We start from the raw sequence: 68,342 nt of genomic DNA, 5'->3' as shown, positions 1-68,342 counted from the left end.
CAAAGTTTCTTCAGGGGAAGAAACCGTTTTGTAGCCCTCTGCCACAACAGAACACAGCCTTTGTCAGTTCTTCCCTCCATTTTCCCTGCCTATTCCCAAGCTTCCTTGGGAGCTGCCCCTGAGGGCCTGTGTCAAAGAGCTTTGACCTGGGCTTTGCCGGTGTCACACCTTATGTTCCTGTGTCCCTGCCTGCTGCAGCGCAGAGCGGTACGACCCTCTGACAGGCACCTGGACATCCATCGCTGCCATGAGCACCAGGAGACGCTACGTCCGGGTGGCAACGCTAGGTGGGTGATGGCGTGAGGACCTGACTGACTTCTGCGCGGACCGTCTCTTGCATTTCTGGTGCTTCCTTTCGATGTTCTTCTGTTCTAGTTCCTGCCCCTTCTTCCTAGATTCCCTAGCTGTGAGTCCGGGTAGCCCAGCCATTCCTCTGCCATGTCCTGACATGCTCCCTGCCTCTCCTCTCCTCCTCAGTCTCGCTAGTAATTGGGTTTCATCACATTCTGGAGGCAACTCCTGAAGGGACCCACAACTTTGTTCCTCAGCTCCTTTGTGCCCCTTCTACTTTGGAGCAAGAGGGCTAGCTGTGGATGATCACCTCTCCCTAGAAAGGAAGAGACAACCTAAAAACTCCTTCATTATGAAAGCAGGGCAGTCCTTTTACTGACGATCCAAGCAGTAGCGCAGGGTCAAAACCGTCTCTACCAGGGGCGTCGCAACATTAGGTGCAATGCTGTGGTGTCTCCTGACTCCACTGAATGAGTTCTGTCCTCAAGGAGGACGCGGTGGGAGAGCTGGCCACTTGGTTGTTTAGTGCAGCTCTGGGGGCAATGCAAGTACCACTCCCCACCCTTAGCAGGTGCCGGACCTCCCTGGGGATGCCGGGGTAGCACCCTGCTCCCCACCGTCCCAGGAACTGCTGTGCCGTGTCCCGGTGTCCCTAGGGTGCCTCTCCCCTGCCCTGTTCTCTGGTTTCAGCTCTCGGCGCTGACTCAGAGGTTCCCCCCAGCTCCATCACCAGCTCATACTCTCTCTGCCACAGCCTTTATTGGCATTCCCCCGCTCCAGCCTCGGCTGCTAAAAATAACCCGTTGCTCTGGCGGGGAGCACTTGCAGCTCCCGTAATGAGGAGGTCAAGAAGCGGCAGGCGAACGAGCTCTTTGGGAAGCTTGCAGCGTGGCAGAGAAATTGCCTGATGAATATTTCACGATGCTCCGTGCTGCAAGGGGAGGGGAAGCTGGGGGAGCCCGGCTAAGAGGAGCTTGGCTGCCCGGGGAGCAGGAGGCACCGTGGCTCAGCTGATACCTACCTGGGCACCCTGTGCAAGAGTTGTGGGAGGCTGTGCTGGGACTGGGGCCACGCTCTTTAGCTAACTCCTGTGCATGTGTGACTGTCTTTGCAGAAGGCAACCTCTATGCCGTTGGGGGATATGACAGCTCATCCCACTTAGCCACAGTAGAAAAGTATGAGCCCCAGGTAAATACAAGAGAGAGCACGCCTGATAACCCTTTTCCTCCTCCCCTCTTTATGGGTGCCTGAAAGGGCCCTACAGAAAGCTGAGGGCTACACAAGTTGCTAGAGAACTTAGCAAACAGTGAGAGATCAGGTACGCGTGGTGTCTTAGCAAACCGCTGCCGTGGCTTGAGATGGGACCGCTTCCTAGCAAAGTATTGCAGCAGCAGTGGAGCAGAAGGTGTGCCCACATCAGCATGTGCAGCACAGACCTCCCTGCCTCCCTGGGGACTTAAGTCACCGCGCGTGATTATGAGATGGAGCGGGGATCGGCCCCCCTCCCCAGCTCTTCTGCAGGGGCAGAGTATCTGGGGTGCAATCCAGAGCAAAACGAGCGAAAGCTCATCCATGCAGGCTCCGAGATATCTCTTTGCGGTTTTTCAACCACCAGAACGCTCTCTATCCCCATTGCCTGTAGACCAGCTCAAGTTCTCCAGGCAGAACGGTTCTTGTACGTGCCCTGAGCTGTTTCCAGCTGAGGTCCTTGCTGCATGCATAACCAGAGCGGTTAGCGGGGATCGTGGCAGGCTGGCGACGCGTGTTGGGCCTGGGGTCTTACAGCTCTGTTAAAGAGTGGGCTGGATCGCTGCAGAAATATCAAAGAGAAGGTCCTGGAGGTTTTTCATGAGCTGTAAAGCCACGGTCGTGACTCGTACAGATTCGAAATAGATACAGCTCAACCCCCATGCCTGGGCTGGGATTCAGCTGTGACGTGGCTGGTGGCCTGGCACAGAGATCTCTGTGCTCAGGCCCCCGGGATGGCAGGACTCCCGCCAGCTGCGGCTGTGCTTTCCGGAGCCAGGCGGCAGAGGTCTCTCCGGGCGCCCGCAGCTCTTCCTGCGGGAGAGTTGAAAGGAAAGAAGCGGGGTGCCCCCAAAAGTCTTTTTCGGGGAGGACCGATATGTCAGGAGCTGCGTGGTTAGAACGGGACTAATATCACAGGACCGGTTTGGCAGGGGTACGTGGAAAATGCCTTGTACGTCTGTCTCACGAACAAATTTTGCCTCTTCCCAGATCAACACCTGGACGCCCATTGCCAACATGCTAAGCCGTCGGAGCAGCGCAGGAGTGGCCGTGCTGGAGGGGATGCTCTATGTGGCTGGCGGCAACGATGGGACCAGCTGCCTTAACTCTGTCGAGCGCTACAACCCCAAAACCAACACCTGGGAGAGCGTGGCACCCATGAACATCCGCAGGTAAGGAGCTCTGCCCCTGCCACGCTCCCGAGCTGCGGGGGAGCCTCAGCTGCCGCGGTCAGAAATGGGGATCCCACCTCACCGAGAGCCTCGCCTCGCTTGGCACCGCAAACCGTAAAATGCAGACCGTGCCCCGGGGCTTGGCTTAACGCTGCAGTTGGCTGGCTCTGTGCTGCTGACACAAAAGGCAGCCCACGCTCCCCGCTGCGCTGCGAGGGACCGCTGCGTGTGTGCCAGGAGGGGAGAGCAGGGCCGTTCTGCGGCAGGCGCTTTCCGCAGAGGGATTTATTCTCAGCGGTCCGCGTGGCCGTAAAGAACCAGGTGATGTAGTTGGCTGAGGCCACGTAGGAGATGTTGCTGGGCCGTGGGAGGATTTAAGGCTTGGAAGTCCAAGGATTTTAGTCTCCTAGGGACTGTTATTTAGAGGTGGCACTTCTTCAGTGGTAGGAGGGTATCGGAGGGAAGGGAAGACGTGAGGCTCTATACTGCGCTCCGCCACTGACTGTTTGAGCCCCAGTAGTTCGTTTTCACTGGGCATTTGTGAGGCTGGGCACTCCCTTTGGTGGGACGGCAGAGCTCTGGCCGGTTCATCTGAGGTGCTGAGCTCCCCTACGCCCCACACACGCCGCGTTCGAGCCTCACGTAGGGTCTCTGCACGATCGTTCCAGGAGCACCCACGACCTGGTAGCCATGGACGGGTGGCTGTACGCGGTGGGTGGCAACGACGGGAGCTCCAGCCTCAACTCCATCGAGAAGTACAACCCCCGTACCAACAAGTGGGTCGCGGCCTCGTGCATGTTCACGCGCCGGAGCAGCGTGGGGGTGGCCGTGCTGGAACTCCTCAACTTCCCGCCCCCCTCCTCGCCCACGCTGTCGGTGTCTTCGACGAGCCTTTGACAAAGAATCAGGACCTACCTTACCTCAAGGGGACAGGGGTGCCTGGCGGAGCGCTAGGCCAGCGTGGCCCACCCCACGGGGCAGCCGGTCGCTGTAGGAGGACGAGCGAAGGTACCGGCTGCTGCCTCCAGCCCCAGCGAACCCCCGGAGCTATCCCCGCTCTGGGTGCACACATCGGATCGGCACGACCGCAGCAGTTAGAAATGTGCTTCCCGGGCGAGCACCCTCCTTCTAGGTGCTCTCCGCTCCGTTCAGACTCATCTCACCGCTCACCCAAAGGGCGTATATTTTCCTTTGGGGAGGGGGAACTCTAAACCATTGCTGCTTCTTGGATTCACGGGATCCAGCCGGTGCCACACGTAAGAGCACAGCCAGCCTTGGAGGCTTTCGGGAGTCCTGTGGGGTGGCAGAGGTGGACAGCACTCCTCTCAAAGGACACGGCTGAATGTGCAACCGCTCCTCTGAATGTCACTGTAGCCAAACTCTTTACCAAGCCTATTGTGCACTGTTAAAGACTCTGAGGCCGCTGTATGGTTCTCAATGGTGTCTAATTGATGCCTTAAAATACACGAACAAAAGAAGCCCAGCTAAGGGAGGGGGCCTGGAGGAGGTGAGGTTTGGAGACACAACTGGATGCAGCATCCTGAACCCTCCAGTGTTTCCATACTCAGCTGGCCCCACCTCATTCACTAAAATCCCAGCTGACCATTGCTCTGGGGAGTCCCCAGCCAGGCAGATGGGTTGAATGACCTTGTTTGCATCCGTGCCATCGCTGTCCCAGGTTCAAGTGACTCTGCGGCTGCCTGCTCTCTGCACGTGGTCCTGGTTCACAGTTTGGCTGGGAACGGATGGGCCTGTTTGCTGTTCCCCTCTCTGCAAAGCAGATTCTGGGTTTATGGAAAGGTATCGGTTCTTAATCAAGAACAGTCCAGCCTTCTAAATGAGGAGGATTGCCTGGTGTTACTTTTTGGGTGTTAATTTTTTTGCCTTTTTTTATTTGAATGCTAATATTTTAATTTTTAATGACTTCATATCCCTTTATTTTTTACACTATCCTGGTATTCCCCATCCCATCTGCTTTTAAGGCAGCAGAAGGGATGCAATTACTTTTCTCATTTGTTGATGAGATGATGACTGTGTCCTGGAAGACGTTCTCTATAGATGTGTGGGTGTGTGTGCACGTGTGAGATACCGTACGTACAGCGAAAACAGCGTGGAAGGGACCATTTGCAATTAGCAACTCCCTGGCAATTAAGCAACCACTTTAATTAACTAAAGGTTGAATAAATTAGTACTGTAAGTCACAGGCCTGTCCTAGACCCACCTGTGCCATGGAACCTCTTGGGTGGTGTTCTCAATGGGTGTGCTGTAGGGTGTGTGTGTGAGCCTTGAACAGAGACATATTATCAGGTGTTCTCCACGTTGTAGAGGAATGACTCAACCACTGGTACCTCAACAGTGTTCAAATGTAGCATTGGAAATATGGTCTAACTGTTTGTTTTGAACTAATTCCTTATCCTTTTTTTCCCCTGTCCCTTCTCATTTCTCATTTACAGAGTTCGGATTTCACTTGTGGTGGTATTCATTGGCCTAAATTTCAGCGTGGCTAGGGATTTCTTCTCTTCTCTTTTCTTTGGGGTGAAAGGAGACTTTGAGATGAGGCAGGGACTCCCCAACTTAAGACAATTTTTACGGTGATCTGATTTCTCCCGGACAGGTGCCTGCACGTTTTACAAGCCCACTTACAGTGCCTAACGTCGGACACCTGAAACTACCAGCAGCTTCTGAAAATCTGGGCTGCTTCTCCCCCCAGCCTCTCCCCAGGGACAGTCTGGGCTTCTCAGGCTGAGGCGGCCTTTTTGGCTTTTAGAACAGACTCTAAATCTGCTTTTCATTCCCCTCTCACTTGCCAAGCCTCTGCCCCAGCCTGTCACAGCTTAGCGGCTCTCCCGTTCCTCTGTATTGCAGAAGTCCCTGCGAATGTCCAGGCTCTGCTCCTGCAGGTCAATGTGGCAGAAGGGCTGCCCTAAGCAGGTCACCTGGAGCTGCTTTGTTGGAAGTCACGACGAAATCGGTGAAATCTGCTCTGTTGCGTGCGTGTGCGTGTGCCTATGCGTGAGCGAGGTCTCAATCCTTTCCATCCCATTCCTAGAAGCGACATCAGGATTTTAGTCGTCTGCTGAACTCCTACCGACCAGCGCATTCACGGTCCCCCTGGCTCTAGGGCCCTCTTTGAGGGAAGATCAGCCCAAAAACCCCATGGCCACGTCAGAAGTGAAAGGTGCCGGTGCTGGGCGTTGCTTGGCCCGACGTGCCGAGGTCCTGCCGAGTCCTCCATGTGAGGAATGGCGAAAAGGAGAGCGGAGCTGAAGGGAGTGCTGTACGACAAGGAGGGCCAGGGGGGAGCTGCTGAAAGGAGAAACGGGGCTGATTTCAAACAAGGAACGAGTCGTCGTGGCAGTGGCTCAGCATCTGGTCCAGCTGTGGCTGCTGTAGTCTGAAGGGGGGGCTCCAGGCAGGCAAAACCGGCGGGGGAGCGAGCAGCGTAGCAGGCTGAGGAGAATTTTTATGCCGTGTGCCCTCGGCCCCCAGTTGCGATCTCTAGCAATTTACGTTACAAATGGTGTGCGGTGCTGTCCTGCCTCTTGAGGGTCAGCGAAACAGGCAGGGTGACTCCTGTCACCCACCGGTTGGGTCCTGAGCAATATCACCACCGAGCCTGTTCTGCAGAAACCTGGGGAGGAGGGAGGCTTTTTGTGTCTCTGATGTACTAACTATGCAGGTGCTCACTGCTTTCCTGTAAAAGAGAAAGAAGGAAGGAAAGGGCAAAATAGTTCCCCAGCAGCTTGCGGGGGTCCGGAGCACCCCGACCCGCACTGTGTGGACACGAGGTGTCAGCATCTGCCTTGGGAGAAGATCCCAGGGTGGAATTGCTTCTGGTGCTGCACATCCCTTGCCGAGGAGGAGGCCTCGGAGGGGATGCGCGTCTGTGTCTGTCTGTCTGTGCGTAGTACCCTACCTGAGGGGAGGAGAACTGTCAACTGTGTGTGGCTTCTCTGCCAGTTTTAGTTAGTGGTGTCTCACCCAAAATGTTATTCGTGTGATTTTTTTTTCCCATGTGAGCTTTTCCCAGCGGAGGAGCATCCCCGAGCGGGTGGCTCCAGGCTGTGCGTGTTGATGTGTTTCACCCAGGGACCCCGGTGTCAGTCTGCGGTGAGACAGCAAGGCGAGGCTGGAGCCCTCGCCCCGATACGGGGGGAGAGGTTCGCTTGGCCTTACTGGCAGGCAGACCCGGTCTTACTCCATGTCAAACCGTCGTCACTTTGATTTCTCTGTAAGTTATCTGACTTATTTATGTGGAACTCTGTTTCTCTGAATTTTTTGCACTACACGGGATTGGGGAGGGGATACAAGCAATAGAAGCCAACATGTACAATAAAGACGTTTTCTTGAATACTGGATCCTGCCTCTCGCATCCTTCCTTTTCGCTTCTCTGGCCCTGCCTCTGTGGGCCGCTTTGGACTGGCTCTGCCGTTGTGGACGTTAGTAGAGGAGGCCAGAGGAGCCAAAACCAGCTTTGAAGGAACTACCGTGCTACAGGTGAGCTAAAAGGAGCGGCTCTTAGCCCAGGTCCTGGCCCCGCGCTCGGCTGGGTGCCTGGCCGGGGAGGTTGCTGTCCTGCGGACATGGTGCTTCGTATTCCCGGAGAGGGTGCTGCGCCGGGGCTGCCCGCTGCTCTACGCACCTTCACCCTACCCCAGAAGAAAGAGCAGCGCAAAGGTGCTGATGGCATTGGAGACCGCTGGGAAAAGCCCAGCCCAAGGCATAGGGGCTTTAGAGGCAGACTGATTTACACCTCTCCCTGCCGTTAAATTCTCGTTCGGTCTCCCTAGGACTCCCAATCTGCAGTGCTGTTGACAGCTTTCCCTTGCCGTGGAAATGAAAACCAGATGAGAAACCTCCTCCTTTACCTCCAGCTGCCACATGCATCTTGCCTGGGGGCAGGCGTCGCTGGTTGGCCCCACTGGGCAGCGGGGAGGCTGCGGAGCAGATCAGAGCTGCCTTCGCTAGCTGCTGCCTGTGGGGGAAATACTAAGCCCATTTCACGGTGGTGGGAGTGCAGGGGGTGAAAAGAGCAAGGAGAAGCTGCACGGCAATATCCCACGGGGCCCGAAAGGGAACTTTCCCACGCGTGTGCACTGCAAGCCCTGCGGTTAAGCCGCGATGCTCTACGGTGGGCATCCCAGATTTGGGTATAGCCTTGCCGCCTCCTCTTTCTTGCTGCTCTCTAGGCTCTTGCTTCTGTTTCGGGCTTCTAGAAATAACTACTGTGCTGTAATAGTCTTTCCGAAGTCTGGAGCCTGCTTCCCCACCCAGTTCAGGCCCTCCTGGAAGCAGAGCTATGGGAGTCCGGGCGAGCAGTTTGCCCTGCCAGCACGCAAAGAGACGGAGCTGTCCTCGGCCACGGTGGTGTCACTGGTGTCCCAGTGAGCCAGGTGATGCACGTTTGCAGGACCTGCAATAACAGCAGGAGAGAGGCAGTTGTTCCACTATTTTGAGCTGTTAAGTTTTTATTTAGAACAAACACGTTGGAGGAACGGCACATTTCTGGTCACAGTGCTGACCGTGTTAGCCATGGATCTTAGGAGGAATCATGCTTTTCCTGAATAAAACACAGTTGTTGCTGTTCGCTGTAATTTTTGGTCCCTGCCAGGAGGTGCTGGGACGTGGCTTTGCTGTTGGATAGTTGTTTCACAGCTGTGCAGAGAGAACAGAGCTCGCAGAAGCACCCTGCCATAACAATTATGGTGTTTCTGATAGGGGCCCTCTGGAGGGGTGTCCTGTTGCTTTGCTCGGCCGTGAAGGGTTAATGGATTATATGCCAGAAAGGGGAGGGGGATAAAGTGGCTGTTTTTAAAGGCCAAAGATGTGGAGGCCTTGGAGAAATTTCATGGCATGTCCATTATCAGCAGTTCTCTCTGGGCAAGTGTTGCCTGCCTGTACAATTACCTCTTTGGGGATATGTTGATTTTGTTACTGCAGGGAGACTTCAGTTCCAAGACAAGGCAGATGCAAATAGAGTCTAACACATCCAGTATGTCCCTAAGACCTCACATAGCAAACCCCAGTTTGATTCAAACAGGTTTTCTAGGAAAGCGTCCTCTCCTGGTTTTAAAAATCCCTTGTTGAAGAAGCCATCACAGTCCTCTGGGAGTTGTTCCGGTAAGAAATAACCTTTCCTGTTAAAAATGTATGCCTTGTTCCTAGGTTGAACTTGTCCAGCTTCACTTTCTCTGTGTCTCTTCTCGTTATTTCTTTGCCAGCTGGTTGTCGCGGGCCTGTTCCCCCTGCAGACGCTTCCAGCCTCGCTGCATCCCCGTAGCCTCTCTGCTACCGTAGCAAGATGGAGCTGCTGGACTGTCACTCGAAACAGGCTGGAGACAAAACCTGCTCCCTGGAGCAGCCGGCAGACACGCTCTTCCCAGAGAGCCGTCCCTGTTCCCAGTTGCTATTGACTCTCCCTGGCTGGCCAGTCTATAATAGATTTGTGGATCTTGCAGTCTTTGCAGTGCTTCAGAGTCTTACTAGAAAGTTGCGTAGATGTGTCACATCATGTGCTTCATAGTAATTTCTTAGATCAGCACTATTATTTATATTAACCATAACATTTTTTTTCAAATGTGGTAGCAATTAAATTAGTTTGACGAGATCTAATTTCTATAGCCCCACATCGATTTGTATTAATTATATTCTCCTCCTTTAATTCTTAAAGTTAATCAAACTCCCTAACAGCTGTCACATCATTTTCCTAGGAATCGGTGTCAACTGACAAACCCATAATTACCAGGATGGTCTTCTTTACCCATTGAAATATTGGTATTCCCATTAACTTATGCAATGTCTTTGCAAATCCCATGCTCCTGCAAGACTTACTGCAAATGAATAGCAGCGACCCAAGACCTTTGTTGTTCAGATCTTGTAAAACTCTTGGATTTGAATTCTCTGGACCTGCCGATGCAGAGCATCTAAGTTTTGTGTTTGCTTTTTAACAGCCACCTGCAGTACCGCGGAATGAAAAGGGATTTGTCATTTCCTGTGACTATACTGCCCAGTTTCTTTTCAATCCGTAGAACAGAAATATTTATTCTGAGTGTACCTTTTGTATTAACTACTCACTATTATTAATTCTATTTCCACGTAGTAAGGGACTCCTGCCGTGGTCGTGAATCTTTGGTTTGTCTCCCTTTAAAGCATTTCTTCTATAAATATCCCCTTAGTTCTGCTGGTCATACACATTTCCTTTTGCTCTTTGCTTCCTTTATCAATTTTCTGTAATTCCTAGATTTCAATATACACTAACCTTCCCCTGTTTATTTGTTATATTTTTATACTGTTTGTTTCACTTCACCTCTAATCCAGGCTGGTTCTTTTTAACTAATACAACTGTTCAGAGTGCAGCCTTTTGAACACCTCGGAGACCGCTTAAACAATAATCACCGATATTATGTCTCTGCACCTTTTTTTCTTCTGGCTGAAGCGAACAGTGATCGATTTCCTTTCGGAAAAATGCTCCAGACACATTTATTAGGGGCTCTAGCTTCGCCCTGTTTGCCGGTAAGAAACGTTAGCGTGCCGCGGTCGCTCGCTCCGTCTGAGCTGGGGGGTTTTGAATTCTGTTTAATTCGGGGAAAACGAGGTCCCAGATCGGATTCACCCACCTCGAGGGCACCGCTTAGGTTCTTCGAGAAATCCCCCAAGCTTGAAACGCTCCTCACCAGAAGAGGCAGAGAGAGAGGGGGTCTCGGGGAATATGGGGGGTGGGTGGGCAGGGACCCCCCCCATGGCTCGCAGGGGACCCTTGCCACGGGGGATGCCACCGTGCCCCCCCAGGCAGACCCCTGCCTGTCCCCCCGCTGCGGGAAGGGGGTTGCTTTTTGCCTCTTACCTGGCTCGCTCCTCCCAGCACCGCCACTGCCAGCCCCCCCCCCCCTTTCCCAAAACGTGGGCGGAGGAGAAGGGCAGGAGCAGGGAACCCCAGGCGAAAGCCTCCCACAGCCCACACCCACCCGAGTCCCGGCGGAAGGGGAGCGTCTGCCCGACACACACACGCGCACGCACGGAGGCACAAACCTCCCCGCTGCTTCCTTCCAGTCCTTGCCGGTATGGGGAACATAACTTGCGTTCCTCAGGCACCTGGGAGGCTCGGAGGTTCTTTCCGAAGGAAGCCTTCGCTGAAGAAAGAGTAAGTACGCTGGCTTTTACTTTGGACTGCTTTTCCAAGGGGTGCTGGTTTCCCCGCGGGTTTTTTCTCTCCCGTGCGATGCACCACGCAGAATTGGGCTAGCGGCTGAGTCCCGCTCGGGAAAGCCGGGAGTTATTTACGTGCTCGGCAGAATCGGGCTTTTGCGTGGTTTCGCAGGGTGCCGGGCAGTGCCAAACGCGGTCGGCTGGCCACGAGTGCCTGGGCAGGAATTCTAGGGCTCTGCCGGCGGAATATCCCGACGGCACTGCCCCGAGGAGAAACGCCATTTATTTCATTTCACTTTGCAAATTAAAAACTCCCCTCTCTGAGACAGGCAGGGCAAGGTGCAGAACGCCTGACACTCCTTGTTTTCACTTGCGATTTTTTTTTTATTCACGGCACCCCGAGCTGCGGTGCTGTGGGGTGAAAAAACAACATTCACGCTCCTCTTACTTGAGAGAGAAAGCCCCAAATCCCGACATTCTGCCCGTACAATTTGACCTGCGCTTGTAATCCTGAAGGAAAACACAACAGCGAATGTCTGTGAAATCCTCCGGGAACTTTGGTGCTGGGCTGGCCAGGGCAGCGTTCAGGTACCACAACGATGGACGGCTGTCCCAAAATAAAGTCTACCAGGGAGTGCGGGGCAAAATTCCCTGCACGCTGCCTTTCCCGCTGCCGTGCTCCCATCAGCCCAGTCAAAGTGGTGCTGCTGGTACCTAAGCGCCCGTGAAGCGGAGCCCTCCCCGTCCTGAGCGCTCTGGGCTGGAAAGGAGCTCTGTCGGGACCCAGGATGATTCCTGACGGACCTGCCGGCCCCATCTACGTCGGGTTCGGCATACGTTCTGGGCTTTGAGACAAACCCCCTAAACTCCGTGAGGCTGAGGGGTTTCTAATCAAGAGGAGACACTGAAACCATCCCCCCCGGCCTCCTGTGCTGCTATAAATTGGGAGAAAACCCGTAGCAGTCTGTGGAGCTACTGTGGGGTGAAGGAGAGGGGATCAGTTGGGGAATTTGGAGCCCGGAGAGCTGACATGGCAGCGGAGCAGCCAAACCCCAGAGCACCTCCTGTCCCCACTGACTCCCGGCTTCCCACGCTCGTGGCTTTCCGTGGAGATAAGCCCGCTTTCTGCTCAACTAAACGCTGCAATCTGGTTGAAAGAGAGAGCGACTGCTGGGAGGTCCCAGCAAAGTGCTTCTTAAACGGCATCGGTAACTGCTCGTTAATGGTGTGCATGCAAGGAGAAGCCGGGGGCCTTGCTGGGAGTGGAAGGAAAGAGGGAGGAAAACCACAAAGATAGAAATAAAACCTGTTCGTGAATATATGTTGGTGTATGTGTACATACGCATCTCCACTCCAGGGGCTTTGGAGTAGTTGTCAGGACTGGATTTGGTCTTTGTATTTTGCAGTGGAACATCTGGTCCCTCTGCTGATTTGGAGACACCGATGAGCCTAGCTGATTGTTTGGTTATGCAAAGACATGTAAAAAAGCAAAGAAACGCCAACAAGTGCGGCACAAACCCCATTACAATTCTCCCAGGCGGTTTATCAGTCCTTTGCTGGGCTGGGATGATTAGAAAGCCCGTGACAAATTGCTTACTTAGCTTTCTGGCTTCCTTATTTCTGGGCAGAATTTGCTATGCATCAGCCTAGAACTGTGTTTGCATGTGTGTTTTGTTTTTTTTCTCCCCTCTGTAGACAAAATGGCAAGAAAAAACTGCCCAGCTTTTTTGGTATAGAAGGCGGGCAGGAGAGAGATACGACCACAGACAAAATCCTGCAGTATATTCCAGGAAAGGCAAGTACAAACACATCCAACCCCCCTCCCCACTGCTCCCAGAGATTATTCCCCCCCACCCCAAGGACAGCGCTGTGCGTAAGAGGGACGATGGGGCTGGATCTGGGGGTAGCAGCAGGTCTATCTCAAGGAGATGGAGGTCACGTCTGCTCCAGGGTCCCCATGCAGGTGTTGAGGGCACCTGCCATCAGCCAAAACGTGCGACGGGGCGGGAGGGTCGTGCTGAGAGCAAAGCAGGCAGCGTGGTGGGAATATCTCACCCCCCCTCCTTTGCTCGTGGTTCTTTTGTTTCTGGGTAGCCTGTGGAGGAAGGGAAAATTAGAGCGAGCATTCAAAGGTAAGATGATTCATTCCCACGCTGGAATGAGACGGAGCAGGCAGTGTATTAGCAATAAGCCTTGGGAAGGTAATCAGGGAGGGCATGTCTGTCCCAGGCATGTACCAGCCTTGTGGCCATATGGCCCATTTCCCAGCACTGCTCAGGGAAAGCAGAGGTGAATCGATGAATCCCGGTACGTTTGCTCGGTCCCGTCGGGTGGGCCAGGGACGTGGACCGAGCTTCAGGGCCTGTTGGGCTGTACTGTGCATGCATCTCCACCGCTGCGTGGCAAATAGGCTATGGGGATACGGGGGGGAAGGGGAAACTGAGGCAGAGGCTCACAGCTAGACAGAGGTTGTTCCAGAGAAGGGCAGCAGCAGGACATTATCTCTTCAGTTTCAAGCCGCTGGCTAGGTGTATTTCACTGGTGATGAGCTGCTTGTCAAGGGCTTGGTGTAGTGCAGGACCCAGTTCTGAGCAGCCCTGCTCGTGTACTTTGGGTTGCTGCAGAGATTCGAATGTCTGCTCCCCGCAAGCAGGCACCCTGCAGTCCCTTTCCGTTCAGCTGCTCCCAGGTTGGCCCTTTCCAGCCCAAAGGATCTTTGCTTTTCCTCATGTGAGCCTGAGAAGGGTGCAGGACGGGGATCCTGCTCCTGGCTTGCGAGGTGGCCGTGGGTGAGTGCCGTCCTCTCTCGTGGGGAACGCGTCCTGAACTGTACAGCTGGGAAGCACAGCAGAACTGGGAATGTTTCACGGACCTGCCTGTTACTCGTGAGCGAGAGTGATGGGCGTGTGGCGTGGGCATGGTTCCCTGTGGGACTCAGCTGGCATCCAGAACGGTTGGGCAGCACTTGACGGGACCAGGTCCCGGATGGATCCTGGATAATTCCCCTGGGGAAGCAGGGAGAGCTGTCATGTTAGCGGATCCTGGAAAATGAATCCTGCAAGCCGACAGAACAAAGGTCACCGGGAGATTATTCATTTGGGAGCCCAAGAGAGTGTGGGATCTCTTCAGGGAAGGAAGGAGGGTGGAGCAGTTGTTTAGATGTTACCCTCGCCTGGGGCAGATGGGATTCAAACACCCTGCTCAGCCACAAGCTTCTTGTGTGGCCTGGAGAAAGCCTTGGCTTAGTCCCTTTCCCACTCCTGTCTTTTTAGGAGAAACACCTCTGAAAGCGGGAGGTGACCAGCTGCTGCGGGGGCCAGATTGGAGAGGAGCCCTCAGCATGGGACTCTTCTGATGCAATCTCAGAGGAGATGGGGTTGCCAAACCTCTGGCCATGGCAGGCAGTTTGGGACTGGGGCAAGTGGCATCCCCGAAAACCATCGCCCCGCTGGACCCTGCCATGGGCGGCTGGCACGCAAAGCCGGAGCCTTTGGCTCCCACCAGCCTTCTGCCCCGTTTCCAGTACTTCCCAGTTACGGCTTCTGCGAAGCCTCAACAAAAGTGAGGGGGGAGGATGTGCCAGAAGAGTGGTGCTTCTCATTTGTTTCTTTTATCATTAAACAGCAGCTTTTGGAGCCCCAGGGCACCAGCCTTGCAAGGCTGAGCTTTTCCTGCTGCCAGGGTTAGTGATTCAGCTGGGAGTCACTGGGGTCTGCAGGGGCTGAGGCAGGTTAATAATTAACTTGCTCTACCTGTAGGATGAGGCATCCGAGACGGAGAGCGAGAAAACATGTCAGGGCACTTGCACTGCCAGAGACCCGCTGCTTCACCAAATCCTGAGAGAAACCAGGTTTCCAGTGATCTGCGCTGCCTCACACCCAGCGGGATAGCTGAGCTAACGGGAACGGTGCTGGTCGGGATGGGGCTGGGGGAGGAGAAGGCTTGTCACCAGTACAACCCAGCCAGGGGAGTAAATAGCTGGCTGGGGAGGATTTCAGAGGAATGATAAATGCTAGTTCCCTTTCATTTTGGCTGCACCCTGAGGCATCCCCACGGTTTTGGGGGGGTGCGTGGGCCAGGGAGATAAGTGATGCTCGTGGAGGAGGCTGTGACAGCTCTGGTCCCCGACTCTCACAGGACATTGTGGGGTTCCCAGTGCCGTTTTTTGGGGGGTGGCCAGATGCAGGCCATGCTGGTGGCTATAAACCCGTCTCAGAGAGGGCAGGGATGCACTCGTGGGTCTGAGCCCAGAGACATCTGAGATTCAGCAGGAGCTGTTTTTTCCAGAGCTTGCGTTTAGGCTAGTCCTCCGCATCCTGGGAAATTGCCGTTGTACCTAAGCAGATGATGAGGAGTTTATGGGAAGCACCGTCAACCTTACAAAGGGTTTTTGTTCTGAGTGAGAAAGCCTGAGCCAGCGCTAGTTAGCCTACTTCTCCAAGTGGGGGACAAAGAAACCACAGAAATTGCAGATGGACAAAACAGATGAGCTCATGCCCAGTCCCCCAGGCTCCCTCTGTAGCCAGGGCAGGATGGTTTCCGATGCCACCTCTGTGCCACCCCGCGTAAGCGACCTCGCAGAGAAAACCACCGAATTGGAGGTGGCAGCTGTGGCCGCTTTGCCCGTGCCACCTGCGAGCCCGCTCGGCCGTGCCGTTGCCCGCACGCTGCCTGGGAACGGGGGCCTGATCCTGACCCGTGGGTCTTCCCATGGGCTTCAGCTCCACGGCAGGAAAAACGGGGATTGTTTTTGTAACCGTCTTGGACAGTATTGGAATGAGAAGCAGCAGGTAGGAGGTGGGTGTCACTGCTGCCCCTGGTGCAGCACCAACAGGCTGTGCTTGCTTTTACCCAGGACTTGGGGTAGCTGTTGGATTTAGGGATGTCCAGCTCCCTGCTGCTGCTCTCCTGAGATGCGGGCAGGAACCTGTGGAAAGCTGTGAGGGCAGTTCTCCTTGCACATACGCGTACGTTGTATTCGTTTGGGGTTTAACAGTGGCACCCCAGTGAAGGACATAAAATTGCTAGGAAAAAAACCAGGAGAGACCTGCCTGGTAAAAAAAAAAAGAAAAAAAAAAAAAAGATCTGAACAGTCCCAATTCTTCCTGCAAAACCACAATACCTGACCACAAGTAACAAGACTGCCAGGACTTGAAAGACTGGTGTGGCACAGGTGGACGGTGTCTGCTGTCATTTCAGTGACATGATCCCTTTTTGACCATGGTCTTGGAGATGCCGCCACGCTTAGCCACTAAATCTAGCTTTCTTCTCAGTCTTGCTGCAAAGCCTTGCAAGCTGGGGCTGCTAGATGCTTGTTTGGGAGAGGGAGGGATTCCGTTTAATTTGTTTCTTGCCACGTGAACAGTGGCAGCAGAAGCTCTCTCTTTCCCTCCTGATCCCGAGAGGATCCCTGTGGAAGCTGGCAGGTTAGCTGAGCTCTTTGCCAAAACTTCTGCTGGATTCACAGCTCCCACGTTGCTTTTGCTTCTTGGGGGCCTTCCTTATTACTGGGGAATTTGGCTGCCACGTTCCAGGCAGCAGCATCGCCCAGGCAGCTGGTAAGCTGGCGTTGCTGCTTATCGCTCTGTCCGTAATTTCATTACTTTATCCTCTCCCCCCTCCCTGTTGCTGGTTGCTGCCCTTACCAGAGCGGTGTTTTGTTATTGCTGTCACGGCTGTCAGGTGATCAGTTGCTCTTTGTTCTGACAGCGGCTTGTAGCACAAATGTAATCTTTTCCTACGCTTAATTGCCTCTCAGTGAGACCATTAATTGGCAGGCAGCAGGTTCCCACCTCCAGGGGAGGACCTGGGTACGCGCTCACGGGCACTGCCCGGAGCCGGCTGGAAAAGCAGGAGGGAGACTTTGAGCAGAGAAATGTCCTAAAAAGAGTTACCTAAATCCAGTGAGGCCCTGGAAGGAACCCCAGGCTTTGCAGGTGGAAGGGTCCCGACGGCATTAGGTCCCCGTTACTGGTTCACCAGCTCCCCTCTGGCCCGATGTCCCCTGGCAGGGTTAGGAGAAGGGTTAATCTCATGCCGGAGGGGTGAGTCATGGAGGGCCCCAGCAAAACAGATCTGGTTAGCTCTGCTGGCTCGTCATTTATCACGGGGTTTACGCAGCTGTCTCCTTGGCACGACGACGTGCGGGCAGCGGGCACACGCGAGCCAGACAGGTTGGGTCTGGCTGCTGGAACGCCCTGGCTGCGGGTTGACGGGCTGTCGCTCGATCCCCTGCTCGTTCCTGGAAATGCTGTTTGGGCTGAAGCGTATGAGCCCCCGGGAGCCACGTGCCACCGCTATACCCTGCTTCCCAGCCCCTGCGTGGCCGTGGGAAGTGTCCCCAGCCAATGCGGCCACCAGTGCTCAGAGTGGGGTCCCAGCCAGGTGGGCTCACAGCCTGGTGACTGAGCAGCGGGGAAAACCTTGCGTCTCCCACCTACCCTTCTCTTTTGCTTGGGAACGAATACCCAGAGTCCGTGACGTGTCTAACAAAGCTGACATTTAAGGCTCAGATACGCAAGTGGGGGTGTAGACCTGGGGGGGAATCGGTGATGTCTGTGGCCTCGCTGAGATACAGCCCTTCCCTCCTCCCCAGGGGAATCAACCAACCCCCAGAAATAAAGATGTTCTTCCCAGAGAAACTGCAGGGAGAGCTTTTCCCCCCTGGGATTTATGCAGTGCCCAGACAGCGCAGCAGCAGCCCCGTGCTGCGAGCAGTGGGGTGCCACAGGGATGTGGGTTTGTGCCACTGCGCAGAAGGAAGAATTTCCATCTAACCCAAATGCAGGAAATCTGGGAAGCCCGTAGCCCTGAGCGCTATCTCCCTCTCACATCAGCCCTTGCTCTCCCGCAGTGCTTGCTGGCTTCCCTCAGCTTTTTGCACTGACGATGAGCGGCTTCACGACTCAGTGCCTTGCAGTGCTTTTATGGCTGTGGGACTCTGCCTCAAAATTGTCTGGGCACCTGAAACAACAGACTGCACCTAGAGAAACCGAGGGATCTGAGCAGATGGGAGAGCTGAGGAATCCAGGTGGTACTAGAGCAAAGAAAACCTTTCCACTAACCCCAGTGGAAGGCAAGCTGAGTTTGCTTAGTCTCGATCGGTCCTTGTTCCAGTGAATTTGATTAGGATGGCAGGAGGTGGTCCATGGAGTTGGGAGACCCTAAATGTAGGATGTGCTTCTGCAGCCCCTCTTTCCCAACCCAGAAAGCCTCCCTTTAGGTCAGCATCTCCTCCTGCCCAGGGAGGACAGCCTTCCAGCAGTAACTGAACCCCAGCTCCATGCTGGCATGGAGACCCACCAACAAACAGCCCGGCCCAGGCACCTGCCCTTTCTGAGGAAGCCGTTCTGGGAAGACGTTCTGTGAACATCTCTTCCAGACATCAGGCCCCCACCTTCCACCGCCTCTGATTTGTTTTTCCTGAATCCTTGGTACAGAATATTCAGAACCAGGAAAACCAGAAAGAAAACTTGGACCAGAGGTTCCCCAGCCTGTTCAAGAAGGGACGAAGGAAAACAGTTGTCAGGAATCTGGGCAAAATGATCTATTACTCCAAGGTCAAGTTTAAGTTCCAGCACTGCCAGGTAAGCTGTGGCACCTGATTGTGGGTGTTTCTCTTCTCAGGTGCGGAGTGACCCTGTAGGACTGGGAAGTAAAGAGTAATTCTGAGAAATGTGACACACGGAGACTTTCTTGGGCTACTGCGTGGTCCAGGGACTTCTGCTGCCATATGGGGCATGGCTACCGGCTGGCACCCACCGGCTCCCATCCCAGTGGGGACCTGGGCTGTGCTTCCACGCTCAGCTGCTGGGCTGGCAGCAGATCCACCAGCAGAGATGCGGTGGTGGCCCTTGGATAAGTGACCACTGGCTTCTCTGTGCACAGACCAGTCTGAGATGTAGAGTGAAGCTGGGAGGAGGAAGGCGTCCTGAGATAAACCCCAAAATGTGTCTTTTCTGCAGGAGGTGAACGACTGCTTCTTGGAGCTGTTCCAGTCTTACCTGTACTTCCAGTCTGTGGGCTCCAACGGACTCACCTACCAGGTAGGGCATCAGCCGGACACGCCGGGGAAAGCACTGGGGAGTTGGGCAGTATGGCCAAACTGGGGGCACTGGGCAAGATGGGATGCGACAAGGGAGGGAGCTCTGCTCCTGGGGCTGCCGTTGGCTTCCTCTAGGTAATCTCAGCAAGTCGCTTCCCGTGGATGCCAAGCTCCTGGGGGAAGAGAGCGTTTCTTCCTAAGGACTGTACCCAGACAACCTCAGTTTCACCTGGGTCCTTGGCCTTGCCTGTGGGCAGAGATAAAGGACCCCATAGAGGTGGCATAGGGGCTTGTGCAGGGCTGGCAGGTGGGACTAGGGATGGGAGGTGTTTTGGCTGCCTGGACTTATCTTTGTGTACAGTGCCAAGCACAGAGAGCTGTGCCTCGGCAAGGGTCAGAGCTCCTATCCCACCGGCCTCAGCCCTGGCTTCTGAACCAAGGGGGAGTTCTTCATCGGCAGGGCAGAGAGAGAGGCACGTGGGAGAGGGTGGAAAGAAAAAACTGAGGGAAGCCTTGGGGAGCTATCCCAGCAAACCATCAAACTTTTTAACCTGACGATGCTGGTGAATTACAGGCAATAGGCTGTTTTTGCACATGCAGCTGAAAAATCACAACCGAACAAATGAGAAGCCCTGAATATGGTCTCCCTCTGCACAAGAGAGGAACTAAAACTGAGCATGGCTGTTTTGTAAAAGTTTGTAAAGTTCATTCCTTTTAGAAAAGATTTATTGTCTTCTAGGTGACTTGAGGTTAATGCAATATGCCAATACAATCTCTTGAGTCATCCAGCAAGCCAGCCTTCAACTGAAAAGACACGTCAGAATACAAACAATATTACAAAATCTCCCATTTACTTTATAAACAGCTCCTTAGTTTATTAATTTTAGAGGAATTAAAAAAGAATTAATGTGCCAGTACTGATCCCTAGGCATTACAGCAATTAGCATCTTTTCAAGTCCTTGTTCAGAAAGCCCAAGACAGGGAGCACAAACTTGTCACCTGTTCCTGTGCTTCGTTATGGTGGGACTCTGAAGAACTGGAGTATAGAAACTGGACAGCTCAATTTTGCTTTATGGTCATTTCCATCTTCTGGCTTTCTTGTGTTAAATCAGCATTGTTTTGCTGAGGTTTCTCTTAAAGCTGAAAGACTTGGAATACAAAGAAAGTTCTTGCGAGCTTGGCAGAGGATTGCTGTAGTAGTGGCCCCACGGTGCCCAGGGAACTGCTGAACCTGCTTCCTCTGGGAAGCGTGCTGGATCGAAGTCCCAAATGTTTCGCCTCAGAGCAACATTTTCAAGTCTAACACTGTGAGCCACGAGTCTTCTTCCAGTCTCCTACAGCAAAGGGTCATTAATTGCAAAGCCTGCCTGCGGGCTGCCCCCCTAAATAATGGCGTGTTCTTCTTATGCAGGGACTGCTGCCTTTAAAAGAGCTGAATGTGTGTGAAATTGAGCACGGGAAGAGCACCGGGCAGGAGGAGCACGCTTTCCGCATTGCAGGTTGGTGCCTCTTCGTTTGCTTTGAGCAGAGAGCAGAGGGTGCATGAATCACGACTGCCGCTGCTCTTTGTCCCGCTCTGACCCAGTCCCAGACGAGAACCACATTGTGGAAAGAGGTTGCAGAGAACTGAAGCTTTTCCTCCCAGCATTTGTATCTTTCCCTCTGAGGCTTCGCTGCTCCTAAACACCTGGACGGTGATGCCCAGGGCTGCAGGCAGGGAAGGGACTGGGTAGGGAGCGCAGAGGAAGGATGGTCCTGTGCTCCAGCTGGTTAATACTCAGGACACACGGTGACAGTTCCCCCTTCTGCCCAGTCGTTTGCTCTTTGTGCACCACATTTGAACGAGGGAATGGGATAAAACCCCTTCTCCCACCTCTTGTTCCCATATAAACCCCGAAGCCAGGGAGTGACTCCGAGCAGGCACGCGTGCAGCGCTGTGCGTGCCGATGTACGGCGCTGCTCAAGTAGACAGGACGGGCAACAGTGCCGGGAGGTGAGTTGCCTCCTCCAGTAATGCCAGGCCGGTGCTATCAGGACCCAATGTCACTTTACCAACTCGTCCCTCACCAGCACTCCTGCCTCCACAAACTTTTTAAACTTTTCTCTGAGGGATCTTGCTTTATGAAAGTTTTCCTGGGATAACAACCTGTCTGCAGCTTGGCTGGAGGCTTCTCTGGGCTTAGTCATTGCTGAATTACAGCAGTCGCAAGCCCCCAGGAGTGGCAGTTAAAGCATTGAAGTACACAGAAGTGAGTAAATAACCCAGTAACGATACAGAGCCAAGAAAGCTTATTTGTGTCCTAGGCCCACTGTCTGTGTACTCTGGTGTCCTCTGTTAGAGAGAAAGTTATACAATGGTCACTCAAACAAAAAAATTACATAAATTGTAAAAAAGGAGCTGGTACAAATGACCCATTAATTTTAAGGACTGCTGAGTTGTGGTCTTGTTACACTGTACTAGGCAGGGCTTTCCAAGCCTTTTTGGGAGTCTGTAAAATGAAAGAAAACTTCTCCCAGGCACAACCTGTCAGGGGTGCCTGCACCGGGGCGGGTGGACTTGTTCTGCTTGTATGAAAACACGTAGGAGCGTCGCTGGGTGGAAAATTGCCTCAAGCTTTGTTGGGTTTGTGTCCCGGTTAGGGAAAGAACAGACCAAAGCCTTTCTGACGGAGAGTGCTGTATATATCGGGAAGCAGTGACACGAAGAAACCAGGGAGGTAGCGATATTTAGGATTGCCGAGAGATCAGTGGAGCAGTTTTATTTTTCTGCTAGAGGAGGAGAAATCCAGGCACGGAGGGGATAAGAGCCTTGTCCGAGGCCCCACAGAGGGTCAGGGTGGAAGTCTTTCGTCTCGTGATTCTGAAACACAAAAAGACACGCATCCATTCTCTTGTGAAATCCTGTGGCCCCAGTAGTTCCCCATGAACTCTACTTTCTAGGGTAGTTCAGTACGTCAGAAGATGCCGGCACGATCATTGGAAATGTGGAGGCGAAGCACGAGAAGGAAGCCCGGCAGCGTGTAAAACCGTCCCTTGGTGCACTGGCACGGACAAGCGGACGGCGGCTGGCCGTCACCTTGGCTTTGCGGTCCATCTCTTGCACAGCCCCTGATGCTGGTGGAGTTGTTGAGCACCTTGAGCTAGCTCTGCCTCACCTGCAAATGCTGCAGCTTTTTAGTGTCTCCGGACAGAGATTTGGGTGGGGAAAAAAACCTGCCGCTGCTCCAGGAAGGGGCTTTCTTGCTTCCGATGTTGCTCTGGAAGCGTTCGCGAGGAAAGAGGAAGGACAGGGAGGAAGAAAACAGCACAAAGGCCGGCACAGGTTGCTCAGCGCGGCTGTGTCACGGCCCTGCCGCAAACGTGCCCTGGGGGCTGAGGGAAATGGCAGCAACTGAATTAGCAGCAGCCTTTCAGGCTCTGCTTCACAGCCTCCCCAGCAGCTCCTTGCACGAGCTTCAGGCATGTCTCAGGCTTCAGGCTTAGGCAGGAGTCTCTTTTCTCCTTTTCTCTTCCTCCGGGGCCCTGGTTAGTTGTGGCAACGCGAACAGCCCTCAGGATACATCCGAAAGGCATGGCAAGCAGTGCCATGTTAAGGGTCGTGCCCTGCCAGCAAAATTCCTGCTGTTTGTAGAAGGGCCTGGATGCCCACAGAAGTATTCAGAGCTGCCAGAATATCTAGGTAATGCTAGCACCTTTATGCCCTCCCAGCAGCTCTATAAAGTAGGGAATCACTTTACCTCCATTGCAAAGACAGGGGAACCAAGGCAAGGGGAGACGAGAGAACTCCAAAGCTACAGTGGTACATAGACACTTAGATGGCCAGTAATGCTTGACACGTAATTACCGTAATGGATCGAAACGGAGTGACTTATGGGAAGTCACTCAGGGAGTCTCTGCCTCAGTTTCCCCACCTCTGCTTTGTATTGGTGCATTTCCCGGCAGGCAGAGGTGTTTCAAAGTCTTAATTGACTGTTGTTCTTAAATAATGCAGGAATTATGGGATAAAAGACTCCACAGAAGGGCAAAGTATCATGCTTATCCAGTGCACTTGCTTATCTGAATACTTCCAAGTCCCGCAAAGCCAGATCTTACTGAGCATGCACCAAATATGGTTTAATATGAGATCACTGGTAAATTATTAATCATAACATGCCTTCTGCAGCCTGCCAGAAATGATTATTAACAACACTAGGTTGTCTGCAGTGAGTAGCAAGAGGGTGTGTGAGACTTTTTTGCTCACGCTACTAAGCGAATGATAGCTGGAAACATTAAAATCAACAAGATATAGGGCTGTTCCTCCCTTCAAGAGTATGTCTGAGGGCAGTTTCAGCTTGTCTGGCACAGATTATATTTGACGAAGCAATAAATAAACAGTGTCAGAAAGCTACCGGTTCTGCGTATAGAATGCCAAAGTGAAACTAAGGAATAGCATGAAACTTTTGCGTTGCGCTAGGCTGTCTGCAGCAGCACCTTGTGATAGCCTCCGCCGGCAGAGATGCTTTTCACGAACTATTGGTGACTTTTAAAGCTGAAATCTGCCTATTGACTTCGAGCCTGACTTTTGTACTGCCTTTGATTTTTGTTCTTGGCCTGGTTTTGGCCTGAAAAGTGGCTGGCTGGCGATCAGAGCTAGATGTGGCTGCATGAGGTGAGCTGATGTGAGGCAACGTGCTCAAGGCGGTGGCAGGAACGCTGGAGCGTAATGACAACAGCGCAATGCACTCGCAGGCGACAGACCCATGGTGTGATGTGCTGAGCATAACAGCTCTGGCCAGGCAATTACTTATTGGTGCTGCAATTGGTGCCCTTATCTGCGCAGCTCATCTTGTGTCTCGCATACCTAGGTCCTCTGCTGAATCCCCTTATCGTGTTCTGCCCTACTGAGTCAGAGCTGAAGCAGTGGCTTTATCACCTGGAGAAACAGATCCAGCTGAACGGAGGAAGCCTTGGCTTGCCCTTGCTCTCTCAGGTTGGTGTCTTGGGACGGTGAGGTGCGCGGGGGTTTCCCGTGCCGTGGGCTCAGAGCCGAATGACTGGGGAAGCTGGACCGGTTGGGTGGATGCTGCACTGCTCCTGCTGCGTTCAGTAGGAGGGATAATCTCTGCAGCCAGCCTCTCTCGGCCATTTTCACAACACTTCTAGGTGCTCACCGAACATCTTCCTCTTCCAGAATCCTGAGTGCCCCGTGGGGCTCTGGGCACCTCCTCTGGGCTGGAGAGCTTGAGCAGAGGGCTGGGGATGGAAGGGTAGAGGGGCTCCGGGTCCCCTTCCAAATGCTCCTTGCTGTGCTTGCTGCTCTTTCAAAACATTGGAAGGAGATGTGGGGTTAACTCCTGGCCTGATCCCCTTTTTCCAGGCTGGCTGCTTGAGCACTTCACTAAATCAGTCAAGGAGCTGCCCCCCTGGCATGGCACGCAGGGGTTTTGGTGCCACTCGTACCACTTCCAGCAGCTGCCGGGGCTGTGCGTGGTCTGTAATTTTCTGATGCCTGGGAATTGACCCCTCTCTGCCAGCAGCACGTACCAGCCTTGCCAGAGCGCTGGCCTGGGCCAGGGCAGCAGCGTGGCAAGGGCTTCTGTGTGACCTGCCTGTTTGCCAGCGCCTAGAGCTGACCCTGGGCAATACACCTCAAAGCTCTCGATTCCTTTAGTTATTCCACCACCCCTAAAATAACCATGGATAGACATGCTAATTACTCACGCTGGACAGACGTGTTCTTGCTTGGGAACTCCTCTGCCTACGGAGGAACCGTGTATTTGTGTTCAGGTGGCCTTAGGGTCTTGGGTCTGTGCAACCAGCGCCGGAGCGAGTGTGGGATTTCAGTCTGAATGGCAACCCCAAAGGTGCTGTACTGCTGAGACCTGACGACAGCTTGCTGCGTTTCTGCCGCGTGTGTGCGCGCACACAGCTTCTGATTTTGGAGCTTGCCTTTTGTGCAGTCTCCTGCGAGGGAAGGGTGCAAAAAGAAAAGGCTTTGCAAGAGAGCCTGGCAGGGCGTGTGTGCCGAAAGGGAGACCTGTGACCCAGAGGTGCCACCACCACAGCCTCTGAAGGGTCAGAGGTTTGAGTCTAGTTCAGAGAAATTCTCACACAGTTGCCTGCTTGTGCAATTATCTAGAGTTTACAAAACATTTGGAGGCGGAGACTGGGACTGGAGCCTAGAAAACAGGACCAGATTCAAGAGACCTGCCTTCTCTTCCAGTCTCTGCGGGCTGTTTTACTTCCCTCCCTGTCTCCGTGTCCCCACTTGTAAAACAGAGGTATTCCCCTTTGAAAGGCAATGTACAGATGATGCTAGGTAGCAAGTATGATTATTCAGTCCCAGCTGGAAAACTGGCCCCTGCACAGATTTATTTACTCTTTCCTGCTTCTGCCACACTTGAAAAGTGTCCTTAGATGGGCCATGTGCTAGCTAAACTCTTAGGGGAGGACATGGCTACCCTGCTTCTCATTTCTGCTCCTGTCCCTAGAATGACTGGAAGCAGAGCTCCATGGGGAAGGAGGAGCTGCGGTGGTCCGTGCAGAACATGCCCGTCCAGGAGTGGCGAGGGACCCAGCGGGAATCCCTAGGCGATGTCCTCTGTGTTTCCAAAGTGAAGCTTCAGCATCTGCCTTTCCAGGTAGGACACATCTCTGGGGAGCGACCTCCTGCCAGCGCGGCTCAGAAAAGGCAACGGATGCAGTGACGAGGCGCAGACTCCTGCCTACCTCCTGCCTTAATCCAATGGGTCCCTGAAAGGGCATTTTACCCACATCCCGGTAAACGGGATAAGGTTTGTTACTGCTCCTGCGGCCCAGCAGTTGGTGCCTGGGGACAGCACGTGCGTAACCAGTTGCGGGACAGGGCTGGCAGCTGGAGCTGGCAGGAATCTCCCGTGGAGCCCTGTCGCGGGGAAGCAGCTCGGCTGTTTCCAGAGCCCTTGCCTCAGGCTGCTGTCAGAGAGACAAAGTAAAGGGCTCTCCAGATCTGAGCCCCGTCTGGCTGCTCACAGGGAACCCTCTCCCTCTTTACTTTCCAAGGAGCAGCATGACCGGCTGTTAGTGCTTTACCCGTCCACGCTGGTCATAGTATCTGAAGAGCGCAACAGCCTCTGTTTTAAGGTAAGTTCATTTTTGGACCACCTTCCTGCTCTCTTTTACCCATCCACAGCGGCTATTTCGGCACTTCTTTGGCTTGTTGCTCCCTTCCACCTGGGTTCCCTTGTGCTCCTCGTGTTGGCAAGGGCTTATCCCTCCACGCTGCTCCCTTGCCAGCTGGCAGGTGAGCCGGCAGAGGGATGTTGCAAACTATCTTCCCATGAGAAACACCTTGCCCTCCTACAAAAGCCCCGGGGGGAGAGGAGCTGGCTGCCAAGGAATCTCAGTCTCTGGGAGGAGGGAGGCTGGCATGTTTCTGTGTGGGTAGGCTGGCAGAGAGCCTGGCTCGCTTGCTTGAGACGGGAGCTGGAACGGCCCCAGAGAGTGGCCCTGCGGGGGCTTTTCTTCCCAGGCCCCTCTCTGCGGGACCACTTGGAAGCAGGGAGCATCCCGGCAGCGCATCGGACGCTGGTGGGGAAGGGCAAAAGCAGTGAGTTGGCTGGCGGGCAGAGAGGAGAGGCCGCTGCCGGCGCACGGCGTTTGCTGCTCTTTCCCTCTGTGGAACAAGGGCCCTGAGCGATGTCTGGGCATGCCAGCGGAAGGGCCGGCAGGGATGTGGAGGCTTGAGTGCCCCGGGGGATGCGAGACGAGCTTCTCTTGTCCACTGGTGTGTCTTTGCATGTAGGAGCAACGCTGGGAGCCTCAGCACAGACGGGCATTCGCGTTGCCTGCGGGCTGAGTGGCCCTTAAGCTTGATGGCCAACATCCATCTCAGACTTCATCGCGATGGCTATTAGGCAGCCCCGTGTTTTCTGGCCCTGTTTTCCCCGTGCTAGAACTAATGTGCCGAAAAGAGCGCTGAACTGTCCGTGAACCTGCACGTGCAGCACCACCGAGCAGAGCCGAGCTGCTCCTTCAGAGGAGCAGCATCCTTCTCCGTCACTGAGAGAGGAGCCGGTGGCAAGGAAACCCTGCAGAGATTGAGGGCTTGTGAAATTCAGTGTGAGCTCACTGGAGTCCTTCTTCACACGATTTCACCGTGTCCACATCAGGCCCCGAGCCACGCGGGCTGCTTTTAATTCAAGGGCTACCCCTGGGAAGATGCATAGAGCATCTCCCCGGCCGGAGGAGATGGCTGTGCCTGCAATGGGAAGGGGTGTGAGGGGGACATATGCCAGTCAGAGCTCTCCTCCATCCCCAGTGCAAGCGGGGAGGGTGTTTTCCAGCAGCTGGTGGCTTGTGTGACACACCTCAGACAGAGCTTGTTTTCGGGAACATGTTGTTTGCAGCTTCTGGGAATGGGGCACCATGTAAGGGGACCTTGGGCTGGGCTCTCAGATTAACTCATCTCTTTTGAAACCTTAAACCAGATTTGTCTGCCCTGTCCGTGCAATCTTCCCTTCCCACGGTGCATGAGCCGTGGTCCCTGGGCGTCTCACTCGCTGGGGTGATGGCAGGGCTCTGCGCAGCAGAGCGCGGGCAGGAGGTGATTCACCAGCCTGTGACACTGCGGTGGGAACCTGATTTTCCACAGGCATGTCAGGGCACAGGAGCCTTCTCCGAGGGCTTCTGCAAATTAACTTCCCTTCCCTGCGAGCAGGCGCCGAGCTCTACAATTTGTGTGTGAAGGAATAGCCCGGCCCTTTTGTTCTTCAGTTTCATGCAAACCACAGGAGCTGCCGCTGCCAAATTTGTGTGTGGGACAGGGAAGGGGAAGGCAGGGGCCGAGCCTGCCGGGATGGGGCTCACCCAAAGCAGCAGGCTCTGGCTCACCGCTGGTGGGAAAAAGCCCTGGGCGAGGTAGAAATAGCAAGGGGGGAGCTGCTGGAGGCGAGGGGCAGGTTCACGCCGTGCCTGGGGAAGGCTGGAGGGGCTTTCTGCAGCCAACGTGCGTGTTATTTGTGGGATGCTGCTGCGCTTCCCTTGGTGGGACTTAAGCCCCCGGGTGTTTCAGCCCCCTCCCGTGGACAGGAGGCTGTTGCCGAATCTTCTGGGGGAAGCCCTACACCATCGTCCTCGGCGTCCCCGGCCCCTTCCATGCACAGCCTCGCAGCACCCGCGCCAGCTGAAGCGTCCAAGTCCGTTTCTTACGGCGATAGGGGAAAACAAGTGACGGAGCGTCGCGTGAGCTTTCCCTCCCAAAGTCAGCTTTTCCCGTGCTGCTCAGCCCATCCATCGCTTTTGGTGCAGGAGAAATACCATAAAAGCCTGCGTGTGCCCACAGGCTATTGCAGAGAGGCAGCTGGCCAGCAAAAAGCACGGACGCCCTGTTGAGCTCCATGTTTCCCTTGTGGCAAAGCTGTCATGTCGGCCACATTCCCCAGAGCCTATGCAGCCGGGACAGCTTTGCAGTGAGGACGTGATGAGGAGTTTCTGCTAAACACCTTATTTTGCAGCCCGTCACCTTAGGCAGATGAATCCTGACCAATTGCACCTTTTGAGAGGACCTTCGGCTAAATGACAGGGCTTTGCTCCTGCTTTCTGTGTTTCCTCCTCTGCCGGGCATGGGGGAGAGTGGCGTGAGGTGGGAATTTCATCTCCTGAGCTCTTCCCAGACCTTGTGTTTGCCATCCTGGCCAGGAGCTGCTCCCGGGGCCGTTGCCACCAGCTTCCCCTGCCTAGTGCTCCGTGCCTACAGACAGGGTTAGGGTGACATCCAGCTGAGGTGAACAGGAGCTTAAGGAACAAAGGAACTATGTGTGACTTGGTTTCCCCCTGCTCAGAGAATGAGAGAGAGGAGAAATAAAGCAATGAGCTCATCTGTGAGACGGTTCCAGTGTAAAATCTGCTTCAGCTGCTCTCCCAGGACTGTTCTTGTTCCATTTCTGTAAGGAAAATTCACCTCGGGGAGCCCCAAAGAAAGAGGAGACCTACATCCTAATCTAGTCTTAACAAACCCTTGGCCCTTCTGCCAGGTTGCCTATCCCAGAGAATGAAAGTGTCAGTGATGACACTTAAAGGACATCTGGCAGCAGAGCAGAAGAGCAGAAGAGGTCTGGGACAGGCAGACCTGTTCTGCCAGTCCCACAGAGCTCACGTGAGAGCTGGGGCTGGCACAGACCAATGCCCGTGGCAAATGTTGGAATGGCCAAGGGACACGGGGTGACAGCAAAGAGGACAGGAGTGGATGTGCATGCAAAAGTACTATTGCACTTAGGGGCAATAGCACATGGTATCTTCTAATTCCAGTTTTTGCAGGGACAGGCTGCTTTAGGTTCTCTGCCTCAGCTCCCTGCTAATAGGAACATACATGCAGTGCCTGCCAGGGGCAAACCCCGCTCCGATCACAGGAGTGGCATTCACAACTGGGCCGTATAGCACGAGAGCTCACGTTTCACCAGCTGGCATTTACAGGGCTCAACCATGTCTTTGTAAGGCTTTGCAGGGTATGGATGGTGGGGATTCCTGTTTGCAAGGCTGGAAGTCCCAGTCCAGCAACTAAAACCTCATTCAGAACCATGTTTGCAAAATTTTCTGGAGAAGTCAGCCATTAAACTATGGGAAACTGTCGAAAACAGAGCTAGAAGGGAAGGACTGTTTTTCCAAGCTCAGATCTCCGGAAGGACTTTGTAAGCACAAAGCTTACAGAAACGGCTCGTGCAGTCACGCTGGCTTCAGGGGCTTTGGTCCTGCAATAAGGCTGGTGGTGGGAGAGCGAGCTGTGAGCAGGGAAGGACAACGCTGAGTCAATCTGCTGGAGACAGAGTTCTCCAGCACGCCTATAAGAGTAGAGAGGTACCCAAGTCCTTGCCCAGATTAGCAGCAGCTTGGGTGCCTCTCGTCTCCTGCAGACCCGGCTTAGGCAATTTAGGCTCTGAGCTTCCCCTTCCTCCTCCCCTTCCCCACAGGAGACCCCCAGGGGATTGCCAGTGGGGTCAAGCTGCGCTTTCTCCCCACGCTGCATGAAGAGCAGCCAAGCTCCTGCCAGCCTTGCCCCATCCTCACCAGCGGCCTTGAGCTGTGGGCTCCCCTCCTCGTGCTCCCAGCTAAGGTGGCAAAACTTTGCAGGAGGCTCCTAAAGCCTCTTGGCTTCCTTGATTGGGAAAGCCCCTGTGGAAGCGGAGTTTTGCCGGCCGGGTGCCTGCGGATGCTCCAACCCTCAAGCGGGCAGGGGCAGCCACGTTGTCCTCACCGCTCCACGTGTCTGCGCTCAGCGGCGCGGTCCTCAGCCTTCTTCTTTCTCCAACAGGGTGAGCTGCCGCTCAACGCCATCCAAGTGCTTTTTGAAGAGAATGAGAAAACCTCCTTTTTAATAGAAGGTGCGTGTCCGGTATGCCAAGGGGTATGCTGGCAGCAGGCACAGAGGTCTCTGGGGTTGGGCTGGTTTTGCTAAGCTGCTGTGGTTATCTTCCTGGCTGTGCTCGCTCCCGTCGGCACCCAAGCTCTGTGAACTGAACTGCTTGGAAATCTCGGACGGTCCGTGCCCTGGCTGCAGGGCTTTGCTAGCAGGGAGAGGCTGGGAACCAGCAGCAGCGCTTGTCGCAGCGTTCCCCCTCGTTTAGATCTGTCATTGCCCCGTTCTGCGTTCAGCCAGGTGCAAACGGTCAGCACCGAAGGCAGAGCATTCCCGTTGTCCCTGCGCCGGTGTCGGGGTCTCCAGATCCCGGGAGAATGTGGGGAGGGATGGAGAAAGGGGATTCCCACGGGTTTCTGAAGGAAGCAACATGGACCGTCGCTCAAACACAGTAACAGCAGCGAGTGATGTTTTTACAGGTCGACTAATCAATTCGATCCGGGTGATCTGCCGCAGCTATGATGATTACCAGGAGTGGCTCTACTGTCTCAAAACAGCCCAGTTTCGAAATGCCGACTCCTCCCTCTCCGGATCAGAGAGTTTCTCGGGATCAAAGCTGCCACACCCCGGCCAGGTAACAGATATTGTGGGTTTGCATGGTCATCAATAGATGTCTCCCAGGAATCCCGTCTGTCCTATCTCTGGCCACGTGTGAGTACTCCTGTGACGCAGCAGCCTTCAAGTCCCCTGCTGGAAGGCTGTCGTGAAGTCGCTGATCCCCGCAAATTATTTCAAAGCCCTATATTACATTACGTAGGCATTTATTGCATTGAATTCCTTCAAAAGCAGGCCCCCGGTCACAGATTGTGACAGTGTCGTGCGGTGAGGCATCGGCACAAGGACATTAACAGGGACTTGCGAGGACGGGGAGACCAACCCTGCCAGCGCCGCAGCCAGGATGGGGTCAGGGTGGGATGCGCCTGCAGCCACGCGGAGGGCTGTTCCCACGCACTGTTCTTCTCCCCATCTAGTTTGCCGGCAGCGGGAGAGGGTCACTCACTTCTGACGGCCGTACAAACTCCTGGGCATCGGGAGGGAGAGTGGCCACCTTAACGCACGTCTCCCAGACCAGTGGCTCTCTCCCCGACGGACAACCCTTCCTGCTGATGCCTGAGAGCAGGGTGCTCGAAGACCCCGTCTCCGCTGGCTATTCCCAGCCTCTCCATGTAAGTGAACCCCCCAAAAGCCTGGGATGCATGTGGGGACAGACGTTGCCTTTGAGCGGAGCGATCTATCCAGGTGCCCGGATGGGCTGAGCTCGGGTGGTCGGTGTTTGCTATGCGGCATAGCAAATCCATGCCCGGAGCCTGTATTTGCCCCGGCTCAGCTTTGTCATTGCTGATAAGGGAAAAAAAAGTCTGCCGAAGAGTCCCAGCCCAATACTCCGCTCTGCCTCAGGATTGTTGGGACGGATTGCAAAAGGGCAAAATGGCACTGTTCAAAGGTCAGGAAATCCCAAAGTAAAAGCCCCGGGGGTGGGTGGAGGTGATGGGTTAGACAGGCTTTTGCTCTGACCCCGCGCGGCTTTTGTACGTCCAGGGGTGCGTGCGTTCCCGGAGAGCAGCACGTGGGGGACGGGAAGGGCTGCAGGACCGCGCCGATGCCCAAGCGCGGCGCGATGCCCGCGGCAGCGGCTCTAGCAGGGGGATGCCTCGCGTCGGCTGCAGGTGGGTCTGAGGAGAACCAGCTCCGGGGTCTGTCTCTTCTTGTTTCAGTCCCTGGCACAGACCAACTGGCCAAGCACCGGGCTGCCCGCGCAGGATCTGCGGAGGGGGGGCAGCGCCAGAAAGTCCAAGGGCAAATGTGGGCCGTGTGGCCAGCAGCCGCCCAGCCAGGACACGGAGAGGACCGTCTGCAGCCTCATTCCCGAAAACCCCAACGGCGAGCTCCTGTCCCCGGTGTACAACGAGCCGTACTCCCCGCACGGCTCGCGGCGGCGCCCGGCGGCTCCCCTGCCGCACCTGGACCTGAGCAACGTAAGGAGGGCTGGGATGCTCTGGGGCTGCCCTCCTGCCTGGGAAGGGTCGAGCGGCGGAGGAACCGGTGCACGGTTCGCCTTTTCCTTACGGTGCTACGTGCGGGGATAGCTGTCCCGGCAGGTGCTGTAGGGCGGGCGTTGAAAGCCGTTTCCATTTGAGAATGGCCGACGGGAGGGGAGGTTAAACACGGCAAATGGAGCAACGTCCCTTGGAGCCCTGAGATGCTGGGCACTAATTCCTGAGGCAACACGAGCACCGGTGCTCTGCAAGTAGGAGCGTTATTACTTCATAGGACACAGCCTCTTCTTCTGAGGGCTTTCCAGCATGTGTCCATCGATGGTTTAGCGCGTGATGCCGTATTTCCCTCCCCTCGATGAGTGTGCATCTGCCTTAGTCCCAGGGAAATCCCCTCGTTAGCACAGGCGGGAGTCAGCCCCGCCATCCCTCAGGGCTGAGCAGGCGTTTGGGACTTGAATTGCAGGGAGATTCCCCGCTCCCATCCCTCCTGGGATGAGTCGCGAGCAGGGAACGGCACGCCATGTTCCCGTTTCGATTCTGCCTTCTAGCTGAACAGATGGAGCTTGGTGGGAAGTCAACCCTCGACAGCTTCCAGCTCCCTGGAGAAGCCGGCCGTGCCCCGCTCCCCCCTGTACGCTGACCCCTATACGCCCAGCTCTCCCAGTGCCCGCAGCGTGGCAGGCTCCAGCATCCTGGAAGAGGTACCCTGCGCCTTCGCTGCTGGTTACGGCCCTGACTCAGCGCGCAGGCTTTCGGCTCCAGAAATCGTGCCTCGGGCCGTTTCTTTTCCTGCTGTCTGCCCGAGCGGGATGTGGAAACGTGAGGCCTCCATTTCGGGGTGGGACAGGGCACAGCATAGTTCTCTGTTTTTTCAAGTCAGGACAGAGTCAGAGGGCAACAGGTTTCCCCTGGCTTATCACTGGATAGCAGCGTCGCAGCAATCCCAGGAAGAGCCAGAAACCGCAAAACAAAGGCAGAGACTGAGATATGATCCAGTCTACAGAAACTAGAGATGAGTCAGGCACAGAGACCACTTTATCCACCCCCAAAAATTCCAGCTGCGATAACGGAGTGCCTATTAAAGGCTACATTTCTGGTTTTGCGCATCTCTCGGGAAGAGACTGTGGCTGGCATCCCCCGTACTGCTGAAGTCCTCCCTTCCCTTGGAGGGTTCTTCCCGACCGCTCTCTGTCCTTCCTCGTCCCCTGAGCTGCCAGTAGGTTTCATCCTACTACCCTCACATCTGGCCAACTTCCACTACCTCTGTGGGCCGTTGCGAGGGACTCGCAGCCATTCTTCCTTTCCCATCTAAGGCCTTCAGGATTGGAACATAGTAGAATTTGCAGGGCAGGCAGAAAAACCTTGTTTCGCCCAAGTCTGTTCGTAGCAGGGCTGGCTTACAGGTGGGGGAGTTGCTCCCCAGCTTTCCATCGCAGGTATCAAATCTAGAATTTGTTTTGGTTAAGTTCCTGCAGTGTCACGGACAGACGGGTTCAGCACAGGGGAACGGATGCTCAGCCATGCCGGTACCCCAGCATCTCTCCCTGCAGAAGAGGAACTGCCAGCCCGTGCCCAGCAGTCAGTGCAGAGAGGTGCCTGCGGCTCTGAGTTACAGCACCCCAGGCACCTCATGCCGTCTCCAGCTGCGGCCTCCTGCTGACGCTTCTTACCTTGAAGAGGTGAGTTTGTAACCGCAGTCCTAGTGCTCCGCGCTGGGCAGGCTGCAGGGGAATATATGAGGGTGCAGGGGTCCCGGCTTGCCTTTCTCCGGGCTGGAAGAGCGGAGTCTCTGAGCCCTTTGCTCTGTGATGGGGTGCATCTTGGGGAGCAGGGATGGGGGAACCGAGAGAGGGTGCGCGGTATCCCAGGACTGCAGTGCTAAGTCATCCTCATCAGTGTGTCTCTTCCTTTTCAGATCTCTTCTCTGCGAGAGGAACGTCTGGGCTCTTCCTTGCAGCCACCAGGTGAGACTCTTGAGAGGCTGCAGCCCACCCCTCCTCGCCAGTGTCTGTCCCTATAAGCATCATTCGAAGCAGGGCTGAGAGGGAACGTGAGGACTCACGCGTGTCCTTCCTTCCTCCTGCTTCCCCGTGGTGGGACCGAGTCTGTCACCCTACTCCTTACCTGTGTCTGTCTGGTGGAAGCGTTTGTCTTGGCTTCCACTCGCTTGCCCACCGGCTCTGGCCACCCGTCACGCTCGGGGGCTCGTGGTTTGTTCTAAGCTTCCACCGCTTTGCCCAGATCTGGCTGCGTGTGGGCTGCGATTATGCTGACCCTCGCCTGTACTCTCTGCCGGCAAAGGAAAAGGCAGGTTGGGTTGCTCGTGAGCTCTCTGAGCGTTTCGGTCCGTTTTTCTGCAGATGGGAATGTCGGCACTTACGACCTGCCAGAGGCCAGCTGCCCGCACCGCGACTCCGCAGCCTACCACGACTATGCCGAGCTCCAGAGCTTCCAGAGCGACTTCAGCTATGACAACCTGTGGGAAGCCGAGGAGAAGGAGCTGGACACCCCGCACGTCTCCCCAGCACCCGGCCAGCAGTTTTACCAGGCTTGAGGGAAGGTCTCCACAGCCAGGCACAGAAAAGCCCCCGCGCTCTTCTCTCGCTGGGTTTCCCTCCAGGGTGAGGAGCCTGGGGCGTACAAAGCAAGGGGAAGGGCCCTGCTCCGCTCTGCGAAAGGCTGGTTCCCATGTCCTGGCAGGTCCGGAGTTCAAACTTCTCCCCTAAATCTGAGGATGGGGGCAAAGCACAAAAGCGACAGCCTCTGCGGACCCGGAGGAGCAGCGTCTGTGCTGTGCTAAGGAGTGCGCTCTGTGGCTGCCCCGGCTCGGGGAGCCCTGGCTAGGCAACAGCATTGCCCTCCTGAAAATAAAAGGAAGAACAAAAAGCTGGTCAGGCTCCCTCAGATAAAAGGGACCGGGTGTTCACACGGAGCAGTCACTCAAAGGCCAAAGAAAAGGGCTGGTTGGTGGCTGGATTAGTTTGATCATTTCCCTTTTTACCAGAGCCCTTAGACTGGTCACTTTGAGGATCCACTGATCCCCGAGAATAGCTGTTAAGCTGAACATTCCCCCATTGAGCTCTGACGTCTGCAAAGATGCGCGAGACATGCCCCATCGTGGTATGTAAGGTTGGTAGCAATAGCTGTGCTCATAGGATTGTCTTCCTGCAAGATCAGAGCTATCTGACAGAGTTGGAGAAAAAAATCCGGGTCTCGGCAGAATGGGATGTTCTTTCCACTTCATGCAAAAAATTCTTTCCTGCCAGTGCTGGCTCCAAACCATGGTGGTGACCTGCAATATTATGATCCTCACACCTTGGCAGATGGAATCGAGAAACGTGCTGCCAGCAAATATGCCAAGTGGCTTGTGTTTACCAAGGTCTTCCCTGGAAAGGATGCCCTAGATTCCTCTTACGGGACTGCGTCCTTTCCTCCCATCCCTCTGCACGTTACTGGGCTCACACTAAATGCTGTCTGTGAATAACTAGGTAGGGAGGGAAGGAAGAAAATTCACTGTGATCCAAACTGCAGTACAGCCGTAACTCCCCAGTGATCAGAGCAATGCCAGTGTGGGCTGCAATCTCTCTCTTCCCCCCTCCAGAGCAGCAGTAAGACCAGGACACAAACAACAGAGGACAGAGTCTCAGTGGTATCGTTTTCCAGCCTCTTAGGCCAGATCCTGTAGCACATAGAAGGTCAGCAGCAAATCCAAATCTTTTTACCTGAGGCTCCAAATTCTTAACCTTTGTTCCCTAAAGAGGCTGCAAACCAAACATATTAACAAAATCTCTATTTTCGTTCTTTTACTGGTGCAAACAAAACAATCCAGGAGCTCTTTGTACTTGAATATCTATGTATTATGTTGTACTTACTTTTTTTTTTTTTCAGAAGGTATCCAACAAAGTTTACATGCAAGGTTTGAGTGGATTATATGTATTTAACGTGTAAATGTGGTTGAGTTGAAGATCTATTTAATTTTCTAGCTGTGGATGACGTTCAGTACTGTAGAATGGGCAGCTCTCTGCACATTCGCGTGTGTGTTGGTTTGGGTCTTCTAGCTGTTATTGTTTTGTTTCAGGTTTACTCTCATTTTGGGAAGATTTGTATCTAATAACTTAACCCCAAAAGGATCTATTTATTCAGAACAAAATTGCACTAGGGAACATCAGAAGCACATAATGTGCTGGGAGGCAGCCATGCTCGTGAGCTCCTATGAACACGTCGACTTTGAAGATGGTCACCATGATCTTTTTAATTGGGTTTCAGCAGTGATATCTGCAATGTATCAAAAGGGAAAAGCCCCTCCCTGTTGCTGTAAAAGTTCCCTGGTGGATTTCTGTGAGACCGGACAATTGCAATACACATTCTTCTGGAATACTTTCTTTTCTTCTCTCTTTCTTTGCCATTATCTGGTTTAATGGAGGTGATTTTTTTGGCCGTCGCTGCTGTCCTTTCCAAAGCCCTTCCTCCCTCGAGGACTTACTTAGGGGCCCTGGGTCCAGGAGGATTTCCAGAGTGCTGACTCTTGTTCAGGTCAGGCGCTTGTAAACTCCTAATCCTAGAGCAAAGTCTCCCCAGCGCTTGTCAGGCGACGAGACCTGGCTGGAGGTTTAATGCCAAAGCTAATCAGACTTTGCTTCGGCCCTGTGTCTTGGAAAGGCGCTCTGGAAAAGTCAGTCGGTGACTCCAAATGGCTCCACGCACTTCTGGAGCCGGGAATGCCCGTGCCGTGCTGTGGCTTGGGATGGACTGTGCTGTCTGCTCTCTAGCCTGGGGGAAGCCTGGGTGAACTGGGTGGGATGCGCTGGCATACTCCCAGGTATGGAGCTGAGCCCTCCGCGGGCTGCCAGATAGTGGGGGGGTTTGGGTCCGTTTTTGCCGTTTTGTCAGTCTGACCTCGCTTCGTGGCAGCCGCTTTTTAACAAAGCCAGTTGGGAAGGGGAGCCGGCCACAGCCGGGGCTTGCTTGGCAAGGAAAGACCATCCTGAGGACTGCATCCACATGCCTGGAGGCCACTTCTGTCCCTGCATCTGCTCTGGGCAGAAAACCAGGTGTCCCGGCTGCCTCTGCAGGGTTATTCTGCAGAGAAGACCAGCGAGGAACTGGATACGGCCCGCGGTTTATAATCTCTTAGGGCTGGGAGCAGCAGGGCAGGCACAGGCACACCGCTCCACGCAAGACAGCAACCCACAGCAGCGGCCGCTGGAAGGTGCTGGCGCTTGGAAAGATGGCAAGTATTTGTGCTGCAGCCAGAGGTGCTCAAGAAACGGAATAACCAGGCAAGAGGTAGACGTGTTGGCCGCAGAAGCCCGGCGCGTCCATCCCCCGGCGAGCAGCTCTGCCCAGTTCCAATGTCACCATCACGTTGATCGGTGACAGTGACACACGCGTGCACCGGGCCACCGGTAGCAAGGTGCGAGATCCTGGTTTCAAAACGCTGCAGAGACGTGACGCAGCTTCTAAAGCAATTTTTTGCCCTGCTCCCAGAGTGGCAACTTTCCTCCCCAGCTACATCTGGGCTAAATTTGTCGCTCTCTCAAATGCTGCCCTTTCAACACGCAGGCTGCTCATTTCTCACGCTTCCAGCACGCCTTTGTAGGCAGCTGCCGTGGTCTGTTTGGCTCTTATTTCGGGTCCTGAACTCCATCTCTGCGTTCGTGTGTCTGTGCCTGAGTTATTGCCTTGTTCCTGCAGTACTTCGGGGGCAGAGTGTAGCTACTGCCAGCTACTGCCCGGCGCAGAACATAGCGTTTCGGGACGAAATGCGAGCGTGCCCTTAGCAAACGGGCACCCTCAGGGGCTTGCACCAACAGAGAGGAGGGTTGTGGGTGTAAACAGGACCTGAGTGTCCCATCCCAGAATGCTGCTGTCCAGTTGACCACTACGGCCAGGTCCCTCCTATTTCTTCACTGCTACCCTGTAGGAATTAAGGACTGTGGTAACGAATCGCCACTGAAATGGTTACACAGCCCCTGCCGTGCAAGCAGCTAAAGGAGTTTTACTTACACCCTTTCCCAGCTGGGTTTGGCTCCCACAGAAGAAGCACTTCTTCCTGCTCTCCCTCTATCTGTCCCTACTTTAGAAGGTTGTACAGCTTTGCCAAGCTGGTATAATTAATGCAGAGCAATTTGTGTGTGTGTACAAGCCCTAAAATGTTTCCAGATCAGCCCCCATAAGCATCAGATCGGTCAAGACCCACACCCAAGCTCCTGGTTTCCCTGTTGAGCCATCGGTTTTGCTGGCCCTGGGTTTTTCCCTGACGGATTCCTATCGAGATGCTGACCTGGGTGGCTCCGTAGCAGGTGGGAACAGGGCTGTGTTTGTGAGCTCTGTTCACGGATACCTGCCTTGTGACCGTGAAAACCCCCACTCTCTTGCTTTTCCTCCAACCCATTTCTCAGCAGATTCAGAATTTTAAAATAGAGGGTTTAATTAAAGCGGCACTAGCCACCTCAGCGCAGGTTGCATTAAAACGGAAACTGTAGTACCTGCAAACACACAAAATCCCTCCCATTTCCTGAAAAATGTGTTCATCCTTCACAGCCCGGCTGCGGCAGAAACCAAGGTCTGAACCGGGTCACCCACAAACTGCAGGGCCGGTGCTCTGGAGCTGCCAGCAAGCCTGCGCACATCCCGCTGCTCAGCTCGGTCACAGGATAGCTGCATCTTTATTCACAGAGGCAGATGAAAGGCATGAGATGACACTAGCTGCCAACAATTCACCCTCTGACAAATGATCTCTCCACCCTCCCCCAGTCCCTCCCAGTGCTAAGAGTCCTGAATGAGGTCCCCCCACTTCGGAAACCATAGCTGGAAAACCAGAGCGGTGCTGGAAACACCACGGACTGCTGTATTTCTCTCCGCTTTCTGGTTTCCAAGCCACAATTTCAAACTCCTTTTGCTCAGAGAATGAACAACAGAGAGGTGTTCTTAAAAAAAGAAAGTGGAGCCTGTGACCTGCTCCCTTGGCTTCAGGAGTTTGGAGAAAAAGCTCCCGTAAGTGAAGACACGGTGTAGCTGCAGCAGATCCCGCTCCTTTGCTGAGCGTGGACTTGCCGATCTTTTTATTGCATTTACAACGACACTTGAGGTTTGGGTATTCCTTGGTGAGCATTTTGTATGAACGCGTCTCTTCCCGTCGGCTGCCTGTGAGCGGCTGTCTGAAACCACGGCTGAGGTTGGGGAAGGACCTGCTGGGCAAACCAGCTCCCTGGTCCTGCTCCCAAAACCCAGCGCCTTCCTTGCAGAGAGAGAGCCCTTAGTCCCCCGAGGAGCTGAGGATGTGCAGGATTTGCTCTAGTCTGCGATGAGCAACTCCCTCACTGCCCTGTGGGTGGAGGAATCCACCAAAATATGACATGCTCTCAGGGCTGACGGACCTACCGACCAAAGCAACTGGCATTTCTGTCAGTCCTAGATAAGAGGGAGGTCACTGCTCCCTCTGCTCTGCCCGCTGCCTCCCTGTGCTGGCACTCCCGCCTCTGGAACAGCACCACGAGCCCTCAGAAATCTCCAAATTGCGGGGAGAAGGCAGTCACGACTCAGAAATGGCTTAGCAGAAATGCCCACGGGAAGCTTTGCTCTGGTTTTATTAGGGAGAGATGAAGCAAAACCAAGAGCGAAGGAGCTGCTCTGGCAAAAGTGATGGCTGCAGAAGAGGGGGGAGAGCCGCAGCCCTCTTCAGGCTGGGACTGCGGCAGCCGGGTGGCACATAACGTATCAAGGCCAGCTGAAATACGGAGGCAGTTCTTCGGGGTGCACCTGCCTGACTTTTTCATCTGCTTGGCAAGACGAGGTGTCAGATGTGGGAGCTATGTACAAGGCGAAGCGGGGTGGGATGGCACCGGTCCCACCTCCGGCGCTGACGCTCCCTTTGGTGAAGGGAAAACGGTCTCACGGCAGCAAGGATGCACCGAAAAGGTCGTTTCTATTGTGGTGGCCGCCGCTATTGCAAAAGATGGCCAGCTCTTGGCTCCTCCCTTGGGGGTGAGATACGGGCAAGATGACCTCGCCATGGAGGGAGAGGAGGGAGCTTAAAAGGTCGGAGAATAAACCAAGCGTTAAAATTGCAGGCAAGCCCAGGCTGGTTTCCTTGGGGGACACTAGAGACGCTGCTGCTTGACTGAGCACAGTAGACAATCCCAGAGCTGATCTCCTGATACCAATAAGATCTTTCTATATTTCCTTTTGCTTCTGCAGGGGGCTGAAAACACCTGTCTTCTGAAATACGGACCTCGTCCACCTCTTCCAGGAGAGATCAAAAGGAGTATGAAATGCACCTACAGCCTGATGGGTCATCTGGCACCTTTGGTAACTTTTAGCAGGAGGAGGTGCTGAATCACGTTTATGTCTCCAAGGCTGAGCTCTAAAGACACCGATTATCACAGATAGGCACGCGCTGGTAAAGGTGACAGGCACCTCGCGTTACCTACAGCATACCACGAGTACTGAACTCTCCTGGGAAGAAACTTAGCACGACTTTCTGCATGCTAGGATAGAGGCTTTAGGAGAGTGAGATATACCTTGGAGTGGGAAAACAGGCGTTCCATGCCACCGTGCCTTTCCCAGCTCGATTGGGTCAGGGAAAGCCAGGAGGCTACTTGTCCCACCCCGAGGGCAGTGTTTGAGCTCACGTGTGGACTGGGACACTGGGATTGCAAACATTACCCACCATTCCCGCTTCTTCCAACACCTAGGTCTGATTCCTTTCTGGATTGTACCTGGTATTACTACTCGCACCCAAACCACTCTTAAACTAGTTGTCTGCCCAGCAGCTTTCCTGCAGCCTCCCGTCCGTGCCCTGCTTTCCCTGTGCCGTTCAGGAAAACTGGCGGTAGTCTCTGACTGTAGCCTGACCGTCCACAAGCAGCAGAACAAGTTGGCTTCCTGCAAAAACCGTGCACAGAGTCTTTGAGCAATGGCAGCAAGAGAGGACACACAAATCTCTTCCCAGCAGTGATTTAGCAGCTATACATTCATGGTAGAGTTCTCCAGCCCAGCCTCAAGTGACTCAGCTTCCTCATTCCTCTCAAGATGCCCAGGCAGCGAGCTGAGCTCGCAGCACCCCCGTTGCAGCAAACATCTGCAGTTTTGGCTCGTGGGGAGCAGCTGAGAACAAAACTGCTTCCCCAGGGAAGATGAGGTCCCCAAAGCAAGGGCATCGCTTAGGAAAGATCCGGCTGACGTGGGTACGTGCAGACTCCCCACACCCCAGCACAGAGTGTTGCCCCATCCAAACCTCCCTGGAGGGGCTAATGTCATCAAAAGTGCCTTCAACATTATGGTTTCTGGCCAGAAACTCTCCCAGTTCCAGTGAGATCTTCAGGCCAACTTTGCAATCCCTTAGACATTGAGACAAACCAGAACAGCTTTCCCAACCATTTTGCCCAGTATTAAATTCAGTGACTTTTAGCACAATCATTTATTAACTGCCAGCACTGCACCTGGGAGTACTGTACGTGGCTGGGAGGGAAATTAACTGTTCCTGCACCTGCAAAGTGAAGGGAAAACATTATTTCCTCCAGATTTGTGTGAGAAGGCTAGAAAACACAAATTCTGAAAAATTCAAGCCAGGCAAGAAGTTAGCGGTGACCTTTCAGGATTTAGCCGTGTCCCTTACCCTGGGGGCTTCACTCTGTGTGAGGAATTAGGCAGGAAGAGCCAGAGCCCCCCGAGACAGGAGCTGGCAGTCCCAGAGACCCCCTCCTTTCAGCAAACCTATCTGCTGCCCTCCTCTGACCTTCTTCTGCTTTGCTCAGCTCGGCGTGACAGTCTCCCAGGAAAGCCCCACATAATGAAAAAATTGCCTGATTCCTCCAGCTGGTCCCCCATTACCCACCCGCCATGCTAAGGCTTGCTGTATTTCCACCTGCCACCGAGAACGCGGGGAGCGCTTAATGGATTATGGCTGGATAAACAGTAAAACTGAGCATATGCGAACGCTTCAGCCTCCCCTGTGCCTGCCGTGCTCCTGCTCAGCGGAGGGAGCGAGGTCTGATGGGCAAATCTTTCCGAGCCTGAGGCTGCGGTGCTGGGCGGTCCTGGATGTGGCTCAGACTGGAGAGCTCGGCCGCATCGAGGGGTCTGGGGAGGGCAGAAGCCACGAGGATCGATGGACCGAAGCTGGGAGCTGCTGCTGCTGGGCATTGATTTGTGCCCACTGGTTTGTTCAGGGGGCCCCGGGAGGAGCAGGCTGGAGGGCTGGCAAGAGCAGGACTCTGCTCAAGTCCCGAGTGCTTTTGAGAGAGGAGAGAGGGCAGGGCTCTGCCGATCACGCTGCTCGCGACGTGCGGCAGCCGAGACGTGTCTCAGAGGGGTAGGCGTGGGGACGGAGCCAAAGAAGAGGAGAAGCAGCCCACGTCCCTGCATACACTGTCCTCCGGGGCTCCTCAACCAGCACATCAACTCCTACATTTTTTCTAGCAACAGACACGTAGTGGATTGATTTCTCATTCTTTAAAACTCAGTACTCATTCAATAGTTTCACACACAAACAATGTGGACACAGGAATGTACACAGAAGTATTACACGAGATAGATCTTTATTAGAAGCTTCCAGCATCTTTTATCTGTTCTCCTCCTCCACAAACCTCCTCTTACTGGGTATACAGCTACTATAGTCCATATAGAGCCTGTACATCTCTCTCTCTTGCTATGTACCGCTACATATCTCACTGTACAATTGTACGGTGTGCTCTCATCAGCAATAATACGTGGTCTTAAGTACAGCCCCACACACATTAAAATTGCATGGCACTCTGCATTACAAGGAAAGAGCTAAACCTCTTCTCTCTCATTTCGTGAGACAAACGTTGCCACAGACTGTTTCTATAAAGCTCGTAGGCAGATCCGCACAGGTATTCTGGGCAGATTTCCCCCAGTACCTTTGTGGATCTGGTCCCTAAGTGCTTAACAAATCTCACATTCGTGCTGTTATCAGACTTGGGAGTGAAGAAAACCCCTCATGAATAATGCCCTTGAGTGATCAGGAAGGCACTAGAGACAGGGAAGAACCTGAACCACTTCCTTGCCATTTTTCATCCCCCCTTGCATTCTGGGTCCCTTTCTCCAGCCCCACAAGTTTACACACTCAGCCATGGCACCTCCTCACTCGACATCTCCTCCCAGTCAACTCCCTGTCTCTAGGATGGGAGGCAGTGGAGGGACCAAGTCATACATCTACACCCTTCATCTGGTGATCGTACACGTACTTTTTCCTCCTCTCCAATATGCTCCTGTCCTTGTCGGGGCTCTTTCCTGAGGCTTCCCTGAGCTCAGCCCCTTTCCCTGCTGTCCCTGCAGCCCTTTCCATCCTGCGCAGCCTCCTGCAGGGCAGCTTCCCCGCTGCCCCTTCTGGCTCTGGCTGCATGACACCGGCCCATCCTCTGCCCATGGGAGTGAGATGTGTCCTTGCAGTGGGTGCTCCTCACCCACGGGGACAGACATCACATCCGCAGCTCCGGCTTAGCCGGGCTGAGGTGGCCACATGCAACAGAAACCTTATCTCAGGCTCCTGAACCGTTAGACCGAGCCGTGACTTCTTGGAGTGAAATCCAAGAGGATGAGTCCTCCTGCAGTGAGCCAAACCGGTCACGGGAGACCTGAGCCTTGCCAAGTGAGCGGCCCCTCCATCCCTCTTTAGCTCTTCCCCAAAGTTCTCTCCTCTCTTCCTTCACAGATCCCCCAACCCTTTCATAGGAACGAAGCACTTTCCTGGTTTCTTTTGCTCTCTCCTCCCTCCACTACCTCAGCGCCTTCCTTTGCCACCGGGTGATCGCAGCAGGGAGGACGGACAAGCAGCAGCCTGGAACAGACACTGTGACTACTCCTAGGAGATAGCACAAGTATGCAAGAAGTGTGCAAAGAAAGACCAGAGCCAGCCCGCACCGGGCTCCTCCTCTGTCCAGTACAGGTACAAACTGCCTACCGTATTGAAAATGACTGTCACGGGAAAGATCCTGCTTCCTGTGACATCTTGTCCCGTTTAGGGATGGGTCCAGAGCAGTCTTGGTGCTGGGATCCAGGCTTCTCACACTGCCCAAGAACAAAGTCCCCAGCCTCTGCCTCCACCGTCCTCGCCTGTCCTCGGGAAGCACCTCTGGTGTGCGCCGAGCCTAGGTCCGAGACTGTCCTTCTCTGACCTGCCTTCGGAAGTAGCGGATGGCAGAAAGCGTGCCAAAACTTGCCAGGAACACTGGAAAAGAGCCCAACACATTTCCATGGTGAGTCTGGGTGCTCCTTCCAAACCCGAAGATCTTTTTCCAAACTTGAAGATCACAAGCTACTTGGCTCACTGGGGTCCGCGGGACCTTGGGAGGTCGCTCCCCTCCCTTTCTCAGACCCCTCCTGCCTTTGCTCTTCATCCCCACCACACTCTGCCTGGCCGACCACATCTAGTCCTACAGTTTGGGCATGTGGCTCACACCACCATTTCACAAGAAACATCTGTTTTTAAGGGAAACGCAACATAGACTTCGTGCATGTGGTAGAGATGGGTGGTGGTTAGACATACAGGTTCACGTGGAGGTCTAATGGGTCTAATCTCAGATGAGCGGGCCACAGGAGGAAATCTCACCAGGGCTTCAGGACTTCATTTTCTACTTCTTTTTGCATCAGGAAGATGCCAAGAAAAATACCATTTTGTGGGTTATCTGTGGATACTCTGATCCCAGCCAAAAGCAGAAAATACCCACCCAGAATCAGAAAATGCAGACATACAAAACATAATTAATGGAGGTTGTACACAGAATCAAGCTCTTCTCTGTACTTTCAGCTTATGTTTTTAGCTTGGCTTATGAGAGAGGTCAGATTCCCCCATCTGTTCCCAAGCAAAACCGGGAACCCAAGCCATGCCTTTGGACTTCCCAGTTTAAATTCGGGCTTGATTTTGATTTACGTGTTAGAGCCTGGGACATAAACGCGGGAATCCAACTTGTTAGAACCTAAAACGCCAGAAGAGAACTGCCTGTCCAGGATGTCACCCTGTCTCTTGCTCTCCTCGCCAGGGTGCTTACTGCACGCTGGGTTGTGCAATCCCGAGGGCACGAGGCCCATATCCCGCTTTTCACACCCTCTCTGAGGCCACATCTACCGTCTAATACTAAGAAGGCAAGGAGGAGCAGGCCAAAAGCTCCTTGTGATGATTGCACCGAGCAACTTTAGCTAATGAGCTATTCTCAGGCCGGGGTGTCAGCTTCCTGCGTGACCTTAGCGGGGAACATTCCTCTCCTGGACAAGCAGCGGGAAGCCCTGGCCCCGGCGTCTCACCCCGTGGCGAGGTTCTCGCCGGTCCCCACGGGCTGGACCCCGCGTTCGGCTGCTGCACTCGCTGTCCCGCACCCTGCTCATCCGGCGACCTGCAGCCCTTCGGGCCACAGCTCAGCTAATTCGAGTTGCCCAAGGTTCCTCTCTCCCCCACCAGTTATTCAAATGCTGGGGTTGGAGAGGAGAGGAACTGCCAGAGCTCCATTTACTTGCAGGACTCGGTGCACCAGGATAATACTTCGGCTAAGCTGTATTTAGAAAAAAGATTATACCTTTACAGCACATTAGAAAAATATGTGCATTTGTTCCAGCTGAGATGAGGGAGTATAAACCTGCATGCTCAAGGTCCCGATTCGGCTTCTAGCCAGCAGGGATCCTAAAGAAGCCTCTCTTCCCCTGACACATCGGTACTGGTCCCTGTCAGAGGCTGGATGGAGCGGGGCCAAAGCTAGGGATACAGGCTTGTCCTACGGCTCAGTTCAAGTCAGCAGTCACTTTGTGAGGGGAAAGGACAACATAAGCGAGCAGAAATAAGGACTGCCACTTCTACAGGAGAAAGAAGGTATTAGAAAGTAGCAGGACGCTTTGGAAAAGCAGGAAAATGATTGCATTTTCCCACAGGCAGTGTGAGGTGTCTTAGCATCCCTGCCTTTCTTCCTGCTGTGTCTTCCACAAGATCCTTCCCACCCCTCTCCCGCCAGGCTGGGCACCGTACGTACTGGTCTTCCAGGCATCTGGAGCCTGCAGGTCGGAGGTCTTCACTGCCCAGGACGCAAAGGCACAGAAGACGAGGCACATGTCTTTGTGGGTCAGCGCCAGCGGAGCCTGGGGCCTCCCTGCAAGAAGAAGAGCACGAGGCTTGGGGTTTTACGATGCCTGCTCGGCCACAGCAGGCTCCAGTCCCTCTGGGGCAGCGAGTCCCTTGCACTCCCAGAGAAATACATCTTTGTCACACATTTTCCCTCCCAGAAGACCTTTTTTCACCATTGGTCAAGTCAAACTTGTTTATTTAGGACTCAGGTACGTTTCCTAAGGAGAGGGGGCACGTTTTTCACCCTTCTCAGTTTTACACTTCGTTAAGAGCCCGAGACAAATATTTTTTAAGGCTTCTCATGGGTCTGAGAGGCACAGCCAGCGGACACGCTGCCTCCAGGACCTCTGACTGCCTCGCCACCTCCCTGCAGAGGTTCTCAGCCCACCCCTGTGTGGTGGCTGGAAGCAAGTCCAGGGAGCAGGTTTAAGGAGAGAGCAATTCCTGGGGCGGCTGCAAATGCACTGGGGCTGTAGGCAGGTCCCTCTGGGCAAGGTCCCCTTCCTGCAAGACGATGCCCCGAGACACGTGCAGCTCTAAGACCACACATATGCCCCTGAGAAGCACCAGTGCTCAGCATCTCTCCACGGATCCCACCTCACTCCCATCACCTGCTAGGGCCAGGGAGGGAGACAGCCCTGAGTGCTCTGCATTTCTTTCTATGCTGGAGTTCCAGTCTGAAGACATGTTGCAAGAGCGGGTTATTTTTGCTCCTGTGTTTATTTGATCAGGCTTTTAATTAAAGCTGGCTTATTAATTAGCTACGACCCTGGCAAAGGGTTTTTTCTCTGTGCAAACAGACTGGAAGCTCTATTTTGAGGCACCCTTTGGGATGACTCATTCATTGTTTGGTTTTAATATTAACTGTGAGGCACTGTGGCTGTAAGCATCATATAAGCTTTAAGATAAATATGCTGGCTGTCCTAGTGGGTCAGACTTGCTCTCCCTTTATTCCTGTTTCTCTTCTGTGCCTCCAGTAGCAGTCAATGTTCAGGTAACCTCTGAGGTCTCTGGAGGTGTTTTAAAGTCCCCCTCACCTCTTTCAGCTGGGAGCCTTGGACATGTTCCACTCTGTGCACACCTTTTCCCCCACCAATATGAGATTGATTAGCAGCCCAGCTTTAACACGACAGCAGCTCAGCAGCCATTGCCTTATCTCCGAGGCATGAGTTCTTTGGTACAGAAGGATTTTGCTGCTCTGCCTCCCATTCCCTCATCAAAAATACAGGTATGTGGATCTGCAGGCTGTTGGATGGCACTGGGGTGGGGGATTCCTATCTCTACCAGACCCTGCAATAACACCAGCCGTGTTTAATGCAGCTATCCACTTCAGTAAGTTTTCCTCGGCCAGAGTGCAAAAGAATAGATTAGATCCACAGTAGTTATGTCCATTAAGGGGACAACTGAATCAGCTAGGACAGGGACTTTGGACCAGACTGATTTTCAGCCTGTTGCATGCATGCTGTCACGACCACCCCTGCCCCAGGAGTGGGGTCTGTGGGGAGCAAAGCAAGTTACGCACAGAATAATATACCCAGATTCCCCGTCCGTGCCTGGGGCAGCACTGGGAGTCAGCCCGCGGAGCCTGGCCGGCAGCGCCCGCTTGGCATAGGGACAGCGTGAGCATCACAAGAGAGAGGCAACGCGACGCAGCACGTCACGGCGGTGGCTTTAGCCACGTTTCCCCTGCTAAAGCCCAAGGGCTTCCCAAGGTGGGAGCAGGGGAGACCACGCAAGGCAGAGGCAAATTCTCTAAGCGCAGCGGCAAGCCGGGGCTGGTGGGCAGGGGGTAACGGTGCTTTACCTGTCAGCGCAAGGGCCATGTCCAAACCTTCTGGACGTGCCTGGCCTCTTCCCAGCGGGGCCAGCGGGACGAGGGGGAGCTTCTCTCCGGATCCTCTCCGCACGAGAGCCTGTGGGGCTGGGGCTTGGCCTCTGACGAGATGCATTGGCCTTTGCAGGAGGGACTTCAAAGCCCCCACAGCTTTCTTCATCTCGTAGGCTGGAGCGATTGAGAAAATCCCTCTCCAGCCCACCCTGTTCCCAGGCCTGTCTGGAAAGAAGTGTTCATACACCTCAGGGACCGAGATAACCAGGGAGTCTTTGACTGGAGCCAAGTCGGGATCCTCATTTTGCAGCTGAGCGTGGTCCAAGCTGCTGAACTTCTTTCGCTTCCTGTCTTTACCCTTGACTTTTTTCCTGTTTCCTTCTGGTTCATTGAAAAAATATTCATACAGTTCAGGCAAGGAAATTTCCCTTCCCAAGGGTGTTTCCTCCCCCTCCACCGAGCCCCCCATTCCTTCTTCTTCCCCTTGGGAGTCACAGAAAAAATAGTCGTACATCTCGGGCCAAGTCACATCCAGGGTGTCTGCCCTTGCAGAGGCCCCAGCTGCAAAGTAAGGGGGGCCCAGCTCCCCGGGGGTCTCAGCTGCAGGCTCCCCATAAGCTCCCTCAGCAGCATCCCCTCCACAAGCTCCCACGCTCTTGAGACGGAGAGGCTTCCCCGGTGCCTCCTGGCACGCCGCTCCCGGAGGAGCCGCGGCTCCGCCGGCAGGGACCATCGGCACATTATCACGTATATCCAAGCCACCAGCCTGCCCTGGCTTTGCATATTTGGTGGTCTTCGCCTTCCCCAGGGGCTGTGCCCCCGGCTCCTTCACCTTCTGCTTCGGGGAAGTGCTCACGGCTGGATCGCCCTCATCCGTGCCAGGGCTGAGCACCAGCCGTTTGCTCTCCCCTGTCTCCTCGCTTCCCAGCTTCACCGGAGCCGGCTTGGCCGCCTTCTCCTTCCCTTTGCTCTTCCGTGAGGACACCGGTGAGCTTAAAGGTGCCTTCACGGGTACGCCAGTCCCCTGCGCTGCAGCCCCCGCAGCTTCCCTGTCGCCTTGGGCTGCCTCGACGGCACCGGCTCCGCGTTGCTTGCGGCTTTTTCTCAGCTGTCCTGGCACCTTGCGCCTCACGACGTCCGGAGAGCCAGCCGGCGAGCTGGGCTCGGCGCCCACTCTCTCCCCGCTCGCTTCTTCCCGCGCCGGGCAGCCGGGTGCTTTGGGCGCAATCTCCAGGGCTGGGCTCGGAGGGTGGTCACGCAGGGGTCCCCGTAGCCCGGGCTCCGAGCGGGAAGCGCCGCTAGGACTTTTCCTTGCCGAACCCCCCGGGGAGGCAGCCGGTGCCGGCAAGCTGCCCTGCACCGGAGTCGCCGGCTGTGGCTCCCCCAGGCTGCCACGGGGCCGTTGCCCTCCCGCGTCCCCTCTCCGCTCAGGGGCACTTGTTCCAGCGGGGTGGCTGGGAGGCTCCGTGGCTTGACCGCCGCCGGCTGCCGTTTTCTCCGCCGCCGGTGCCGCGGCTTCACGTGCTGTGTCCTGCCCCGGGCTGCCCTCGGGCGCGCTGGCAGCCGAGCCGGCATTGGCAGCCGTGGGGGGACAAGGGGGCTGCCTCCCCTGCGCGCTGGGCATCGGAGCGGACGAAGGGCGGCCGGGCTCGCCGCTCTCGCACAGAAACCTGCTCACCGAGCCCAGGTCCGCTTCGTCCTCGCTGCCCGAAAGAAGCTCGGGCAGGGAGAGGTGCCCACCGGCGGGCCAGCGCGGGGAGGCGTCTCCGGCCACCCCACGTGGGGCAGAGGTTCCCGTGCCAGGCCCTGGCTTGCTGCCCGCCCTGACCGCGATCTGCCCGTTTGCCGGCACGCCGTCCCCTTGTTCAATGTCACTGAGGCACTGCTCCTCGGCTGTGGCCAGGGTGGCCGGTGCTAGGTTGCATTCCTCCGACGCCAAGAAGAACTCAGCCCAGTCCCTGTCGTTCAGCTGGATGCTGTACTCGAAGTTATCCATGCCTGCAGCAGCAAAGCAAGGGGAGGGGGCCGGAGAGATCAGGGCGTCAGGAGGGGGGCACCAGCATCAGCAGACATAGCTGAGGTCTATGCCCCTAACCCTTTCCCCCCCCGGGGTTCCTGCCCTGCTTCCCTGCCATCCGCATTCACTCCTCCTCACCCGTTTCCAGCTGAAATCAGCGGGAGGCAAGGGCAGCTCCTGGCAGATTCAGCAGGACAGGGATTGCCGTGTTGGACCATAACCCAACCGGCGCAGTGAGAGAGACCACCGCTACCCCCCTCAGGTCCCTTCTGCCTCTGCTCCCCGAGCACAGACAGCAGCACAGAAAGTTCGGGATTCTCTCCACAGCAGCATCGCACCTCACATACCCCTTCCCTACTCCTTTTGCTTACAACCCATTCAAAAATGTGGGGGATTTATCCTCTCGAGCATTCCTGCTGCCACGGCATCGTGCATGACGGTAGCATGAAGCGCAGTCCAACCGAGGACATTTCAGCAAGCCACGGCAGCCCCCTCCATACCTGTGGCTTTTGGGGGGGGAAGATGCAACGGAGCCCAAAACCAGCAGGGGGGATCCAGCGGTAGGAGAAGAAGCAGGAAAGATCACAAAGCTGCACCCTACCTGTACCACAGCCTAAGCTGGTGATGGAGCCATTCAAAGAGCCACGCAGGAAAATCCTCCCGGCACAACATGATGCCGTACCCTTGGCGGGGGCAGAGAGCTCGGCTCCAGCACGGATCCATTCAGAGGCTAAAAATAGACTTCCCCCCCTCTCCCTCCCCGGTGTGTCACTTGAGATCGGAGCGTGATGGGTTCCGAGAGGGCAGGCCCATATTTAGAAGCTGGCAGGGAAGATGCGAGGGTGGCAGCCAACGCGTTTCTGTCCCACAGCCTTTGGGGTATCTGGGACCGCTCCCGATGCTCCCCGCTCGCTTCTGCCCCCTGCCCGGGGTTGCTCGGTGGGATGGCCGGCAGAGAAGGGGTCCAGGCCCAGGCCACGGAGCTCCCCGCCTTTAGTACAAGGAGGAGCATGACGTTGGGTTGGCAATGACCGTTCTTTTTTTTTCAACAGACCCACCTCTTTGCCTCAGTCTGTAGGTTACCCGTTTCTCGGGCGACAACACCGTGCCTCAGGGGCACCGTTCGCCTATTGACGGCGCTCCTCGGGCACCTACCGCCAGCCCGCTGCGGATTTACACCGAAAGATCGCAGCCAGCGTGGCGGCCTTGCGACAAAGCTTGCGTGGTGCCCGGCAGCCGTCCCACGCCGCCCAGGAGCATCTGGCGTGGGTGGCAGAGGGAGAAAGGTTGGAGACTCGGGATGAGCCCGGCACGAGGGAGTTACAGGGGAAGCGACCGGCTGAGGGTGGCCTGATGGGTCAGCAACCGGGGCCAGAAATAGCCCTCAGCTCCTGCGAGTCCCGGAGCCTGCCTCCCACCGCATGCCCTCCCCTGTCCCGGGGGGGCCAGAAATAGATGCCCTGAAGTAGCTGCCTGCAGCACAGCGCCCAGGAGCCTGAGTCCAAGCCCAGCTCCAGCCCCTGCTGCCCCCAGGGGGGCCAGGGTGCTGCCCAAGGGCTCCGACCACCCCTGGGGTCAGCGGGCCGCTGGAGATGCCAAGCCGGAGATGGCGAGCCGCGTAGGGGATACGTGAGCCAAGAGGGACCCACGTGCTCCGCAACCGCCTCGGGGGTCCTCGGCAGGGTCGGGGTGCCAACCCTGCCGCCCTACGTGCCCCAGGGAGCTGGGGACCCTTGCCCTGCCCTGCCAGCACCCACCATCCCGCGGGAAGGAAGCTCCCCGTCGTGGCTGCCTTCACGCACTGCACTGCCGGGGAGCGAGCCAGAAGCACGCAGTCCACCGGCCGCTGGGGCTGAAGCGCGCTGCCCCGCGCCGCCGGGTCAATATTGATCAGGACACGCTTCCTTTCTCCGCGCTCCAGCCCGACGCAGGCAGGGAGCTTGTCGGGCCGAGAAAATATGGAAGGGAAGAGGTCTGCTGTCTTCCCGTCCTATCTCGTTTCTGATCTGGCTACACCCTTCTCCCTCTCCCCCTCACACGCGCTTGCAGACGCAGAAGGGAAACCAACTGGCTTCCTTTTCTTGGCTGCAGTCAACTTCCTTCCCTTTGAGTCCGGCAGCCGGGGTTAGTCAGAAAAACCTTTAAACTCTGCCTTGCAAACCGCAGCAGAGAACATAAAAGGGACAGAGGCAGCGAGGCGGAACTGGAAGCCAGCAGCGGGCTGGCGTCCCGTGTTATCAGTGTCACATTTAAACCCAACGCCGGAGCGGCCGCACACACCAAACCCAACAGGAACTGCACACACCCCACCACACGTTCCGCCCTGGCCTCGGAGACACAAACAAGTCTCGGCGCAGGAGACATCCAAGTATTTATTTAGCCGTCCAGGGTAAAGCCCACACGCTGTCCTTGGGGAAATTACGCATCTGCGAGCGCTTCCCTGCCTTCCTCTGGGGGGGCCATAAAAGTGCAGCGCGGATTTCAAGGACGAGGCACGCTGCCCCCAGCCACGCAGGCTGCAGCAGGGGCGTTATGCCGTCTGCGAAGGACGTGCAGCCGTCGCAGCCCGGGCGAGACCGTCTCCGATTACCTTCTGGCGTGTGGCGTGCGACCCTGCGCTTCTCTGGGATACCTGGCTCCGGCTTTCCAGAGGAGCTGGTGCCAAATGCAGGGATGCTGCAGGGCTGCTCCAGCACCTCCGGACCAACGTGACCGGCGGATGCCGCCTGCCAAGCCACGGGCAGGCGGGCACAGGCCTCCCCATCGCCTCCCAGCACCTCCAGTACTGACGCTTTGGTATTAAGGACATGATATAAATAACTAATGTCAACGTGTAATTAGAGAAGGGCCTGAAATAAAGCAGCAGATGAGGCCTCTCTCTGCCTGATGACATAGGACACAGCGTGGGAGAAGGAGCCAGAATCAAGGGCATGGAAAAGGGAGCTAGGCAAGAAAACCGGAGTGCCGTGGAGGGGCACTTCTTTTGGCATAAAGACCCCTTCTGCGGCTTCAGGCTGCACATTCGTTACTCCCAGTGTAAAGGGACTTCAACAGACTGGCAGGGGGGAAAGAAGCTATATAGAATAATACTCTAAGATAAGCAATTTCCTATCCAGGAACCTCCATTTGGGAAAATTCTACCTTCACAGAGCTTTTAAAATCAGCACTAAAACATCACGAGTGTGGGGGTTTTGGCCGAATTCACTGCCGAGACAACACAGACAATGCAGAGAAATGTGGGTCTGATTACAAACACATCCTCCCTGCCCTGATCTAGACCCATCACATGCTGTGTGTTAGGGGAGGAAGAGAGTGATGAGTTTGCAGGAAAAGCAATGGAAAGAAAAAAACCAAAACTATAATGGGAAGAGAATTATGTCCACAGCTTCAGGAGCAAGACTACGTTGGCCCTTGCTGCTTCCCACTGCCTGGGATAGACAGCTCTATTTGTGGCCATTTTCTTATGCCGCCTTCTGCTTTGGCTTGATCATCAACCTTCAACCTTGGTCACTGACATAGCATGGCCTTGTCTGCCCATCTCTGGCTGATCCCTGGACTCTGGTTTTCTGTTCTCACAGCATCAGCCTTCCATCTTGTCATCTCGCCCCGATCTGATTCATTTCTCCCCTTCCATAAATTCCTGCGAGGTACAAACTGCCACATAGATAGCTCAGCCCTTCCTCTCCAGGAGTAGGGAATGTTGAGCTGCTCAGGTACAGCTTTGACCTTGCACCGCTAACAGCCATGAGACCTCCCTTGTGACGGGGAGAGAGCAAACAGGGAATTTAGATCTACCCCAGAGAAAGCCTGGGAGCACCAGTTACTCCATGCTGAGGAAGGGGTTAAGTCTGCATTGAAACTCAGAGTGCAATGAAGCCGTAACCACCAGTCTGGTTTTGCTGGTTTGGGGGCAGGTGAGCGGCTAGGAATTATCACCCCCAAACCATAAGAGGTCTGCATTGTTTTTGCCTAAACGCTTTAACTGTTTCGTTGGGGTTTTTTTGCCTGCAGCTCGCTCCCCAGGCTCTCTTAAAATTCAGGCCCATGCTTCCCAAGCAGCCAGCAGCAGGCTCACTCAAAGGTCAGCCTGAGCTGACTTGAAACTCAGCCTGCACTTGCCTGAAACTCTGCCAAGCTCTTCCAAAAGGCTTGTATCCTGGCCTGAGTTTCGGGTTGCTAATCCAAGTCTCGCTGGGTTTCAGGTTTCCGTGCAAGCTTCGGCTTTGCTCTACACAAGAATAGTCTCAGGCCACATCTACGGCGTTGGCTGGACCCTTCCTGCCGGGACAGGGCTGGCAGCAAGGCGGCCACCTCCATCGCCAAGAAAGAGGAGACAGGGCAAACCGGGCACACGGCTGCCTCGGGGGCACAGGGCACAGATGGGCTCAATATCCATAACCCTGGACTCACCATCCCTGAGGGGCAGGTTCTGCAATTCCCCAGCTTTGCCTCTCTCCGGCCGCTGCCAGCCACAGGAGCAGTTGCTAGCTGTCGGAGGACAGGCTAGACCTGAACTGGCCTGAAGCTTAGCAGTGCAAAGTTAGCCCACCGCCTTGTTTTAATCTGAAGTGTGGCGCAGCAATGCCAGACCAGCGCACGGTCTGTTGTGGCTGTGGTGTTTCTGGCTCGGGACCAGCGGCCGTCAGGCCAGGTGAGCGCTGTCAGGTCACAGCCATCTCACTTTTCACGTTGCTCACTGATGTGAAACAAACCAAGCAATGCCAAGCTCTCTGCAAGTCATACCCAGACAGATAGGGCTATTCTATTTTTTTTTTTTTTTTCCCACAAGTCCTGAAAAGAAGCTGCTGAGCTGAAGTTCCAGCTCACAGGAATCAGAGTTTCACCACTGAACCCAACAGGATCAGTATTTTACCTGTGGAACTCATTTTTCCTGCCATTTCCACTAGATGTCACTTACAGCTAGAAAGTTAGCAGTTTCCCTAGATTTTTAACCTCCTGACGCGCAGGTCCATGTTAATCCTAAAAAGGTCTCTTAGATGTCCAGGATATTAGGACTGTAATGGTATTAGAGCAGGCAGGATTGCAGGCTGTAAGGGAGGGGTGCAGGGGAAGCTGACATCTCCCCAGCATCCCGTCCAGCTGGCGTGGTGCCTCTAGGGGAAAGGAAAAACCTGCGTTCCATAAGGCTGGAAGAGCAGGGTCTTTGCTAGCACCGACCTGTGCGTGTCGGGAGTCTCTACAGCAAGCCTGTCCTGCTTTGTGCTGCAACGTTAGGCATCCAGTGATCCACGCAGGTAGGTCACCAGCTGCCACGTGTGGGTGTCCAAATCTCCGAGACAGCAGGCGGCAATATTTCTGCAGTCACCAACCCATCCTAAGCGCTTTGGGGTAAGGCCTGTTCTGCCTTTGCACATCGTTGCACACGCGAGATGCTCGGCCCTGAGCAGGGGCTCGGAGCTGCTGCTGCAACACCAGGCAGCATTACCACTACGGCGCTGGGGTCACAGCACAGCCCAGGGCCGGGACCACTCCAAACAACGACAGCAACAAAAAAAAAAAAGCATTGGCATCTCCATCCTAATGCCAAAGCAGGCTGTCCCACACCCAAGTGCTGGCTCAGACCTTTCCTTCAGGGCTTTTCTTCATATGCAAACCAGAGGGGTGCAGGCAGCCCAGGGCATTGCTGAGCCATCCCTTACACCTACCCCACCCGCAGCAGGACCTGTCTCCCCTCCCCAGCGCCTGGTTTCCTTCACAATCCCACCCGCAGGCTGAGCTGGGGGGGGGTAGCTCCTCTCCTTCCCGGGGGGGGTGCCGGGGGCTCAAGGGCAGGACCAAAGACCCCTCTGTGTGCGCTCCCCCCTCCCCGTGCTGCCCCTGTCCCAGCATGGGACCGAGTGAGGTTGCCCCTCTAGCTTTTGGCATCGGGGTCTCTGCAAGACAAGATGCCACTGTATCAGCTGTGGTACTTTGAGCAATCCCCCCCAAAATGGGGTTTTGGGCAATCCCCCCCAAAATGGGACTTTGGGCAATCCCCTCAAAATTGGTACTTTGGGCAATCCCCCCAAAATTGGTACTTTGGGCAATCCCAGTTAGGGATGAGGAGGTCCTCAGACCCATGTGGTAAAGGCATAAAGCAAAACTCATGGGAGCACGAGCTGGTGTCTTGGGCCACCTCTTTGGTGTTCTTTTTTCTCCCGCACCCAGCACTGGGAGGTGAGGGAGAGAGGCTGCTTTGGGCTGGAACAGGGAAGGCACGCTGACCCTGGCCCTCAGGAGCAAGAGCAAGCTCCGGGATGAGACGCGGAAAGAGAGAAGGACCCGAGACTTTCTCACGGAGCATCAGCTCGGAGAAGCTCTCCCCTCCCCATTCTGGCTGTGGGCCTGGAAAGGGCAACGGTAGCTGGACCTGCAGCCACAGCTCCATTTTCTGTCCAAGTCGCTGATTAATTATGTTTTGGGTTGCGAGGGCCTCCCCTCCCACCCCAGCCCCAAATGCAAGCTGTTCTGCATCTGCAGGACTCCGCCAGTCCTCAAGGTCCCCGGTTCTTCACCCCTGCGCTGCCCACCCCCTTCCAAACAGATCCCATTCCCAGCTGAACGGGGCACGGCGGTTGTGTTATTCTAACTCCCAGCGTATCGGCCACTCCGCTGATCTCAGCCCACCCACTGTCAGCAGCTTCAAAGCGCAAAGGAGAGGTCGAGTTGCAAGCACAACAGACACCGGTAGCTCCTCGCACACGGCTGCTCTGCTCACCCTCTCCCGAGGGCCGGAATGTCCGGGAGCAAAGGCTCCAGCTCCTGGGGAGGCTGCCTTGTGCAGCGCTCCAGTCTGGCTTGAATTAAATCAGCCTTGGAGAGCTGATGACATTAACCCTCTGAAAGCTGAGGCTGTAAAACAGGAATCCCCAAATGCTTTTTTTTTGTCGCGGAGAGCCGCGCTCCCCTCTGCCCGCGGAAAGGGCTTTCAAAGCAGCTAGAGACGTGCCAGCGCTGCTTACTGCAGCAAGGGGTAGGGAAACTCGTGCCAGCTGTTGAGGAGCGAGCTGTGCCAACAAGCAGCACTGCAGAGCGTTTGCACTGTGCAGGCTGATCCCCAAAGCCGGAGGAGTCCAAATGCCACTGTCAAAAAAGCTAAAGCTCTTTGCAAGCTGAAGGCTCCCAAGGACCTGACTACCTCATTCACCTGCTTTTGCAATACGCTGCCTTCAGTCACCTGTGAATTAAAAGTCCCAGTCCTCCAAAGAGCTCTTTCCAGGGAGTTAATTTGTCTCCACGTTTTGAATACAAAAGCCCCGCAGAGAATAATGGCCAGGAAAATAACAACCGGTGGTCCTTATCTCCTCAGGTTGAAGGTTATTACAGAGGTTTCTGAGACAAAATTGGGATTAGAGCTGGGCCAGCACCACGACGACAATTCTTGATTATCCATTTGAGTGCCTAAGGCAGCGTGTGTGCTTGGAGGCCTCCCAGCAGCCAGGGTAGAACAGCAAATGTAAACCCTGAGTCGGGACAAAGCAAGGAGCCTTATTTACATCCTCCTAACACCTAGAGCTCCTGCCTGCCTGGGGTGGGGGCTGATTCTGCTTGGGGGAGCCCAGCGCAAGGCAGAAAAGCTGCATGGGACATGGAAAGAACAGTCAAACATGAGGTCACAGGAGATGCAGAAGCACAGGGCTGGGACGCAATGTTCCAGCGATCACTGGTGTCCCAGTTTTGGTGGCAAAATCAGAAATCGGAGTCTGGCTGGCTCCAGGGGCCCATACGCTGCTCTTGTCCACTAGACTGGGACGGCTCAGCTGGCCTTCACAAGTCCTGATCTTAGCTGTAGGATGCCTTTGTAGTCCTGCGGTCAGGGAACAGAAACATCTGGGCACGATTCCCATGCCCTATCTGCAAAGCATAAACAGTGATTAGGGACAGAGAGTTATTTGGGACCATTTAGCTGCGCTGTGCACATGCAAGCGAGCATATCCAAACACAGTACCACCTTATGGAGAGGACAGGTCCTCCCACCGCTTTCATCTTCACTTGCTCCCTGCTCATGACTGCTCAAACGCAAGTCAGGTCAGTGCTGGCCACCCTAACATCTTCTTACTCCCCTTAACTGGGTCTGGGAGCTCCCCCCCACACTTGCAGCTTGAGCTGGATGAGTGTGCCGCCTTCATGAACGCAGAGCGGCTTCCTTACAGCAGGCTGCTCTGCCTTTGCTCCTGCGCTCATCTCCAGTTGCATCACCCCATGTTCAGATCTCCGTATTTTCCAGCACAAAGACCACTGCCCCCGAAGCCCACACATACTGTACACAGTTTGCTGGCCGTGGATCAATCTGCCTCTGAGCAGAACCAAACAAACCCACCTCCCTCTATCAGGCTATTGTCTTTTGAGGAAACGTTATTGTTCCAGTCTTGGAACTACTGCTTCAGCCAAACCCTTCCACAGCAGTGATTTCTTCCCATCTTCCTGTCTCTCCACGCCACATCTGGGAATCCTGTTTTAAGCGCACATTTTTTCCTCCCCTTCTTACTGAAAGTAAGATATTTCTTCGCCCTATCCTTCGTGAGTGGGGTGGATGTGTAGCTTGCATTTATATTTGCATACCAGCTATTTGGGTTCTGACTGGGGACCGGGTGTTTCTGAGCTATTGAGTTCCTTTGCATGCTGCAAAAATTCTTGTGCTGCTTTGAAAAGAACTTATGGTAGCAAATCCTGGCCTGGGGTTATAAGGAAGACTATGTTTTTCAGCTCCAGTCAGGCTTTTTACTGGCGAGGGCACAGAGAAGGCAGTTGCAGGACCCATGCACTGGAAAATAGGTGAGGAGGTCTGGAGTGTATTTTAGGTCACCCCAGCCTTTTTGCGTGACCTTGCTTGGGACTTACCCTCTCTACTTGTGTTTCAGTGCCCTGGCCGCAAAACAGGGATGCAATAGCTCCTTTGCCTGTTCAGCACATCGGCACTGGCACCCTTTCCCCTTCTGCACTGTGCCAAGCACAACAAAGTGCCACTCTGGACCGGAGCCTCCAGACACTGCTGTAATAACAGTGCTAATAATAATGACAGCCCAGATGCACAGCACTAATGGAAATCTCTGTGCTACCTGGGGCTGCCAATGACTAATCTCTGGCCATTGATTTAGCAGCTGAGACCAAGCCGAGGAGACAATAACAACTGCAAAGACAGGAGCAGGCGTCAGAATTACAGCTGGAGTGAGATGAAAGGCTCGGGAGGAGCACGGTCTACCCCTTCGCTCTTGCAGCGGCGCGTAGGACTCGTCTTCGCTTTGATAGCCAAGTCGGTCGTAGAAATACGGCATTTCTACCCAGCGTCGACCCCATCCGAAGCCAGTCCTGTCCGCAGCCGTGACCATTACCTGACCTGAAAGCAGCATCCCCCCCCGCTGCGTGCGGCTCTGGGGTCTACAGAGACCTCGAGCCTCCTCCAAGCCCTTTCCCCAAAGACCTGGCTCTTCTTCTTTCCTTTGCAAGCGAAAGAACCGGGCATCGCTGCCGGTGCCGCGCAGCCCCGTCTCCCCCATCCCTACCCGTCAGTGGGGCCAGAACCCCCCCGTGGGCACTGCGGGACGAGGGGGTACCCGGCGGGCAGGGACCCTTGGCCAAGCTAATCAAGCTCTGCACGGGGCAGCCGGAGGTAATTGCCCAGGCAGCAGCCTGGAGTCTGGGGCAGGCAAGGGGCTGGTGAAAACAGAGGCTGAAAACAAGTCAGGCAGCAGCTGACTGTTCGTGCACCTTTTTATTTCTCCCCTGGGGGATAAAGGCTTAGAAAATCCCGGCAAGGGACCAGGGCTCCCCTGTTCTGGCATCTTAACAAGAAGCAGCTGCTTGAGGCAGAGTGAGGAATCGCACAAGGAAAAGGCCCCATTGCATTAATTAAAGGTCACGGGGCCATTCCAGAGGCTTCCCAATTACCTCTGGAAGAGTGTCGCTAATGTGAGATAATGATGTCATACAGCCACTAATGAGGCAGGTTATCCAAACCCCAGGCCCCCCCCTCCCCAAGAGGACGTGCTATCACCAGCGGACGAGCCAGAGGGAAAATGGCCACTCTTCCCCCTCTCGCTCCCCTCCACCTCTCCCTTAACGAACGCGCCTCACGGCGGCCCTGCCAGATAATGGAGCTGGGGGAGGCAGGAGGAGAGGCCAAAGCCCTCTTTGAGGTTTTTGGGGTTTTTTTGTGCTGAGGAGCGTCTCAGCAAGGCCCCTTCTCCTCTCGCGCGGTGAATTGCTCCTCAGAAGCGATGTCAACAGGATATTGTTCGGCCCTGACCCCGCTCCCTCATTGCTCAGGCCAAATCCAGCCCCATTAGCGCTCCTTAATTGAACATAATTTGGAGCTGAAAATCTCCCTCCCGGTACGGAGGGCGACTCCTCGCGCCCCCCTGAGCAAGGGGGATCTCCAGCGCCGGGGAGAAAGGCCGCTGGCCCTCCTCTTCATGGCCCCACTCCACCACAGCTCCTTTTTTCATTTTTTTTTTGGTGCCAGGAGGCAAAGCACCCCTCGGGCTCTACCCTGGCAGAGGACACGCCATCCCGGTGGGACGGTTCCCTTTGGGGAGCAGCCATGTCCTCGCCTCCCCTCAGACCTGAGCTCCGGGGTGGGGGCTGCGCTCCCAAGAGCTGCTACGTCTGGTAAAACTTTGACTAAAGCAACCCCACGGGGGTCTTGGGTCAATATTGGTTTTGGGGACGGATGGAAAAAAAATGTTGAAATGTTCAATTCTATCCGCCCTCCGCTGTGCTGCTTGTCTCCAGCCTCAATGCCTGGGCAGTCTAGGAGTGTAAACACCTCTTTGTCTTAGGGCTCAGGCACCAGGCAGGAGGTAAGGAGACAAAACGCTGTAACAGAGATTAAAGTAAGCCCACAAATGGAAAAAAGCCACAGGGCCCCAAGTTCTTTGAATGGGAAGAGGAGAGGGGACAGGCAGAGCAAGAGAAGCCCCCAAAATAAAACAAACAGCGCGTAGACGTGGAGTTGAGTTGGCCATCCAGAGATTCAAAACCGATGGGGGACAGCTCACGAGGGGCTGCAAGACCTACGCTCTTTTTTTTCTGCCTCATTTCGCCAAGGGCGGTGGCAGGCAGCTCCGCACGGGCTCCGTGCCCCCCCTGGGAGCAATCGGCCGGTCTCAGCCTCCCTCCTAGCGATGGGGGGGACGTGGCAAAGCAAGCAGCCCAGCAGCCTGAAAGGCTCACACCACCGCTCTCAGCACCTTCGCAGTCCTGCTCGCCAACACGGCCCCCGGGGAACGCACGCCTTCCCCCCCCAGCCCTGGAACGGGGTGCAGGGGTGTGCCTGGGTGAAGGGCTGCTTGCCTCGACGTTTCCGAACCAAAGCGGGGACCTTCCCCGGCATCCCCCACTCCGCAGGAACGCCAGGAGGCTCCTTCTCTATCCACGCAACGTTCGCCTTCAGAACGTCAAACCTCTGCGCTGTGGCCGAATTGAACTGGCTGCACGGGAGGGAATCCTGGAGGAGAAGCTGCGCAGTTGCATGAAAGCCGTGGCCTCAGCCTCAGCTGCGGAAGGCAGTGGCACCCACGCTGTGGAGGAGCACTGACCCAGTCCCCGAGTGCATTCTCCAGGGTTCTGCAAATTAGTCAAGGTTTCTGGCCACCAGGCTTCTGCAAAATTGATGCTTAGGAGAAATCACGCTTCAGAGAGAGAGAGGGAGAGCACGATTCAGCACCTGCTTGGCTGCTCCCTCTTGAACACAAGCGGATCCAGCACTGAATTTACCACGCAGCTCTTGGGAGGTGAGTAGAAGTTATGAGCAGCTTCTCCTTAGCCTCTCCCTGTTGTGTTTCCTGCTGCTCGCTCAGGTAGTTTCTGCAGCAGCACTGATTTGTTCCCCATATGTGGCACTATCCCAAGCCTCCTCTTTCTTTAGGTCCTGCCTTTTGCCTTTCCAGATAATCTCTCTTTCAACGCAAAATATTTATTTCCAACTGACTCAACAGTAGGAAAGCACAGGAGGAATCAAGGAAAAAAAAACAGGAGCTAGCAAATACGGAGAGCTGTTGCCCTTGCCCTAAGCTGAATGACCTGCAGAGCTGCTGGAAACCAGCTGGAAGGGGCAGAACAGGAGAGAGAGAGGCAGGAGAAGGAAGAAGCGATTCCTGCCAGCCTTGGGGCTAGGGAGATGGGAAGTCTCTACTACCTCGATGTGGCTTTACCCAAGATCTTGGCAAAACCCTCAGACCCACATCAAGAAGCTGCTTCTGCAAATGGGGGTTGCCTGCGGATGAACTGGAGTGAGACCCTTCTCCAGAAGAGCTGCTAACCCCATCCCCTGTCCCTAGCTCAGACCGAATCCTTACCCACGAGCACACACATAAAATAAGCAAAGTCTTCTGGAGCAAGAGCTGCCAGCTGCAATTTATCAGGCAACGGGAAGAGACAGCACATGACTGGAAGTGAGAGAGCGTTTGCAGGGGGAGGCAGAGGTGGAGGGAGCAGGAGTCTCTTGAGTTCTCCCAGGAAGACAGAGCTGAGAAGTGCCGGGGTTATTAATTATCTGCAGCTTTCATCCCTCCCACATTCTGCAAGGAAAAAAAAGTTGTCAGGGCAAAATGAAAATGGGTGGGAGAGAAAAGAGATGAAAAGACTAAAGGCAGAAAAAGGAGGAGCGGAGGGTATGCTGGGATCAAGCTTTGCTAGAGAGAGGGTGCCAGGACCGGGAGAACACGGCGTTTTCTGATAAGGCGCTTTCTTGCCCATAGGCATCCTATTAATTCCCCTAACACACTGCAGCGGCCAAGGGGTGGGGTATTTTCCTTTTGCCAGTACCATTACATCTGCTCTAGGAATTCTGCTCCCATGGCTCCCCCAGACTGGGTGGGATTTTTCCATGCACTTACAGATCAGGCTAAATCAACAAAATTTTCAAGTGTAGCCCTAACCTGCAGTAAAGGAAGAGACTGGGAAGGGCTGGAGCACTAAACCCTGACCTTTGCTAATCCACAGGCAATAACTCCGGGCGAGAAGTATGCTGCAGGCAATGTCAGACTTTGTTCTCCCTATGGGCGACATTTTTAACCTTAATAGCAGACGGGCTTTCCTGTCAACTTGTAGGCAGCAGCTGTGGGTCAGGGAGTTACTGCAGAGCTGTGAAGCTGTCAGCCGCCCTGTGAGCAATGGGTTGCTCACAGGACAATTCCAGCAGCGTCCGGTGGGAAGGCCACAGGGCTGGGACCTTCAGGAAAGCTGTGATGTGCTGCTGGCCTCCCAGGACACCTTACTCAAAACGGCACCTCCCTTTGCTTACTCCTTCCTTTCTAAAATGGGGATAATGAGGCTGAGACCTTGGAGATGTTACTATAAAAAACAACCGCTGTGTAGCAACTGAAGTTGTTAGGGCAGATTGGGAAGGTGCTCTTGGTTCCAACCAAAATATGGGTGTTCTGAACAAATTCCTTTAATCATTTGTTAGCATCGGGACCCTTACTAGTGAGCCAGAGCCCCGTTTTTGGTTCAAGTTTTCTGGTCCCCAGTGTCCCTCCTCACTCATAATGCAAATATAGGCTGTCACCAAGCACCAGTTTTATGCAAAAACCTGCCTGTTGCAGCGTACAAAATATCTCCTAGCTAAAAAAATTAAATAGCTGCAAAGATGAGTAACACCTGCATGCAAATCCATCCTCGGCCCTCCTCCCTTCTTGCCCAGTCCCCATCACGGGGTAGCCACTGGCCCATGGCAGAGGCAGAAGCAGAGCCTTCTGCTTTCCATTGGGAACATCGCTGCCCAAATACACATTGATCTGTCTGCGTTGGCGCATTCTCTTGCGGCAGGGAAGGGGTGCAGAGAAGTTTACATTATAAACAAGAGGCAGATGGAGTGATCTGAGAGTGTCCTAGGGCTCACTCCATCAGGACACATGCAGTTCCTGGCTCTGTGCTGCCTAATGACAAAATCAAAGGGCTTCTCCCAGCTGGGAGCCTGGATGCAGGATTCCCACCGGACACATTGCAAGTTATGGTTGCACCCTGCCCCCAAATACTTAAAAAGGTAAGAAGAAAATCTGTGACAGATGAGCAGATGTGCCTTGCTCATGGGGCTCCAGGACACAGCAAGACCTAACCTGGTTTTAACCGTGCCCTGAGATGGCCACATTATAATTGGCACTGCTGCCCTTTACGTGCAGTTCCCGCTCCATCCAGGCAGGGACAGAGATGGTGACTCAAGAAAGAAAATGACTCGTGCAAGGCCTGGACCAGATCTGTGCTGATAGAATTGCTTCCTTGATGCCAGTTTCTGCAGACAAGGACCTGGCCTTCAGCTTTCAAAACTGACTGGCTCCTTTGTCCTACTATCTGCCTCCAAGCCTGGCTATAAATCTGGGGAACGGTTGTTTTCCTTTGGAACCTGCAACTGACTTCTCTTTAAGCAGAAAATAAACACTGAGTCTGTCGCCTCTGAGTTATGGGGGAGTTTAGAGGCTGCAAGTGTGAAAAAGTTAATTGCCTAACACTCCAGTTAATCACTCCGAGCCCACAGTGGCAGACTGCTTTGGTTCATTTGCAGGGCTCGCTGTGCCACAGAGCACCACCGCGAGCTCTGCCAGGGCCACCCCGCAAGGGATGGCCCGTGTTAGACCTGGCACGGTCACCGTCTCCAGGGCTTGGTGCTGGCTGCGGTGTGGCTGCCAAGAGGTGCTACGGAAGGATGCTCACCTCTGCTCACCGCGGCACGCGTTAGCCGGACGGCACAGCCATCCGGATTTTGCAATCCCACCCATTGCAGCTCTCAGCCCCAGACGCAGAAGCCTGGAGGCTTTTTGTGCTCGTGTGGATTTGCACGAATGGGGGTGCGGCGGGGAGAAAAAAACCCGACACTCGGTGGCTTGCTTTCAACTCCCTCGGATATTAGTAAAGCCATCAGCGAGTGCTGCCTGCCAGGGAGCCCGGGGGCTAGCGCGGTGCTGGCTGTCACGATGCATGGAGCGCAGGTAGTTCCCATCCGTACAGTAAAAAGCAAGCACTTGACGGCAGCGAGTTGCCCCAGGTGGATTCCCCCTTCCCAAGCAACATTTTTCGCATGGCCCCCGCGTGCCCTCCCTTGCGCACGGGGCTCTGGAGACAGGCAACAGCCTGATTTCACAAGGAGATTTTTCCCGTGCAGCATCTCCGACAGAGCCGGGGTTGGGGGCAGCCGGCGCTGGTGGTTGTTTCTGGTTCTGGTTCACGTTAAGCTAATGGGATCCATGTGACTCTATTTCTCTGGAGGAAGAGCTCCTTTGCCCATAGGAGCTCAACTGTCAGGGAGCCCGCCTGCAGTTTATAACTCCTGGGGAGGCCGCGGCTGCGAGTGCCAGACACGCAGAACCAGCGGTAATGCCTCCGGAGGCAGGCAGCTCATTAACGTCCCTCTGCGTGGCTTTTCCCCCCTCCCGGAGAAGGTGCGTCACCGGGAGCTGTCGCGCTCTTCGCTTGCCCTGGGTGGGATTTAGCGGCTCCCCGAGGAGCTGCCGCTGCGGTTCGGAGCCGGGAACGCGTCCCTTCTTTTGAAGCTCCCCTTCGCAACGTGTGCGCACACGTGAGGAGGAGAGGGAGCACGCATTGCAGCTCGCTTCACCGCGGAGCCTGGCGGCTAAATCACGGAGCCAGGGGAGGAGAGGGTGCCCGGAGGAGGGCAGGCAGGATTTGGCTGCCGCCAGGCTCCAGAAAGAGAACGTCTGCCTTTTAATCCTGTCGACAAAGCGCCTTTGTGCGATGCTGCACGGAGCCGGGCGCTGCCCCGTGCGGCTCAAGGCTGGAGGAGAGAAGGGGCAGTCCTCCCACTGGCTTCAGGAGCTTCAGCAGCGGTGATTTTTCGGGAGAGACATTTACCCGAGCTGGTGTTGGCACAGCACCACCCAACCCCAGCAGCTTACGATGCCTACAGCCTCTCTCCGCTCACCGCTGAGATCCTTTGCTCTCCCGAGAAAGACAGCCTGGGTCAGGAGCAGGAGATGAGCTGCTCTCGCAGACGGAGCCGGTCAGCCTCTGCCTCTCACCGAGAAGGAAGACAGCCTGGTTCGGTCTCCCCCGGTGACTCCGGGAGCTACCTAGGCTGGACTAGGGGATGGAGTCAGTCAGACCCTCTTCTCCTGTGAGATCTGGCCACCGACACTCATAATTTCAGCTTCATTTTCCCCAGGCCTCTGCTCCTCGGTGCTGAAACAAGGATAAAAACCCATTTTGATGCCCAATTTGTCCGACTGGATGGCAGGGGCTTGCCCCTGTAGCGGTGCTCGGACAGCATCTGGCACAGCAGGGCTTTTATCCATCAGTGCCAGGAGGAGATGTGAGCAATACCCCAGCAGCAGTGGCAGCGGGGAGGCTGGAAGGAAGAGAGATTTATTTCCAGAGCTGGTATGGTGGCAGCTCCTTAGTGCTGGGCAGAGCTGCCTTCTAACCCCACTGCCTAGGCCTGCGTTGCTCCACACGCGGTCCGTAGGGCTTCACCGGGTAGCCTGCAACACGCTTTCAAAAGCATCCCCAGACCCCACGCTTGCACGCATCCTACTGCAGTTGGCAGGACTGCGAGAGAGCCTGCCAGCTGGCGTGACTGGGAACTGGACCTCAATCCCATCAGTTCCTGATAAAACGGCTGGCTGTTACAGTAGCAAAATGCCAGTTCTGTGGAACCCTAACGTCCCACCTCCCGAAATGCTAAGCACCTATTCTTCTTTTCATCACACAAGTGCCGAGAAGGAGCAAGTCAGCCATGGTCTGTGGACACTGTCAGAAGCAACAGGAGAACTTTGAAAGCAAAACTTGCATCAGTTCAACCAGAAGGAGGATGGGAAATTGCCTTACTGGCAACGTGCATTTGCCCTTGCATATATACCTCCTCTCAGGCTGGTTTAGTTGTACCTGCACCACACTCCCAGGATGGAAAAGTGAAGCTGGTTTTTGTACGGGATGCAAGGCACCATTCAGGATGGGCTCACCTCAGTTCTGCCTTACGTGATTCCTGCTCAGCGGCAGCCTGGTTCGTGTGGCTGTTAAGAGCACTCCCACAGCCTTTTTGCACTGGTTTAGCTAAGCTCACGCTACATCGGCTTCTTTCTGAAGTGATACGGCTTTGCACGGAGCTAAGCACTAATGCCGGGGGGCCTCCTCAATTAATAACTGCGAAGCAACAAGGGCGAGACAAGAAAATGTGTGGGATGGAGCATCTTTCCCACCAAGCTGCAAACTTCTCTTGACAAAGCAATGGCATTAGAAGGCATTGTTCTGCTTCCTCCCCTCCTCCCTGTCTGGCACTCTTTCCCAGGCAGCCCGGCACTGCTGGGTTACTTGTGAATGTTTATCCCCCTCTCAGGCCGAGTGTGAAACACTAATTGCTGTTGACACTTGTCAGGCTGGGATACTTAGCCCCCCACCCCCCCTCTCCCGGCACCCCAACACACACACGTGTTGGGTGCTGAAAACTCCCCTGGAAGCGGCAATACTGAGTGGAAAGGCTGACCCTGCCCTCACCCACTCGCACCTCTTGGGCAAGAGTCCGACCTGGCCTCCTCTGCCCCTCTGCAAAGCAGTTGTAGCTGGGCTTTTCCCTGTTTTTTCCTTTTTTCTGGGCTGAGCTTTCCCTGGAGAGCGGCACGGTGCTCCCTGCCGTGTCCTTTGGGCAGAGGTAGCCAGCAGCACTAGGGGCTGGTTGCTGCAACTGGAGCTGTACGAAAGGCTGGCGCTTCCCTTCGCCTTCCAGAGCCTGGGGTTTGGCCCCTATTCAGCGTGTGTCACAACTTTCTGGCACACACACAACCTCTGCTTGTGCTTGCCCGAGACTGACTGCACCTTAGGTCGCACACGGCGAGACACAGCTTTTTCCCCTGTCCTCCGTATAGCCAGGCACGATGTTCCGCTTTGGATAGGAGAGTGTTTTCGAACATCTCCATCCAGCCTGCTCCCACTGAGCTCCCTCTGTTTGGGTCCTGCATGCACAGCGCAGCCCTGGTTTGGACCAAGTGTTTCTCCTACAGCCAGAAATGTCACCTGGGGATGAGACATCACGACATTAGGGGCAGTGGTGCCAGAGGGGATGCGAGAGCACTGCAGTAGGACTGGGATGCAACGGGCTGATGCCAGGGGAAGGACATGTGCACAGCTGAGGCCAAGGGGCAGAATATTTAAGCCCCCTCTCAAAGCATCAAGTGTGGAAGGAGCTAGCCCCATCACTTCACAGCCCTGCA

General features: G+C 54.9%; 3 protein-coding genes across 3 annotated transcripts in view; 2 read left to right on the top strand and 1 right to left on the bottom strand.

The window, feature by feature from the left end:
• Positions 1-7,814, top strand: part of KLHL17 (kelch like family member 17) — a 13,671-nt gene extending 5,857 nt beyond the window's left edge. Inside the window, exons 8-11 of the mRNA XM_075027291.1 lie at positions 199-287; positions 1,406-1,479; positions 2,530-2,711; positions 3,380-7,814. Of these exons, the coding sequence (XP_074883392.1) occupies positions 199-287; positions 1,406-1,479; positions 2,530-2,711; positions 3,380-3,608 (574 nt within the window). The 3' untranslated portion in view covers positions 3,609-7,814. The remainder of the gene's footprint in view (positions 1-198; positions 288-1,405; positions 1,480-2,529; positions 2,712-3,379) is intronic.
• Positions 7,815-10,505: 2,691 nt separating this feature from the next.
• Positions 10,506-36,643, top strand: PLEKHN1 (pleckstrin homology domain containing N1). Its single transcript, XM_075027290.1, has 16 exons — positions 10,506-10,851; positions 12,552-12,651; positions 18,296-18,442; positions 18,821-18,901; positions 20,312-20,399; positions 23,745-23,869; positions 25,371-25,520; positions 25,921-26,001; positions 30,167-30,236; positions 30,691-30,845; positions 31,243-31,437; positions 31,987-32,247; positions 32,817-32,969; positions 33,735-33,947; positions 34,184-34,232; positions 34,629-36,643. The coding sequence occupies exons 1-16, from the start codon at positions 10,772-10,774 to the stop codon at positions 34,820-34,822; spliced, it is 2,142 nt and encodes a 713-aa protein (XP_074883391.1). The 5' UTR covers positions 10,506-10,771; the 3' UTR covers positions 34,823-36,643.
• Positions 36,644-42,788: 6,145 nt separating this feature from the next.
• Positions 42,789-50,919, bottom strand: PERM1 (PPARGC1 and ESRR induced regulator, muscle 1). The gene is made up of 4 exons (XM_075027289.1): positions 50,789-50,919; positions 48,147-50,168; positions 46,251-46,367; positions 42,789-44,461 (listed from the first exon to the last, which is right to left on the bottom strand). The coding sequence occupies exons 2-4, from the start codon at positions 50,164-50,166 to the stop codon at positions 44,382-44,384; spliced, it is 2,217 nt and encodes a 738-aa protein (XP_074883390.1). The 5' UTR covers positions 50,167-50,168; positions 50,789-50,919; the 3' UTR covers positions 42,789-44,381.
• Between the last annotated feature and the right edge of the window lie 17,423 nt (positions 50,920-68,342).

This window comes from Buteo buteo, chromosome 5 (genome assembly GCF_964188355.1).
Source record: "Buteo buteo chromosome 5, bButBut1.hap1.1, whole genome shotgun sequence".
NCBI classification, from domain to species: domain Eukaryota; kingdom Metazoa; phylum Chordata; class Aves; order Accipitriformes; family Accipitridae; genus Buteo; species Buteo buteo.
The sequence above is the reverse complement of the archived record's forward strand: the minus strand, read 5'-3'. Positions and strand labels throughout refer to the sequence as shown.

Bases quoted from the DNA above. Each gene is read 5' to 3' on its own strand.
- PLEKHN1 (XM_075027290.1), top strand. From the start codon at position 10,772: ATGGGGAACATAACTTGCGTTCCTCAGGCACCTGGGAGGCTCGGAGGT. The intron at 30,846-31,242 runs GTAACAGATATT...CTCCCCATCTAG, and splicing joins AGCTGCCACACCCCGGCCAG to TTTGCCGGCAGCGGGAGAGG. The intron at 32,248-32,816 runs GTAAGGAGGGCT...TCTGCCTTCTAG, and splicing joins CGCACCTGGACCTGAGCAAC to CTGAACAGATGGAGCTTGGT.
- PERM1 (XM_075027289.1), bottom strand. From the start codon at position 50,166: ATGGATAACTTCGAGTACAGCATCCAGCTGAACGACAGGGACTGGGCT. The intron at 46,368-48,146 runs GTAAAGCACCGT...TTCTTCTTGCAG, and splicing joins CATGGCCCTTGCGCTGACAG to GGAGGCCCCAGGCTCCGCTG. The intron at 44,462-46,250 runs GTACGTACGGTG...GCTCTTTTCCAG, and splicing joins TCCAGATGCCTGGAAGACCA to TGTTCCTGGCAAGTTTTGGC.